This window comes from Fundulus heteroclitus, chromosome 12, assembly GCF_011125445.2.
Source record: "Fundulus heteroclitus isolate FHET01 chromosome 12, MU-UCD_Fhet_4.1, whole genome shotgun sequence".
NCBI classification, from domain to species: domain Eukaryota; kingdom Metazoa; phylum Chordata; class Actinopteri; order Cyprinodontiformes; family Fundulidae; genus Fundulus; species Fundulus heteroclitus.
The window spans coordinates 2392235-2464323 of NC_046372.1; the positions used below are offsets into that span (position 1 = coordinate 2392235).

The following is a 72089-nucleotide window of genomic DNA, read 5'->3' on the forward strand; positions in this document are numbered from 1 at the left end:
TTCATGCATTTCCCATCCTCAGTGAACTGAAACAGTCTGTTGCCGTCTTCATTTTCATAACATTTGACTATTTTTATTAATTTTGATGCAAACATCTTTTCCAGAACAGGAAGTACTTACTTTTTTACTTATTAAAAAAGAAAATGTGTGAACGTTGTTCCTGAACAACAGGAAGAAGCCTAACTTCAGTTCCTCTTAACTGTGCAGTTTGTTAGTTTTACTATGTTACTCTCGACTCACATCTGATTTTAACTAAATGCGTTAGAATAATACAGCAGAACATTTGGTGACAGATTTTTGTTCAGGACCTGTCCTATCCAAACTAAACTAAACTAAAAATGTGGTGATAACTCTATTCATTGGATGACCCAACTGTGCCGTTGTTGTGGTGTGTGAGTGTGAGTTTATGTGTGTACTGAGATTGTTCACTATATCATTCATATTCAACATGCAAGGCAATGCCCATACATTTGTTATTTATGTCTACAAATATAAGGACATGTGTGAAAAACAAAATCATAAAATATGCAATTTTGTGTGTACAGTGCTGGGAAAAAGATTTGCTTCCTTACAGATTTGTTATTTTTCCTTCTTTTTCTGTGGCCGATCGTAATACACATTTTTGTATCAGTCAAAGACGACCTCTGTAAATGAAGTAATAAAGTAAAATAGGCTACCAAAATGGATCAGATTTAAGCTAAATTTCTCTAGTGACACCCAGGCCTGATTACTAACTGACCTGTAGAATAAAGAAATGAGTGAGACAGAACCTGACGTTATATGAAGTAGGCTAAAAGGTCTCAGAAAGTCACACCACTATCTAAAGGAATTAATGTCACTGCGATACGCCAAGCTTAAGAAAGTTGAAAAGCCATTTCCAAGTTTTGGGGCCACAGGGAACCACAGAGAGAGTCATTATTCAGTGATGCAGAAAGTGTGGAACAATGGTGCACCTTCCCAGTGGTCCTACCAAAATTACTCCAAGAACACAACAACTTATCCAGGAGATCACAAAAGAACCCACAGTAACATAAAGCACTGCAGACCTCGCTTTGCATAGTTAAAGTATGCTGAAGAACAGAGAGTTCCTGCAAAACAGTCCCACATCATAATCGCATCTCTGCAACTACATTTAGACTTGTCAAAAAGTAGTCCGGTTAGTGTCATTCTCCTGGCAACGACCAAACCCAGTCCCCTGCCAAACAGAGACACGTGAGCTGTCACTCCAAAAAAGATTTCTCCACCGCCCTGCGGTCCAGTGGACTATTGCATATAAAGCTTTGGCTTGCACTTGATTTAAGGCTTGAATGCAGCAGCTGTTTGCTTATAGACAACCATTCAGTTTAGCTTTACAGGTTTATAGATACTTATTCTTTCAAAAGTTGCAACCTTGGTGCATCTATGGGATTATACGTGCCCTGCCTTGTAATTTACCAAACTGCTTTATTTAGCAATACGTCCCAACTGGAAGTATTGCATAGGTGGCATCCTAACACGGCACCACGCAGGAGCTCACTGAGCTCCCACACCTGTGGCAATGAAAAGTGTTGCAACACTTGAATTCAATGATACGGATGGGTGAGCAAATATCTCTGGTAATGTTACACCTGAGTAAACAATCCCTGAACAATATATTTAGAAGTGCCGAGTTGAACGCTGTTTTATTTTCAGCACTGCCTCATTCTTTTTGACACAAAACCATGGTTGCTGGCACCATGCGGATGCTGCAGTTTTGAGCACTGCACATCCATGATATGAGTCTCCTTTTTTTCTTCCAAATCCCAAAGATGTATAGATCTGGTGACTGGGGATGCCACTGGAGTACAATAAACCTGTATGAGAGGATTTGGGTTTTATGGTGAAGCACACTGCTGGAAGTGATGGGTCCACTATGGCCATAAAGGGATGGATAAAGTCTGCAATAATACTGAGGTAAGCTGTGGTGTTTAAACTTTGCAAAAATGGTTGTGAGAGGCTCCAAGTGTGCCAAAGAACATAATCCCCACCATTTCGCCATCATCAGCCCGATCTCAGGCTGTCCATTCTCCCCTGCCCTCTGACACCATTGAGGCATTTTCACCTGTAAAACCGTCACTTCTAAGATACTTTATCTTGTTCTGACCGTTCTTTGAGATCAGCAATTTCTAAGGATGTCACGCCAGCCTATCTGGGACCAACAACCATCAATGTTCCAAGTCAGGTAAAATTCCCTTTCTTTCCAATCTGATGCTCGGTTTTAATGATGTTTCTTCACCACATTTAGATGCCTAAACGCATTAAGCCGCAGCCAATTTATTGATTAATTTGCTATTTAGGTTAACAACTAAACCACTGTACATAATAAAGTGGCCGGTGAGCGAAGTGTAGTCTGATTCTCTCTACACAGCATTTGTTCGTTTCTAAGTACATCTAGATTTTCTTTTCTGAATTTCTTTGACTTCCATAAAATGTTGGAATGTTTTTGCTGTTTCAGAACTATTCTGAAACTTTCTTATCTAGTTGCTTCAACTCTTGTTATGGAGAAAGAATCCACCGAAGAAAACTACTTCTTGTTGTCTGTATGATTCATTAAAATTTTGTTAATCTGTATTGCAATGCAGAATGTGCTTTTTATTATTTAGCAGAGGACAGCAGCATCATTGTATCAAATGTAGGTTAGGGGCATTATGTATTAAATAACCTTTAAATATTTATTGCAAAGATCCTGACATAAATAACCATTGATAATACATAGATACATGTTACATGATACATGTTACATACATTACATGGCCAATTCAAACAAGGTTCAAAAACAAAACAGCTGAACTTCGGTTCTTCAGTTTAAAACGTTTCATTCTTCATCAAAAGATCTTTGTTCATTCAAGGTGATGGAGAAGTTCCAAGCTCTTAAAGCGATAAGGTGGTTCCGTGCTGCACGTCTAGAAGGCCTACAATGATTGATGGCAGGTGTCCCAATAGTTGTGCCGTTGTTCAATTTGTATTTAGAATTGTGGGATTTTCTTTACTGCGCAAATCTACTCAAATATAAGGTTTGATTTCTTGGTTTTGACTTGGTGACATTTTGGTGCTGAAATAAAAACATCATTCACTCTTTTTGAATAGCTATACAACTAAGATGTAAATATACCCTTCATAATTTTCTGATAAGTATAGAGGCCACTTGTACATAGAAATATTATTTATCTAGAAACCTTGGAAAAAAGATGACAGTGCACAATCTCACCGTTTATTTAATTTACTCCTTTATTGTGTGTTTTTAACCTTACATTCAGTTCATAGAAAAATACATTCAGACATGACACCTGCTCTCAAAGTGCCATCTTGTCAGTGAAAGCCAAAACCAATACTATTTAAAGCATGTGTTGAAAAGAAAATCAGCCTCTCCCATTTGCTCATTGTAATACAAATACTTCTGAAGTGTCATCATCATGTATCTATAAAAATATATATTTATACTGTACTGAAAATGGAAGTCAGTTAATGTCTTCTGGCTATGGGTCAGCCACCAGTGTATGTCATTGGAGTCTTGTTTATATGTATCTATTAGTATGCATTTCCTCATTTCCAAACACATGACAAAGAATGCAGAATACCTTTATAGATGTCTGACTGAGAACTAATTCTCCTTGACTATTTTAAAATCAATTTAAAAATGAAGAGACTACCAGCTTTAACAGCTTTCTTTAAAAAAACAAACAAAGCCTACATCTACAGTAACAATACATGTTCAGGTGATCTCCAACCTACAGGGTGACTAATAACTTAGTTGATCTTTGGGGAAGGTGTTGCACACTGTAGTGCTATTTGGATTATTTTATTTATTTTTTGCATCAAGTCCAGTGTAAAAAAAACAAAACAAAAAAAACTAATCCAAAAACATGTTAGTCAGCGTGTGCAGTGCACACCAGAAATAAATAAATGCTGAGGACTTTAATCAGCGAAAATGAACTCTAGCTCTACTTTCAAAGCAAATAAAACGTTCTATATGCAAAGTTGAGCTACAAAGATGTGGAAACATTGTCATCATGTAGTCATGCTCTAAATATTGCATTTCTCCTCTCAGAATAACAGCTTAGGAATCTGAACACCTCATGAGAAAAAAAAAAAACAGCGTTTACTGTTGGAGCAACTCAAAATAAGACATGTTGATTTTCCTTTTTAATAGTCATGTTGTTTTGTTTAATACACTTTGCAGAACTATTTTCTATATCTTGTGCTAAATGCTGCTGGAAACACATCCTCGAGCACAGCCGGGATGAGAAGCTTTGCTGCGGTCACAGCTTTTGTACCTTCTTGGTATTAAGGCATGTGCACATACCTACACAGCACATGTGCATAGAGCAGGGTATGAAGTGATTTTCAGACAGGAAAACACAAACATTCCCCAGAGAAAGAAAAAAAAAAAAGATGCAGGTATGAGTATTTAACTCTCGCATTAGTTCAACAGAAAAATCAAATAAAAGGGAATCAGAAACAATAAATACAGAAGCCGACGTCTCACTATATCTCCAAACTCCCTAATCCAGGAAAACGTCTCGAAAACCAAAACCAAAAAAAAAACAATTAAAGTCTTGCAATCCAACAATATGCGGTGCAGTCTGTTGACAGAGATGTCCCCCTAAAAGGAGGGGGGGAAAAAAACCTAAAAAGGATTCACATTTATCATCTTGGCATGTATTCCGCAGGAACTCCGGACATGTTCCTTTTCTTCAAAGCAGCGTCTACGGTCCTGATCAGTTCGTCGATATTCAGTCGCATATCTGGTGTGTACGGGTCATACTCGAGCTTACGCAGTCCTGACCGTTTGAAGTTTCCGTCCTTTTGGCCCTCGACGCAGAGCAGCCGGTCTTCTGAGACTTTCAGGCCAAGAAACTGGACCATCCCCTTGAGCTTGATGAACAGGTCCCTCTTCAGATCCTCGAAGTGGACGACGTGGACGTTCTTCCCGTAAGTCAGCCAGTCCAAGGTATGAGAAGCCCACCAAGGGGCATAATTCTTGACAAACTCAGGCCACTCTGCAAGACAAGATGAATCATTGAGCTGTGAGGGTCAGTGTGCCCCATTTCAGTAAAGTATATTACATTGACATGAAACGTTGCTGCAATAAACTATTCTGCCTTTTTATTTAAAAATAGAACTGTACCTAACAGCAAAAACCTTCCTCAGTAAATCGGGTAATTTATTTCAGATTTTCACGTAACTTTTCACGGAACTTCACATCCAGTATATGCGCCTGTCCAAGACATGCAGTGAGAATTACATGATGGTACCTTCCAGCTGAAACCCTAAATTTAGCTTCTCAGAAAATTTGAATATGGCATAAGACCAATGAAAAAATATTTGTAGAAATACAATATTTGTAGAAATACAATAATAGAGAATGGAAAAACCACAAACATCATTGCAAAAGAAGCTGGGTGTTCAGAGAGGGTTGTGACCAAGCATATAGTTGAAAAGTGTACTGGAAGGAAAAAAAACCCTTCACTTGAAGCAGCGATAAGTGCAGGTTATAGGCCAAATTTACCAGGGGCAGACTTTTCTTTCGTTGGGGTACAGAACAAAACAAAGAAAAAACAAAATCGTGTAAAGAAACGTTGCACAAGTTTAAAAGTAAAACATTTATTTTCTTTCCCATACATGCCCTTCCAATTGCCGATGTGTAAAATAAATTATCCTCAATTTACCACAGTGTCCTCTATAGACTCCAATAGGGCATTCCTCAAATAACGTCAAATGACTAAATTTAGAACAGCGCAGTGCACATGCGTTGTGGCCATATATATATATATATATATATATATATATATATATATATAAGTAAATTGCACATTTTATCGCCATTTTATAAGGCCCCAGAGTGTGAAGGAAGAGGTCCAACATAAGGTATTAACAGTCAATGATGATTTTGGGAACCAATCTGCTGGTGTTGGTCCACTGTATTTTATCAAGTCCAAAACCAGCCGCCTACCAGGAAACCTTAGAGCACATCATGCTTCCTTCTACTGACAAGCTTTATAGCTTGTCAGTAGAAGGACAAGCTATATAGAGATCCTGATTTCATTTTCCAGGAGGATTTTCCACCTGTCCACACGGCCAAACGTACCAATACCTGCTTTTAATTTATAGTGCTATGCTTGATTGTCCAGCCACCTGTCCTAAATCCTACAGAGAACCCAGGGACCATTGTCAAGCAGCAGATGAGAGACACCAGAGCAAAACAATGTAGATGAACCGAGGTATGAAGCAACGCGAGCTTCCTTAGCACCTCAGCAGAGCCTCCATGCCACACTGCATTGACGCAGTGGTTCATGCAACAACTGCATGTCCTAACAAATGCAAACACATACTTTTCAATAAGCTCATATAATCAGTCTGGTGTGAGGTTTTAGTTTTCTGATAAACTGACTTTTGGATTTTTTAAGCCATGAACATCAAAATTTAGAAAAAGGTAAGCAACTGAAATATGTAAATTAATGTATTTAACGGGATTTTTACGTTTTTAATGAAACTACAAAAAATAAACAAATTCATTCTTGAGTAACACAAATTTATTGAGGAGCAACTGAAAAATGGAGTAGGACAGTAATGAACTTACAATAATAGAATATTCTTCCCTGTTAAGTATTTCACTGTTTTTGGCTTTTTACTGTTATTTTATCATATTGTAGCCTTTAACCTGGATGAGCAGAAGAGTGTGGGCGACTTCTGAGTGAAAGGGGAAATGAGGAGCTTAAATCCAGGCACTGGTGTGGGTTGGACTCAGGTCTGGTGAAATTTGGGGCAGGGTGAATTAAGTAGTTCCTAAAGTGTCAAAAGGACATTTTAGTCATCAGTCAAACGGCGGCCAAACTATGCTGAAAATCCTTTTTCTTGCAACTTTTACTGAAAAGCAATAAATTGGCCTTTGAAAGCAGCAGCTGGCAGGAGCTGTGCCGCATCGCAGGGAAGTGCTCCTGCACAGAGGTCTGCATTAAAGTTTAAAGCCTGCTGAGTTTGCAGAGCTGTCCCAACGAGCAATGACCGGGACAACTTTGATACTGCAGAAGCAGGGTTCAAATTCTTCTGAAAGCGTTTAAAGGCTCACCGAGCACTAGCTGAAAGGTGGAAATTTCACCTTTTATTGCATTTGGGTTGAATAAAAGAAATAAAATTGACCCAAGGCAAACATTTGGGTGATCTGGCTAACCTTTCAGTTTTGTTTGGTAGATTCTTGTCTTGTTTAGCTCTACTGCCTTAGATTTACAGTACTAAACAAAATGATATCAGTTTTGAAAAACAAGGAAACAAAAACAACTAAGATTATATACCCATTTTGAATCCTTTATGAGATCTTTTAGTTTTTTTATGTCTTATGACATTTTGGTCAGATGGCTATAGAGGAAGTCCAGCTCCCCCAAAAAAGGGAAACAACTGCTTCATGAATAAGACAAGACGGTGAGAGCGAGCTGTTCTGGTTTGAGGGCATGAGGGTTTGAGGGTATGGCATTTGAAAAAAGGAAATAATGATCATCCAGAGTTTGCAAACTCTCACAAACCTTCCATTCACGGAGAGGTGAACCCTTTAAGTTGTGGCTACTTCTATTATAGAAAGGACGAAAACCCTCCAGTTTGCAGTAACGGGAAATCTCAGACAAGAGCAGCTTTTATATAAAAGTGAAGAGCGCTACTGCACAGTACTTCGGGATAATTTATGAGGTCATTCTCTTCGTTTGTGGCCGCCGAACGTCTCCTCTTCCTCTCTTCACGCTCAAGGAGCTCTTATTTAGCATTCTGCTACCATTGCCTTCATATGCTTCATCTCATCCAATGTCGAAAAGAAATGAATTCCATCGTTCTCTGTGGTCATCACTACCGATATCAAAGGAGACATTTGATTGTAATCAGAAAGTTACTTTGGTCAAAAAACAAACGCACTAATCTAGAAGACAAATTGGACATCCTTCCTCTGAGCGCTGCATATGTCTGATACCTTAATGTGTACATTAAGACCAATTTAAATATTGGATATCAGAGAGGAACTTGGGAACCGTGTTTCTGACCACGCTGGTTCTGTTCTCCTTTTTCCCATCAAGCTTTCAAGAGAAACAAGGGCGAAACAAAACAAAAAGACCAAAATAAACTGAACTTTTCCATTGAACATCCTGTTCTCCAGCTGACACTTTCAGTGCCTTGCAAAAGTCCCGTATCCTTTCAAAACGTTCCTAATCTGTCACATTACGTCTAAAAACTAAAAACAACACAAGGCGGATATATATATGTGAAGTGAAAGGAAAAAAGCATGTGGTTTTTTTTATTCTCCACCACAAAATCTCTGAAAAGTGTGGCAGGCATTTGTAATCAGCTCTCCTGGGGTCATATTAGTGGAAGCAGCTTTCTCTGTGACAATAGCTGCACGTCTTCACCAGCTCGGTACGCTTAGGGAATCACACCATGATGCTGCCACTACCATGTTTCGCAGTGGGGATGGTGCGTTTGGGCTTTCCACCACACAGTGTTTGAAATGTAGAACACATTTTTTCTTTGACTTTATTTGGGGGCAGCAAGGTAAAGGGGACTGAAGCCTAATGGATACAACACACCCAGGTTTTATTTGTTAATAAAAATGTAAAGACATGTATAATTTTCATGTCTTTGAACAAATGTGCATAAGGTCAAACGATATCAATGCCTTTCCAAGACACCATAGGTCAACTAATGGACTCAAAAACAGGTTATTTTCAAAACTGCTACATGGCCGTGGTCTGTTACATGTTACAGACACACTGCTGGTGATGCCTATTTGACCATCTAGCTTCTCAGCGAATGCACAGTTCTGTATGACGGTCTAAAATGGTTGTGCAGTATTTACTGCGGGCATCGACGGAGTGCTTGGGTGGTTAATTCATGCAACAGCACAGCAGTCTATATCCTTTGTAAAGGGACTGCTATCGGCCTTTTTGGACTTAGATAAGAGTCTTATCAGACCCTAAAGATGCTTTCAGCTTTTCAGGAAGCGTGTTGGTCAGTGCACTCGACTGATTTCATTTAAAAACTAAGTGCATTACATCTTGTTGTGACTGCGTGTTATATGTAATCTATGTGCACCCTGAGCCGGTATCTGTCTCATCAAACATTTCTCTATGGTAACAAATAGTAACAACAAAGATTATTGATGCCAAATTAGGCTCAGTGTGATTTCTTAGATTCCCCCCCTCATGTTGACACGGCCAGCTCCGTCCACAGTCTCATGCTGACACTCTGCCTGGAGTCGTTCTCTCTATTTGAAGTGGCAGCTGTCAAAAAAAAAAAAAAAAGAAAACCTTCTCTGTACTGATGTCACTGCATGATTTACCCAACAACAAAAGGAGAGAACGCTCATTGGGAATGGCAGGCCAAATGTGCTGATGCTCTGACAAAGAGAGACAACTGCTGGGTAGGCAACTCTCCAGCCTCTGGAAAAATCAATCGAACCTCACAAAAAAGCCAAAGAGACGGCGCACGAGTGAGACAAAACCAGCTGTCATGGTTACCGAGATGCAGTTAAGGTGGGTGGATGAGGAGCGAAGATCATCACTCGGTATGTATCAAATGTGTGGGACGTAAAAGCAAACAGTGATAAATTTAATTTGTGTTAATTGTGTCGTGATTAATCTGATGGAGGAGTTTAACTTGATTCAACTGTGCTGACACATCCTAATGATGTTGTACAATGCAAAGTGGCTCGTGGAATAAGACAGCACGCCAAAATAGCCACATGGCAGATAGGGAGGGTTTTCAGTAGGGTTCCCTGTACCTGTGCACTATGAGTCCAACTTCTCCAGTGTCCTCCAAAAAGTATTTAAACCCTATTCCTCAAGTTACAACCACAAACAATGTTTTTAATGGGATTGTATAGACTAACACAAAGTAACGTATAATTGTCAAGCACAAACCCAGTCATAGCTTTTTTGTTGCTGTTTTTTTAGTATTCCTCTTTGCAGAATAGCTCAACTTCAGTCAAATTTGCCCGACCACATCTTCAACATCAAATTGCAAGTATTGCTACAAATTCTCAACGGGATTTGGATCTGAACCAGGCGAGTCCAACTGCAGTCCTGCAGGGCCAGTATCCTGCATGCACTAAATGTGTTCCTACTCCGACATGATTCAAACAGTCTAATTAGCTCCTCAGCCTATCATCCGTATCCACAGTAGCCTGCTTATGACCCGCTCAATCGATGAACGTGTGCCGAACCATGTAAACATGCAGGACACCAGACTTTGGACACCACTGATCTGAACTTTCCCCATTGTAGCCATTTCTGATTGCTGAGGCTCAATGATCTATATTAAAATTCTCTTCTGTGACAGTTGTCAAACCTTTTGCAGCCTTTGAGACTTTTTTTTCAAAAATGTCCACGTATTTCTTTTCAAGTCCAGCCAACTTCCCTGTCCCTGCTGAAGAAAAGCACACCCGCAGCATCATGCTGCCACCACCACGTTTTGTGGCTGGAAGGATTTGTTTTTGAAAGCAGTTTTTACTTTTTAGTGTCAGTCCACTTCACAGTATATGCACAGCTTTGTGTTTATCTAACACATCAAATCCTTTTGAAACATACTAAAGATTCTAGCTGTAAAGCATCGAAATGTGAAAAAGGGTAAGGCAAACCTTCACAATGCCCCATAAATAATACAGTGGTGCACAATGTGGGATGCCTGACCCACATTATATATTTACTGCTCTTTATTGAGTAACGCTTTAAAACAGGCTGCAAATCCCATCACGTCATTTATAGAAGCTGATGTGTGCTGGGCGTTGTGGAAATCATCATCGTGTGCTTACGAACGACCAGAGGCAGCAAAAAAAAAAGAGACACTCGTCACTGTGAAAGAACTGTTTTGAGAAACCAACAAAAGATCTTCCTCAAATGCATGTCGCTTATCGAAGATGGAAAGTTACAGAATTATGTCTTCCTTGAGTCAGAATTTTTGCTTTTTAAAATTCAGCAAGTTATTTAAAAAAAACTTTGGTGACTCAGCGCTGATGATTTTGATGACAAGTGAACTCGAGTGGCTCCCAGATAGGTTTCCCTGTAGGACAATTTCCTTCATCTTTCATGTTTAGTCTTTTAGCTGTGCAGGGAAAACGTTTTTAAGCAACACATTCAATCAGTTTAAATAGGAAACACTAGTTCACACTAGGCTCACACGTGAAGAGTTTCCTGTAATATTTACTTAATCACCTCATGAATTTGGAGTCATTTTCAGTTCCAGTTCTGTTATCATCATGGGAGCACAGATGAGCTGATACGACAAGATCTCAGGGGGACATCCCTGCCACTTGTTTCACCTTGCAGACTATATCAAACCTACAGATATAACTGTGTTTATTTCCTTAAATACAAATAATCCATAGAAGACTAAGAGTCAAAAGATGATTAAAAGATGACTAATTAATGACAGAACCCTGACAGACTAAGGCTGTGGCTTGATGATGCATTGTTTCATTTCTCTAAAATGTGTCAATCATGTGCCTGCCTTGGCAACAATTTAAGTAAAACAATGAATAATCTGGTGTGGTTTAAACCACAGATCCCTAATTTGCTCACCCGATCTGCGTCATCGTGAATACCTTGCATTGCGTTTTAGTTGCTATTTTCAGTTTTATGTAAAACAAAGGTCTCCCCACGCATCCATCCTGTAAACTAGAAGTTCAATTAGAAACCGAACTACAGCGTTCGGCAGTTTACCTTTTCCTTTCCAGTGGGCCTGCGAGGCAAACCCGATATGCCCGCCGTATTTGCGGTTAAATTCTGCCATGAGGGCTTTGTAGGGGTTCCGGATCATGAGGATGCTCGAATCAAAAGCCTCGATCTCCTTCCGGCCGCTCTCGTGCGTCTTAATGCAGATCGTCCTCCCGCTTCGCCAGTGGTCGCGCTCACCTTTAAAGCCTGCGAAACAGCAGCGTACCAAAACAAAAATGTACTTTATCACACCGACTCAAAGCGTCGAACCATCATCATCATCACTCGCCGAGGCGCACCTTTGTTATAAAGGGACCCATCAAAGTAATAGCTGCCCGTGTAGAAGCCGGTGGCGAGCTCGATGAGGTGGCGAGCCCAGGTGTTGCCTGCTCCTGGGAAGCTGGCGAGCGCCACCAGCTGCTTAGTGCGAGCAGGAAGGAAATGCCGGTCCATGCAGCGGTTATCTACAGCAACAAGTAAACGAGACGCATTAGTCATTTGTTGTATAAAAACACTAACACGTTGAACATTACCATGGTTTCTTAACAGATACAAGCTAATATTGATTCTCAACCACACTAACTTACTGCTCATTAACACAGTTTTGTAACACTGAAACTGCGATGTGCAAACAATGACACCCAATGACACCGTTATCGAAAAGGTCACAGCGGTGATATTTTGCAGTTGTGTGTGGGTGTTTATTGTCTAAAAATGCTAGGAGATAACTGCGTGTGAGGAGATTTTGAATTAAAATTGACGTTGGCGTTAAAAGAGCAGCTCAAGCAGAAGTTCAACTTCTCAAAACCCTCACTTGTAACTTCAGATTTTTTTTTTCTTTCCCCCTCACCACGTTCAATATTCTGCTTTGTTTACTGAACGGCGTTTCTGCTTATCTAAGCCACAGCTGTCTGCTGCCCTGAGAGAATAATGCCCTCCACAACACAGACGACTCGCAGAAAAACACTGCTGGGTGAGGAAATGCAAAAACCTGTTTACAGAATGCTTCACTATTCTTCTATCCATTTTTTTTAAACAAAAAACAGGAAGCAAGATATTTTTTAAAAAGCACAAAAGTCTGGTCTTCTCAGGCACACTTGTGAAAGAAAGCAGGATATTCATTATCTCATTGTTCTTTTAATTACAGAAATATTGGGTATTATTTGTGTCAGGCCAAAGCTACTTTATGTGAACTGGGAATTCTTACTCTGAGCAAATAAAGATCAAGCTGTGGTTCTTCAGGGATCAATGCTTGTGGCTCTTTTAATCAATATCTTTACAATTCCCCGTGCTCAGATTATGGAGAGATAACCAATTCTATGCTATACAAATTGCTATTTCATACAACTTTATTTTCTGTGCTGCCCATTGGCCCCAGTTACTCACAGTCAGAGTAAATGGAATTAAAGCTGTAGTTGGTAATCCTGTTCAGAAACACTTTTTGTTATACTCTGTGGAATGGTCCTTCCATCCTGACAGTGATCAATACATTATGCATTCAGAAAAAAAGAGGTTAAAAATGTTGATCTCTGTGAAAGCTGCAGGCCTGTAAAATCTCTGACCAATCCGTTGGGTCATGATGGCAGGGACTGGTCCGAGTTCTGGTCCGCACCCCGCCACCCCACCCCCCACCCGGTATCTCATCTATTGGTTGTCTCACATCCCAATCATTCTGTGATGCTGTAAACAAGAAAATTTGGTAAAATTGGGATTATGAATAAACCCTGGTGTATTTTCTTGTATTACACGTAACTTGTTTAAGTTAGATCTATATTGGTAGCTTTGCTGTAATGGCTTTGATTCAAACTTACTAAATACAAGACCACAGACAAAGCTGAAATGTAAGCTATGTATTGACTGCCAGTTCTTTCATTTATTTTAACAACTATACATTTCAGCTTTTATCTTCATGCCAAGGTTTGTTTCTTATTGAGGAATGGTCAAAATTGAATGTTTCAGAGGAAAAGCTCTTCTGAGACTTATCACAGCATAATTTTTGTCACGTTCTGCTATCAGTGCATGAGGCGATGCGCATAAATGTGACAACAGATAGATGTATATGAAAAGATGGCAGAGAGCCAGCTCAGGAGAGACCCCTTTAATTAACCTTGAGCAGAAATAGCACTACACTGTGTTAAAAAATAGCTTTATTCTACACAAACACATACAGTCTGGTATTCGAAAGCAGTATAAGGGAATTTTATGTGATAATGAATGCAAAGCAGTGCGTTATTGTGTAATGGAAGGAAGATATTAAATGCACTTTGCAGAATCGCTTTTCACTGCAGTTACAGCCGCAAGTCTTTTGGATTATGTCTCTAAAAGGTTTTCATATCTTAAGACTGAAATGCTGACCATTTTACTTAAAAGGAATAGCTCAAGCTTATTCTGATTGGATGTAGAGTGTGTGTGAGAAGTCATTTTTGAGTCTTGCTACAGATTCTTAATTGCATTGTGGTCTGGACTTGTAACACATGAAAATGTTTGATCTAAAACCTTTTATTGTAGCTATGGGGTTATTTCAGTGTTGCTGTTTTGATGGAAGTTGAGCCTCCACCAGGGTCCCGAGCCTTTTGCTGCCTCTAACAGGTTTTATTCTAGATTACACTGTACAATATTTAGCTCCTTCTACATTCCTATTGACGTTCACCAGCTTCATGATGCTTGTAAAGGAAGGGTACCCCCACTGCATGATGCTGCCACCATCATGTTTCACAGCAGGAATGGTATATTCAGGATGATGTGCAGTGTTACTTTTCCATCACATATAGTGCTTTGCAGCTTTCATTTTGACCAGATTTATGGACTGCATGAAAAAACAAAATGCATCACATGAGTCTCGGCAGCTCTTACACAGTTACAATGGGTCTCTTGGGTGCTGCTATGATTAAAGCTCACCTCACTCAGCTTTTCAGTTTAGATGGAGAGTCCTATTTTGGTATGTGTGTTGTTGTACAACACTATTTGTTAGATGATGGTTGCTTTGTGAGATGTTCAAAGCCTGGGATTTACCAGTTAAGTGAGTTATGCAGGCATCTGGCTGCACTATTTTTTATTTAGGGCTATCAGAGTAAATGAAAATATTTTTGAAATTATTATTTGCAAATAAAAATTGAAAACCATGTCCTTTTCCTTTAAGGGGGGTGTTAGTGGTGGCCTAGTGGTTAGAGCACAGAGCTTCTGTCCCAGAGGTTCTGAGTTCAACTCCCACAAGCTGCCATTCTGGGTCCCTAAGCAAGATCCTTAACCCCCAATTGCTCCCCAGGCGCCGCACAGTGGCAGCCCACTGCTCCCCAAGGGGATGGGTTAAGGTGCAGAAGTGAATTTCTCCATTGTGAGATCAATAAAGTTCAATTATTATTATTCAATTATTATTATTATTATTAGATATTGCATGAGGCTACAGGTAGTTGGACGTGTTGCAACCAGTTATTGGGGAAATAACAGATGATGCAAAGGCATTGTGGACGTCACAGATGCGGCATACATTGATATGGACAACGGGGCCGATGAAAGGAAATGGTCAATTATCTCGGGGCAGCATGTACACAATGTGCCGCCATTTGAGAAACGTTCTATGTGTGACCGCTTCTCCGGGGTAAAAGGATGCCACAGGATGCGGACGATTTTATAACCGCTGACAGAGGGCGGTAGCTTTTACAGTGGTTGTAAAGTGACAAAACGTAGGAATACTTTTAGAAGGCATCGTACCCTAATCTTATTCAAACTCAAATTTTAATTTGAGTTAAAAAAAAGGTTTAATGCATTTAAAATAAGATATTGCACAAGGCTGCATGCATTATGTATGTATGCATTTTGAATAATATTCACATCATATTCTGAATGTGTTGAAGTGCGGGGACTGTTTGCGCAGCAAAAATACCTAGCGTTGAAACTAGATACAGGATGTGGCGAACACCTATTCTTCCCTGACAAGCCTCTGTTCTCATCCTCTCCTCTACAAACTGCTTGTGACTGTGCCGTGAAGAGACACCAAACTCTACCTTGAACCTGGGTCTGGTACACCACAAAGAACTTGTCATTTCCGCAGCTTTCAAACTCTTCTCCGGGGCACCGATGGAGGCACATGTCCTCGTCCTCCAGCTCGTGAAGGGAGAAGAGAGGAGTCGGGAAGCCGCAGTAGCATCGCTCTCCAGCCAGAGCTGCCAGCGATTTCTCCTGAGGTACAACAAACAGCATTATGACAGTGAGGACAGGCCCACACAGTGCCCAAACACACACACACGCACACACACACATAAGAGGCACCCACTCACCCTCTCTGTGCACATGTCCACACACTTGTCCACAGACATGTTTCGGATGACAGCGCTGAAGGGAAGAGCCGCTGTGACATTGTCTGGCCGGTGAAAACAGCCCTTAAAAATGGCACTGCCATCTGAAGAAGACAAAAACAAACCAGGGTGTGACTCACTACCAGAGGACAAAACACACAGTGGTGAGTCTAGTTTTCTGGTTACTGAACCATCAAAAAGGCTCCCGGCCACTGACCCCTGATGATGAGACCCCACTGGGACTCTGGGCCAATCCGCCGAGGCCCTGACCTGGCGGCGGACAGAGACACTAACAGCGCTCACAACCCGGCTGTGTGATGATGACCTTTAACTGTAGATCCTCCCTTGGAGCTGATGGCTGCACCGCGTGTCAACAAAACAGTGACGAGTTTTTCCTTTTACGTACTTTTAAGTTCATGTTATGCACTTTGAGTAAAATGACAGCATGTTGTTTAGAACTTCAGGCTTAATTTACTACTATAATTTCTGTAATAAAGAGCTGATCTCAACCACAAAGAAAATTCATGGTGTATTCTTAAAAGTCTGGTCCATGCCAGGCAAAGAAGCAAAAAACAAAGCAGTCCAACCATTTCTGATAAAATTAGAGCTCAAGTATCCAACCGGAATAATGCTAGGACCTTGTTAATGACTACATTCAAAGTGTGTGGTTTCTTTGCAACCTGATGAGGGACATTTATCCAAATATTGGCAGCGGTGTCTGAATATATTTACATATATACCTATAATTGCAAACCTGTGTGGAACAGAGAAAATCTGCATTGAATTCAAATCTGCTCCCACTTTTGTGCTTTTCTTTAAACTAATGATTCCTTATTAATTAAAAGCCAAGAATTTATATGACATTCATGCTGATGAGGCTTGATGTATGAGCCTCTCGCTGGAACAACATTCGCTGCTGTTCTTGCACATAGTTGAATGCAGTCAGAAGACATTTTTCTTGCAACGTCTAAATGTTTTATTTGCTCGTTTTAATTATTGCCTTTAATTTCATTGCATTACATAAACAATGCATGCTTCAGTTGTGAAGTACAACATCGCCTCAGCTAACCTATGCTGAAAACATCCAACCGTAGCTTGCATGCGGCTAAAAACCCCAAGCAGTCACAAAGAGAGATACTTTGTTTCCCCATTGACGCCTGGAAAAGGTCTCACATGATGCAGATATAGAGGGTTAGAGGTAAAAAAAACATGAGCATGAAAAGCTTACACAGCACTTTGGTTGTAGGAAAACACGGGGGGTAGAAAAGCAGAAATGAAAATAAACAAAGAGGAAAACAAGAAGACGAGCTTTAGGTTTAGAAGGGTCCTTAGTGGGTGGATTAAGCTGGAGGCTTGAGGCAGAGATGCAAAGTTCATTCCCCAACAATAAGAGGAACAGACGCGCAAACGGGCAAAAAACAACAACAACAGGTCAATTGAGGTTTCAGCAACAGCTCCCCAGGATCTCAATAGCCCACCCTCAAATGAACAGGCACGGTTTAGAGTGAACAGTTTACCTTCCCCCTTCTCAATCAATAAATTGACTCTTCCACAACATTTAAAATGTGCTCTGGCTCCCTGGGAATCTTTTAGCCTGAACACACTGCAGAGGAAGTGACAGAGAAGTGTCGCCTGCACAACAAATACGGCAATAAACTTTAAAACATCACTCTTTCAAAACTTATTCCAAAGATTAGCTAACTGGATAGCAGCAAGTGATGCTTTGTTTGTTTTGTTAACAGGACAGGCCTTCGTCAGCGCCAGCTGAAAAGAAGCTTTCAAAGCACAACCACAGACTGTAAGAATAAAATATTGCAGTTTCTCATTGCGTAATTATTTAATTTATTTATCTAAAAATCAATATTTTAAATGTGTTTCAATACCAATAATGAATACCTTCCTTACATTTCCTCCTCCATCTCTCTTTAAGAGCAAAGAACCTTCATTTTTCAGGAATCCTAGACAGAAATTCAGCTACAGTGTTGATTTTTCCTGCCTTGTAGAAGACAGTAAAGTTGTATGGTTGATCTCATCCGATGCAGCCATTAGAGCAGGGGTTCCCAAACCTTTTAGCCTGCGACCCCCAAAATAAGAATGGTGACCCCCTTTTGGTGGGTGGGAATTTTTTTTTATTTTTTGGGGGGAGAAATGATGAGAGTAAAGTCATAATATTTAGAAAACACACTTGTAAAATTATGAATAAAGTAGTATTTTTATAAGACCTCTTCTTCCAAAAAAAGTGTAGCCTTCATCCTGCATTAAAATACAAAAGAAATGTCTTCCTAGCAGGCAACTCAGTGATTCAGAGGCCTACTTCATCAGCAGACTTTTCTCTTTTTCACCACAGAACGTCTTGTTTCCCTGTTCAGAAACCCACAACCGGCTTCGTCTCTCTAGACCAGGCGTCACCAGCATGGAGCCCACAGGCACCAAGTAGCCCTCGAAGACCACATGTGGTGCCCACGAGCCTGTTCTAAAAACAAACACAATCCATCAACAAAACTTTATTTTATTCTGATACTCTTCTTGTTAATTCCCACTTGCATTAATAAATGACAATATCTATAACAAAGAATGAACATTTTTATTATTTTACATAAATTTATGGTGAACTTTGACTCTTCTAGTTCAAACGTCAGTACCGGTAGCCCTTCGTATGACACAACACCAATGAAGTAGCTCTCAGTTTAAAAAAAAAAGTTTGGTGACCCCTGAGCTAGATTATGTGCAAAATGTTGGAGGATATGACAGCGTTGGCCCTGCAGACTCTGAAGACAGCACAACAGACAGAAATATTGTTCAGTATGGTGAGTCTGTCTCATCTCAGCAGAAGGAAGTTGCATCTTTGCTCCATCCACAGCTTTTTAAGGAGACGCCAGGTTTCACAGACCCGGTGTTACATGACATCCAACTAAAGAAGGATGCTCCGGTTTGACAGAAGAGCTGCGGGGTTCCTGAGTGGTTGGTGCCAGAGATAAAGAAAGAAATCAGATGGTATCACTGAAGTATTCAGCAGCTTATGGACCATGTTTTGAGAAATGTGTCAGACTTTTCAGCACCTACTTGGATGATGTGGTGTTTAGCCGATCCTGGGAGGAACACATGTTCTCTCTACGACACATGCTGGATCGTATCAGAGCTGCAGCTAAGACCTTATTTAACCTGATAAGCATGTTTTTGTTTTACCTGTTTGTGTACCCATTTAATGTTTGTGAATAAACAACCGATTGGTCTTCACCTCATCTCTGCCTCGAGCCTCCAGTTTAACCCAGCCGCTAAGGGCCAATAGAACAAGATTGAATGTCAAATGTTTATTTGAAAGATGAGAAACAGAAAAGCAAAGAGAAGCAAGGGGGATGTGCAAAGTTAACCTCAGCTTGAGGCAGGGGTCTTTTTTTAGATTTCAAAGAAAAAATCTCAACCAAAAAATAATGAAACAAATCCTAATTTTAGATTCTGTCTCAGTCAAATGACCCATTTCAAACACTGACAGCAGGTTAAGGTAATTCATTTTTCACTCCTAACAGTCAGTAATTTCCCTGCTACATTGCAGCATTCCAGCGGCAGGCGGCGAGTGTTTAACATGCAGAGCACGGCTGGCTTCGTAGCTAGAACAGTTCTCCCAGGAAAGAGGGAAACAACAGAGCAGCCAGCTCCCAACTGTGGCAATAACCCAGAAACAAAACAAATCTTTCTTCCTCTAAAGTAGACAGGGATGCCATATATCTATATGGCATCATCTGCTTCTCTGAAGGATAATCCCAGTTTGTTCTTGTAATTCCAAACAAATAAAATGTCAGTGAAAAAGCTTTTTTTAATGTCATTTAAAAGGCAGATGCCAGCATAGTTTAGAACCAGAAAACCTATAAAAAAAAAATCATACCGATGATATTGTGGCATTTTTAACGGCATAGCCTGAAAATCTTGAACTGATCTCAGAAAATAATTTCTTGGACAGAATTGTGTGAATGGTTATTGATGAGATACTAAAAGGATATAATCTGCACTTTTCCAGCACAAACCACCATGTGTAGGAAAACTCATGATGGTTTGGAAATAAACAGCTAAACTAAAAAATTTCTCACCGTTGGGAACTCTTTGTGCTCCTGGATTATGAAACCACTACAGTCTTTGATTTAGGGAAAGAAACAACCCAAAACTTAGGGATGAGTCCACAACATAAATTTGTGCCACAACTGCGATTGATACTTCAGGGAGGGAGTTAACAGCCAGACCATGGAGGCAACTGCATGTGTTTTGAATGAGAATAGATACAGTATAAGGTAAGAGAATGCTCTACTTTAGAGCGATTTTTACTCTGGTGGAGTTAGTACAAAACAGATGCAAAAGTCCACCGATCATGTTAAATGCTCACTCCAATTATCTTTCTCTATGCTTTTCACAATAATTAGCTGCAGCTGTGGTTTTCCTAACATCTGAAACAAATGGGACACATTATAAAGGAGAGAAGGTTTGACTGCAGATTTAATCTGACGATTTTGATTTCCATTTCATCGAGATGTGTAACTTTTTAAAGGGCAAATGTTTTTGCAAAGGGTTTCGTCCTTGGTTTGGTCTTGGACTTGGGCCCCGTTCTCACTCAAGCGAAGGTGGCGCAATTCTGTTTTTTGTGGGTCAAGGTTACCACGCTCAGATCTGACCCAAATCTGATCTTTTCAGGTCACATTTGAGCCACTTCCATATGTGTTCCTGAATTCAATTTGCATCTGATCTTTTTGAACGTGACTGCGATGGGAACAACCAGGGCAGATTTGATGTGATTTTTATGTGACCTTCCATCGACATTTGCCATAACTTTGCACCAGCGGCGGCTGGAAGGGATAGCACGTAGCATTAGCAAGACAGACAGTAGCTGCCTGCCACAGACCTGCTCAGTGGAAGGGCAGCCAGATGTTAGACATCATTAATAAATGCAGTGAAACATCTACTCAAGCCAAATTGGACGGCTCCAATAGGAACTCTTTGGATGAACGGACGTAGCGCACAGCCGTGGAAAATTCAAGTAGAATCGTGCACATGGAGGACTTTGCGATGCCGAAGAGGTTTTCACTCGCTGCAATCCATTGTATCGCCTTTCAACAGGTTTAGCATGTCATAATCTGCCTCCGTTGCAAAGTTATTCACCAGACTGCTAAGAGTGTCCTGCTTTAGGAGTCAAGAGAAGAGGCGTTGACATATCTTATTAAAAGCTGCCCTCGACATCCTAAAGTCATGAATGAACTCTGTCTCTGTAAGGTTGTTAACATCCCTGCCCCATGATTCCTGGCTGCGTCCCTGCATTCAAATAGACCTCTGTGCAGCCAGGGCTCCGTAAAATGTCAGAATACAGAGTCTCCTTCACTTTTTATTTGTGCATTTCACCCTCAGCACCAACGGACACAATAAATTGCTTCCCATGGGCACTTTAAAGCATAAAACCTATTTGTTCCCCGTTTGCTAGGCCAAAGCGTATTGGGTCCAGCAAACGTTATTGTTCTTTACTGACTTGTGGGTCAGTTTGGAGCTGTAAGCAGTTCACACTGGAGTCAGAAATAGGATTTCAAATGACCTAACAAAACAAAAACAAAAAAATCAGAGGAAAATAGGAATTGAGAATTGAGAGCTGTCGTAGGAATGTAGCCTCTCTTCCCTCAGTCTTGGTCTCATCTTAGTCTCGGCTTAGGTTATCTTGAGCAAAACACTAATTTACCAGCACTACAGTGTTGCAGCTGTCAAAATGTTATTCCAAGGACACGATCTGTCATGGCACTAAAACTCTGAGTCTGCTATAAAAGGTGTTAGTTGTGAAAAAAAAACTGAAAACAGACTTTTGGAACATACATGGTCTAAATATTTCATGGAGGAAACCATTTTCAAGACATCAGTATGTAGACAGTCCCTCAACTACATGCCACGTGACCAATAAATCTGGTAACAACTTAAACAGACATTCCAGAAAACTCTGAAGAGCGCACATTTCCAGCTAAAATTCACCGGCTCTGCATCGTGTGGAGGTTGAGGACTTAACTCTGTCTTCCTATCTTTGTGCGGTACAGCCAGAAAAACATTCATACATTTAATCTCAAAACTGTTTTTCCATCTGATGTTGTCATTTTCTCATCCTTGGCACGCAGGGGCGCAGGAGGCAGCGATGACATTTTCAAAGTAAGAATTTTATGGCTTGCTTTTAAATGCAGCCAAGGGTTCCACATCAAGTTGCGTTAAAACAAAAGGATGTTGCAGCAGTGACCTCAAGAAAAACAATCTTGAGTCTAGCATGTCAAAAACCAAGACTTTAAAAAAAAAAAAAAGGGGTCTGGAAACCAAGATGGAAGAGTTGTTTTAAATCCCTCTATAGGGTGACGGTTTGCTAGATCTCCAACCCATTGCACTCAGGCAACTTTACCTTCCTTCCTCACTGGATAAATCTTCACTTTCAGAACTTACAGAAATGTTGGAGATTTTTCCCATCACTTTTTTCCCCCTTTTGTCTAAATCCTCACATTTTTCTTCATTTCAATTTCAGGAATAAAACAATGAAGATGACTCATGAGCTGCAACACAGAACATCAGTCGGGTTTACTGTGGGACTCACAGCGGCGCGCAGACTCCTGGCTCAGCTCCAGCCTGTAGATGGAGAGCCTGTTGGCTCCTCCGCATATGTTGCTCCTCTCTCCTTTGCACTCCATATTGCACTCGCTCTCCGAAGCGTTGGGCGCCTGGATCTTGTGCCCGCAGAAGCACTCTGCTCCGAACTCCAGACCCGCATACATGTAGCCTCTGGAGGACGGACATGGAAGGAAGCAAACAAAGAGGTTCAAGTGTTTGTTCTGAGCCTTCATCATGTTTCTTAAATCCCTCCCGGGCCAATATACTGTATCCTTCTGAATCGCAACGTGAGCTGTAATCGATGAAAAACAAACACATGGTGCACCAGGGATGCTGAGACAAAAAAAAAAATGGCAATACATTAACTAAAATATGAGCCGCGCTGCATCTGCTGGAGGCCTCTAGGACACAGGCAATTATAGGTGTGTGGTACACACAGAAAGTGAATCACACAAGGTCGGGCTGTCTCTTTCCTTTATGAAGGTTTGACTCCCTGAAGACCTCTCAGATGCAATTAGACGTTTAACATAGCTCAGACACAGGATGAATCCCCTGAGCTGTCATTCATGCCCAAACCTCTGCGCGCTGCTACGTGCCGCCCCTCATTTGTTTGTCTGTTTTTATTAACCCGCTCCTCTGGGAGACAGACAAGCGGCAAGAGGCACGAACCGAGAGAGCGAGGGGAGCCGGAAAACAAGCATCTTTCTTTGCTCCTGCTCTCCGCAAGTCAGCGATGGGTGTAATTTAATGCATTTGATAGAGCCGTCGCCGGCGCTCCGCGGGGAGGAGGAAAAGAGGCGAGAGGAGGTTGCCGTGGTTAGCAGAGGCAGACAGGAAGCGAGGGAGAAACAGGAAATGAATGGAGCAGGTGAGCGGAGGGATAAATAAGCCAGCACAGATTTTTGTTTTTTCATAAAATATGCCAGGAGTGGAATAACCTATAGGAAATTCACCAATCTGACTTCTCCTGACTAATACAGGTTCTTCGGGCTTTCTCTGATACTCTTGCCTGACGATTTCTCACACATTCAAAACAAAAAAAAAAAGTGCTGCAGCATTTTCTCAAAGATTAAAAAGGTCAAGGTAACTTTATTTGTACCCGAGGGAAGATTTGGTTGCAGGTAGAAAGAGTGGGCTGCATACACACATTACACACAGACAACATTGACAGAAGACAATGACATAACAACAACAGCGAGTTCTCCAGGCGTAGAGATATAGATAAATATAACATAATATTACTATCAAAATGCTGTTGATAAAATACAGGGTAAAAACCACCATATCAGTAGAAAAAAAAAAAGCTGGGTCAATAAATAATTAAATAAATAGATTAGGAAGGCTGTGCATAATTTAAAAAGATTAGTGTGTAGTCTACAAATAGCCTAAGTGTTGTTCAGGGTCTTAATAGCTGAAGGAACAAAGCTACCTCTGTACCTTTTGGTTTAACCTGCAGACATTTTAAACCTACGGCCTGATGGGAGGGGCTGGAATTCACCATGAAGAGGGTGGGCTCCGTCTTCTAGGATGGACCCCATTGTAGTTGTCTGGTGTTAAAGGGTTTCTAGGCTCAGCTGTAGCTCTCTAAGTAACCTACTGGCTCACCTCACAATCTGATTCAGTGAGTTTTTTTTTTTTGGGGGGGGGTAGGTTGCTGAACCAGGACACCAGGCTAAAGGCAATTACAGATTCAGTGAAGCATCTGTAAAACATAGTGAGCATCTTTCTGTCCACATGGAAGGAGGTTACTTTAGACAATGTAGGCGCTGTCGATGATGGTGCAAAGGTATTTGTAGTCGTCTACACACGCCACTATCTGGGGAGTTTCCTAAAGTCTGCGTACATATTTGTTTTGGAAAAGTTCATCTGTAGGAAGGACCGCTCACAGCAATCTACAAAATCCTGGACGACAGGGCCGTGGCCTGTCTCATTACCTTGTAGCATGCTGACTATGACAAAATCATCTGCATACTTTAAAATGAATCTGACGTCCCTGCTGCTACTACATGTTGGTGTAAAGAGCTGAACAGAGGAGGGGACAGAACGCAGCCCTGAGGGGAGCCCGAGGAGGAAGAGATCTGGTCAGACAGTAAGTACTCCACTGACTCGCACTCTTTGTGTCCTATTAGTTTAAAAATCTAAAACCCAGCCCAGAAGATTTTTGCTCAAATCAAATTGCTCTAATAGTATTTCAGTTAAAATGTGGGGTTGAATTGTGTTAAAAGCAGAGGAGAAATCTACAAATAAAAGCTGAATATGTGTTTCCTTACCTTCCAAATGTTTACAAAGCATGTTTATCGTAGTGACCGTGGCATCCACAACACCTCTCAAACTGGAATTGGTCAATATTAGACTGTGTCTTCTAGGGGTGGGTGATATGTACTTTAAATTTGTTTCACAGTATATTGTGGTTTTGTTGTGATAACGATAAAAGTGATGATAAAAGACTATTTACAGCTTCTTGCAGTCTTTTTCAGGTAACTGTGTGGCTGTGACTGCATGCCAATTATAGCCCAATAAGCACAAATACTGTCCTTAAAAAACATTTGAAAATGTAATATTAAAACAAAATTCAAAATATGTTTCATCAGGACACTGGTCACATTAAGAAGAGAGATGTATTATTATTATTATTATTATTATTATTATTATTATTATTATTATTATTATTATTATTATTATTATTATTATTATTATTATTATTATTATTATTACACAACTGCACACAGTAACTGCTTTTAATTATATTTTTGAATTTACTGATATTTTTTTGATGCACTCAATAAAACAACAGTGGATAAAATAGCAAAAATAACAATCCAAAGCAGTTTTGGGGGTTTTCAGACACCACTAGTTGGAATTGATCATTGTCAAGATAAATCCAAATTCTTACCATGACAAGAAATTTTTCACGATAACCATAAAACGATGTAATAAAGGCCCAGCCCTAGTCTCTTCTTCACAATTTAATTTCTCACTAGTTTTTCAAAGATTTTCTTGACAAGAGATGCCAGGGCAATAAGCCTGAAGTCATTATGTACGTTGTCGTGGGTGCTGGAACAACTACTGCATCCTTCCAACATTTTGTGGCATGCTGGGTTTGTAATGACTTATCGAAAATATAATGAGTAATTGTGCACAATTCCTTATAATAATACTTAAAGGAGTCTACCACAGATATTATGAGGACCGCAGCTTTTATTTGCATTTATGGAAGATAATGCCTTTTCCACATTGCCCTCGTCTTTTGCAAAGTGATTCTGATCGACTAGATTATGACTGAGATCCTGTATTTCTGTACTGAAGTACTAAACCTTTGAATCCAACCAAATATTAAGAAATTATAACATTTTCCCCATTTCTGCATCAAATTGTTTTTCCCTTAATTTGATGTGATTATCATTGAGCTCAAAAAAGTGCATCAAAGTACAGGCTGGTACATTTATAGGCTAAAGATCGCAGTTCTTGATGCTTTTAATATTTAAGTAAATAAAACAGATATTTTTTTTATATTTTTGACCTGCTAATCACTGATAATGACAGAATGAGAAAAAATGGACAGTCCTGGTCTCTGGCTCCGATTAACTGCTGAATCTCCATGATTTATGTATTTATTTGGAAATTACCTTTATCTAATGAGATTCAACATCCCGATTTGTAATTTCATAGTTTTGTTATTTATGATTTGTCTAATCGTTGATGTTTCATCAAGCACTTTGGTGTAACTTTTGTTTCTGTAAAGTACCACAAATATAAAGCTGACAAGTCTTTCTACGTTATCATTTTATACTCATGTGCGTCTTTGCTGTGATATCTTGGGAAATTCTGACAGTCTGACAACAGCATCTTCTTTTCTGCTAAACAGATCTAGTGCGCCCCATTTTAAAAATGCTGATAGTATGATAACAGGTTCTTGTCTTAAATTACAGGTATTGCTCTACCTGAATACAAAGTGGGATTTTATAAGGGTACAGAGAACATTACACCACGAGTACCATGAAAGATTTATTACTGTTCTGTAATAAGCTTAGTTCTACTATTTCTACAAATGCGTACACATATTTAACCATTAAAACACATAAAACATATGTCTTAAGTAATAGAATTCAAAAAGTGAAACTCACATCAATTTATTACACACGTTTATATATTGATATATAATTCATAAAGTACTCCACTTAATCTCTCTGCTAGGACTTAATATTAGAAAAAGACAAACAGGAAAAGCGAAGGATGAGGATTGTGTTGTTTGCTTCAGTCTTACCTTTCAGCACAGTTGTCCTGGCAACGAAACACAGTCATTTTTTTGTAGTCAAAAAAAGAAACTCCTCTCAGCGCTCTTTTCTGAGTGTCATCAACGTAGCAGCCAATATACTTCGCTGGAAAAGAATCAAATAGAAGCGACATTAAGAAAAAGACAAGAACGTGCAGAGAAAATGCAGCTCTTCTACGCGAATCTTGGACAGATACGCTTTAGAGACAGAAAAGCACATGGAATTATTTATTTTTTATTTAAGTTTTTTTATTTTTTTACGAAAGCATCAAAAATGAGAAACAACATCTGCAACGCTGTGTCTTCTTCACAAGGCCACATGGTGTAGCAAAGACACACAAGAGCAGTGCAAACTGGGCAAGTGGCTTCATTTATTTATAAGGACACACATCTCCTTCTAGTGGTGTGAAGCTGTAGTCGCCGTCGTTTGGCTGCATTTTTCAGACGTCTGCGAGGGGGGCTGGGCCTCTGCCAACCTCTGCAGAGTGAAACGCTGACCCCTCAGCGGCTTCTTGCCTTTAATAAAAGCAATCTTCTCCAGTTTACCCGGGCTGCAGCAGCTTCACCGAGGAAGCGCTGACCATCTGCGCCATTACCTCTCTGAGCTCCTGTTAATGTCCAGATGAGGGAAAAGCCCTGCATTAGTTTAATTGTTGTGGCATTTAAGCAGGCTGCGGCGAGCTGCTGCAGCCTGTAATCCGCCCGCACTACTATTGTTGAGCTGAAAAATAATCTGTGACGAAATGCTGATTAAATGCTTCGCATGTTTCTGGACTCAGAGCAACATGAACACAAAGGGATGATACTTTAGATGCACCTGATTGTACCCTGCTCAGTGTTTTAGCCCCATCGATTTCCAGGGAATCTCCTCTCCCCCTCGAATGGGAAGTAGGCGGCATTCTGCTCTTTTTGCAGCACGCAGCACAAAAAAAAAAAAATGCTGCGGCCAGCACCTTGGATCGTGCTGTTTCCTAAAATCTGCTCCGCAGACCCCGAGAGAAGGAAAGTGTTTGTAATAAGCAGAGGAACATCATCACTTCCCAGATAAAGGAGTGTGATACAGACGTTTCAGGAAGCAAGCGTGATGAGAGCTGCTGGATGCATTAGGGAAAACAAATGCTTTGGAGCTATTAATTACTCCATCATCACATTCAGCTGCTGTCCCAAACGGTTAGCAATAGAGAAAAGAGGAATGGAGGGAGGGGCGAGCCAGACAGAGAGCCTCGTTTCATCTGATAACCCAAAGCTTCAGTATACATTAGAAACAGGTTGGTGTTGTCGTCCTTGAGCCGGCAGCGGTATCGCTCGGCTCTGTTGCAGTTAGGAAAAAATATTCTTTGATTTTCTACTCTGCGTGTCACAGCGGGGCAGGTTACTGTGACTCGGAGGGTTTCTAGATGAATAGAAAATATTTGCTTGTGTTTCTGGCTTGACCTCCATCACGCTCCCAGATGTTGGAGGCTTTTCCCAGGAGATCAGACTCAGCAGTCCTGGCTTGCATGTTCCCTTTGAACCCTTACACACAAAAAAAATAATTGACATAGTGCAGCTATGCATAGTGCAACTCTATTAGAGATTCAGGTGTTATATAGAGTAATACTTGATTTGAGTGTTAGAAGAAAAGCAAAATAGGATATTTATCTGCCAGTCTAGCTGTAACCAACCTAGATGGTTGGCAAACATGTATAGTTTTTTACTGAGAGGATAAAAATCTCCACTTTAGTAAGCCCAGATTTTATTTCAAGGCAGCTGTGTCCTTCATTTAAAGATCCACTTTACAACAATTTCCTCAAATTCTTAAATAATTTAGTATTCAAGTTGGATTTGTGATATTATGACAGTTCAAACTAAACAGATTTAAAATCATGATGATTGCAATATTAAATCTGCTTTTACTGATAATAAATTTGACATGACCTGTGTTGCCGATGAATTTCTAATTATGTGGGGAGATTTGAGCACAACACATGGAGGAAAGCCTTACAGTATTAAAATGTAGAGTAAAAATATCAGCTTCCCAGTGTGTAGTATTTAAATACAAATGTACAAAATGTAAAGTACAACCTACTTGCTTCTATTTAAAATTGCTTATCCTACAATAATCTAGCATTCTCATTATTACGGTTATAATAATGTTATCTATAACACTTATTCATTGGTATTTTGCATTTTGATACATAGACGTCAGTAAAAATATCTAATAAACAGTTTCACAGAGTAACAATGGGAGTGTAAAGTTGCTGTTAGATGGTCAATTAGTCAGGTTATCTGCTCCAGTGGGTAGCCTTCAGTGAGCTGCTTTACACACTTCCTGCTCATTACTTGCTAGCTGCAGTTTTAAACCAAAGTTGACTTAGGAAGAGTAATGGGTTGCTCTCTGTTAGTTTCAACAGCATGACTGTCCGGAAACATTTCCAAAGCTGTCTTCCTTATAAGCAAGGAAAAAGTGTCAGAGCTTTGTTTCAGCCAGCTGACTGGCAGTGCACAGCAGCAATGGAGGGCCAGCCCTGCAAACCCAATGCTTGGCACAGCCATAGAAGTCTGGCCCGTTCTCTGGCATCTCAAGAACAGGATTTGAAAACTGTGTGGTTGCAAAACCATACAGTGCCTTGCAAAAGTATTCACCACTTCAGTATTTTTCATGTTTTGTTACCTCACAACATGGAATTGAAACGGCTTGTTTGTCAGTTTGCACCATTTAATTCATAGAACATGCCTACACCTTTAAAGATGTATTATTTTTTTCGTGTAAAGCAAACAACAAAAAGGACAAAAATAACAAAAAACTCCAAAGTACATAACTGTTCACATCCCTCAAAGTCAGTATTTTGCAGAGCCACCTTTTGCTGCTGGAAGTCACTTTGGACACGTCTCTGGGAGCTCGCCACATGTTGCCGCTGGGAGTTTGGTCTTGGTTTTGCTTGTGAACAGACATCTCCAAATCTAACCACAGATTCTCCATTGGATTGAGGTCCGGACTTTAACTAGGCCATTCCAACATATTTACATGTTTCCCCTAAACCACAGTACAAGCCAAAGCTGTATGCTTTGGGTCGTTGTCCTGCTGGAAGGTGAACCTCCGATCCAGTCACAAAACACAGGCAGACTGACATGCTTGGCCCAAGAACATACCTATATCCATCTTTCCTTCCACTTGGAACAGTTCCCCCCACATCATGATGCTGCCACCGCCATGTTTCACTGTGTACTGTTGTTCTTGGGGTGATGGGAAGTGCCGTGTTTGTATTATTTTCTTTGGTGGCTGAGAAGTTAAATTTTAGTTTCATCGCATGCCTTTTGGCAGACTTGAAGCGTACCTTCTTATTTTTAACATGTAATGTTTTTTTTTCTTCTAACCACTCTTTCATGAGGCCCAGCTCTATGGAGCATACGGCTTCTTGTGGTCCTATGGACAGATCCTCCAGTCTCTGCTGTGGAGCTCTGCAGCTCCTTCAGGGTTACCTTTGGTCTCTGTGATTCCTCTCTGATTAATGAATACTTTTGTAAGGAACTGTAAATGTTCACATACTTCCAGTTAAAATAACTAGTAATAAATCATATATTTTAAAATTTAAGTAGAGAAGGAAGAATAGGCAGCATATAATTATAAAACACTAACTGGACTTAGTTTGGGTAAAACTACCTCTGAGTAGGGATGAAAAAAACTGAGGAAATTGTCTGACAAACTATTTTTACCTAAAAAAGCTCATCAGTTCTGAAAAGGAAGCCAGTCCTCAAAGCAAAACCTTTCTTGTTACACATTACGCCACATGTTTAAACCAGGAGCTTACACGTAAACCCGCGGCGTGGCTGCCGTCTTCAGTAATTGCAGGTAAAATGGGAATTCTTGGAGCGGCATGCTCTCTATAGGCTTTGTCATATTAGTGTTTCTCTGAACATGTGCCGGGCAGTACAAAGAAAAGCTCCAGCTGAGGACAGAGACTAAGATCCTTGAAGGATTTACAAAGAAAAAAAATAAATAACACAGAGGACTTATCTGTTATCTCACCACACTCCTCAGATCTTTCCCAAGACCAAATACAGCTTTCAGCTCTGAGCTGTACTGATGCTGGAGAGATTTTCTTTGTGCATCGGTTTTATAATAGGATAAACTGGGACACTGTGTGTGTGTGTGTGTGTGTGCGTGTGTGTGTGCACGTGCGTGTGTGTGTGTGCCTATTCACCCTTTTAATATGAAAAGGTTTTGCTGTATATCCTTACAACTCTTCCATTGGGTATTGTTCTTCCTTGTTTTTCTTGCACGCTGACCAGTCTAACTTTGGACGCTGCAGATGTTTTTGCACCTGCTTTGAAGCTCATAAGTCCCACTTTCGACTATTCCCCATATCAGGGAATTCACTGCTCCCTGATGTTATTGTGGATTTAAATTAAATGAATTTATCACTGAGGTAATAATAAGACACTACCATACAGACTTTTTTTCCTCACCTCTTCCGTCGTCTATGTCTTTGGCATTGCGTCCTTTGAGAGCTCGATTCCAGCTGCTGGTATAGTCTCCCCCTCTTCCCACGGTGTCGTGGCCCCCCTGTCCGCTCTTCCTCATCCAGCGAGGTCCGAATCTCCGGCCGGACCTGCGCGTCTCCTTGAACACCCTGTTCATGATGCCAAGCCCCCGAGTGTCTGATGACGAAGCCCGGCCCCCCGCCTCTGAAGCTACCACAGGGTCCCGGCCCCCCCGGGCACCGGGGCCGCTGTCCCCGACGAAGCCGGAGTGCAGCAACACAAGGCTCCCTGCAGTCAGGTAGAGCAAGATGAGGGAGAAGAAGCGGATGGGTTTCCTGCAGAAGTAGCGCTGTATCCTCAGGAGAGGCTTGGCCATGCTGGCTCCCTCTGCCTTTCAGACACGCTCTCACAGTGAAGAAAACTCATAAAGCAGAGGGATCAATACCACCTCTCGCTCTGCTCCCGCCACACAGACCCTCTGGGCATAAAGGGGGGGGGGGAAAAAAGTGTGCCAAAGTATCTTAATCTCATATGAAGGTCATCCATGCAACCGCATGACTCCTCGCTCATGTATGAGACTTCAGCCTCATGAGGGAGATGCTCTGCATGGGTGCACCGCGCCTCTCTGCAGAATGCGTCCACGTGAGAGCCTGAGTCCGTTCCCACCGGCAGCCTGGCCCCTCACAGCCGGCTTTACGGGGCCATGGCAATGAAAGGTGAGTGGCTCACACTGAAAGATGATCTCTCAACGCCGCTTTCACTCCAGCTATCAGCCTCACCGAGATGCCACACCGGCACTTTCTCCCACGCTGCGTGGAAGGAAGGACGGCGGCTTTATTTACCAGCCGAGCTGAGATTCTTCGGCTTTGTGAGGCCGGCAATTTACCAAGATGGTTCGGACAGAGGAGGGTATGACTCACCCTCTGCCGTGGAGATGCGCACACACACCTAGAGAAACGAGAAAATGGAAAAATAAGATGAGCAGTTTGAAGAACACGACAGAAAAGAAACAGACTTCATAATTTAAGAGCTTTAAATAACCAAAGTATTAATCAAAAGCAGATATGCACCAATCAGGACTTTCCTGGCCGATAAATGACCAGAGATCTAAGAACAATATAGTAATGTACAAAGGACAGAACCCAAAAATAATGTAATAAATTAACAACAGAATATGGCAAGAGCTTTTAGAATATGGCAAGAAAATTAAATATTGAAAACAAAGAAGAAAAGCAAAACCTAAAAAGCTGGAAATTCCGACATAAAGTGCATCATAGCATACTCAAAGTAGAGTGAATTCTTAGTTTTGATGTATTTACAGAATCATTCTTTTTTATTTGCAATGACGGAAGGGTACATGATGAACCATAAAATATATAGTATTTACCATGCCGTGGCTATAATTAATCAATTAATCAACAAATACATTTTTTAGAAGAAATCAATTTATTGGTCTCTTGCAGTTACCAGAACATTTTGTTCTTCTTTTTCTTTCAAACTCAATACTATAAATAAAATAATTAAAAAGCATGTGTGAATAGTAAAAATGCTTAACCTTTTTTCAACCTAACATTTGTAATCATTTCCCTGTTTGAGGTTCAGAGTAATGCTCCACCTTTGGTAAACTAGGTGAAGTTGCAAGACACAAAGAAAAGATTACGCTTCAGCATTTTTTCCCCCAAGGTAAAATCTGAAGACTGGGAGAAAAATGTATTAAAAACATAAATCAGGAAGCTGGAACAGCATCAAAGCAAACAAAGAATGCAAAGGTTAAGCACCTGGGTGGTTAAGAAAGCTCATTAAGTAAATCTGAATTACATGCTGTTATGGATGGTTGTTTTGTTTTCATAATTCTGTTCTTGATTTACTGATAACAGTCTTGTCTCTTGTTCCTTTCTCTTTTTTGACTTTCATAATCCGCCCTCAAAGGAGTCTCTGTTCTGGGAGAAGCCGGGGAGGCGTAACACAACACTTCACAAGGTCACAGAGCTTTCCAGAACATTGGAGAGGACGCGTCGCAGCCTCAAGGCTTGCTCTCCGCCCTGGGACAAACCTGCACAGTTTTTTGTTACATGAAACCTCGGCGGCACCGCAAACTTTTGACCCTTCTTGGTTTATCGTTACTCTTACTGTCCAGACCCCGAGGACTTGGGAGACCTGCGGCATCAGCAGACAAAGGCAACCCTCAGTCTGTCTGAGGTGTCAAAAACTTTACTTTCTATTGCTGATGGGACTGTCTGTTCGTTTCAGGATCAGATCTTCTCCCAGAATCTGGACAGAAACACTAAATGTTTTGACATAAGACTAAAAAGAGTTGGAAAATAAACTCCAAAAAGGGATCGTAGCTGCAAGTCAAACTTAGGACACAAGAAGCATAAATAAAACAAGTGAATCATCTCTGCTGAGATGATCTAAAACATTGAAATTCCCCTCACAAATAAGCCTATAATTTGAGCACATGTATTTAGTGGAAAAAATACTATGTAAATAAACATGTTTTTATAGCTGATTTTGTTTTTAGCAACACTAATTGGCAGAGCCTTACAATTCCAGTAAAATAAATGCATTAATGATTTAAGTTGATTAGAGTCTCCAGGAAAGTAATTAGTAATTCAGGACTTCCTGCTTCATTGCAACATTATCTAGGGGGCCGTTTGTTTTAGCTACTCTTTTACACAGGAAAGAGAAGAGAAGATGCTCTTTAAGCAACACAGATGTGTAATCAGGAAGTGTAAAATAGATGTGCACCTAAACTTCCCCATTTCAACACTTAGAACAATAATAAAACGGTTTAAAGAGCTGGAGCTGTGGAACCAGATTTATCCTATTAATAGCCAGGTTTCCATCCAATTGTCATGCGAATTTGGAGCAAATTTTAAAAATGTCGCAAAAAGGAAAATGTGAATCTGGAATGTTTTCATCTACTGGTTTGAAGCAAATCAATCAGGCTACGCAAAGCGTAATTTGATCAGAAGTTGACATCCCAGGTGCCTTTAACAAACAGGAAGTAGAGGTTGCAAACTAGCATGGACCGCACATCTACAAAAAAGGAGGGAGGACTTCAGGAATGTGTTGCCATTGGGTAAGTTGTAATTGTTCTGTCATGTGAACTGGTGTTGCCGATGTTACATGCTGTCTGGAGCATGCATTTCTAGAGAAAGAAATGCAATTGTGTGCACGTTATGGCATTACCTAGGAAGACGCCGACAGTGTCATATGAGGTAAATGTTTGACACGTCACAACTTATTTGGCAAATGTGTTTCCATCTCCCGTTTAGCACATTAATTCCTTTTCGGTAAAAGCCAAAACCACCTCAAGAGAGCGCAAAAACAAAATTGAGAAAGTTATTTCAAATTTTGCTGTTTCCATCAACCTTTTCTAATGCGATACTGCGAAATGCATATTAAAAAAACCAAGCACATCGTAAAAGAAGCAAAAAAACAAACAAAAACAACAATAATCTTGTTAATTCATTAATTGAGAACATCTGTATCTGGGCATATTTCAAAATAGAGGCTAAACATGTTCGCTTTGCTTTAAGCAAATGCAAGACTTGATACATTCATGGTTGTCAGCATCTTTCAGTCTACAAAAAGTAGAATGATTGGATTTGACAAACATTTTCTTTAGATTTTTGCGTCAGAAGTTTGGTTGAAGGCCAGTTTAGTTTTTTAATCCTAGCAGCCTTTGTTCTGCAAGAATTTTCACAGCTTGATCATTTCTTCTTTTCCACAGTTCAGCAGTTCAGTAAAAACAAGTCGAAAAGTCACTCCCATCTAATACTGAAGCCATGCTGATCCTCCAGTTTTATATAAGTATTCTGTTTCTAGAAATGGAAAAAAAAGGAAAAGAAAGATTCATGACATGCAGTCACTTACAATCATTACTTTGTTTCAGAATGGAATCTGTTTGCACAGAAAATATGTAGTCATATCAAGCCTGGTGTTATGATGTTGAAACAAAAATATTGTTATCGCAGCGTGTGGGAAAGATGTATATTAAGAATATGTGGAGAAAACGGAAGAATATTTGGATAACGCGTTCAACTAACTGCTGTTATGTCTGCTGCAGGTAAATGGCCGTGATGTGATGCTCTGAAAACACAACAGATGGTTTTATGAGTGTGAACAGATGGAAAAAAATGTGCAGGTGATGCCTAACAACTGTGCCACTCATGAATCCATCAGGGGCCCCTGCAGGTTAATTACTTGTGTAAATAATTCACATCTCCTCTTACTTAGGCAAGTGAAACTGAGCTCCCCTCAGTTAAGACAGAAACGAAACCTTGCATGCGCCCTAATTCATTATAAATACAGTTGGAGCAAGGAGAAAAGCCCGAGGAGAATTGCCATTGTAGAAATTAACCCCCCCTAAAATCTGTTAAAAGGCAATTATTTTAGAGCCAAAAAAGACGAGAAAATAAATAAATGACAAATCAAGCTTTGCACCTTTAGCTGGAGATTAATAATTTCAAAACACAGTTTTCTGACCCTTTGGAGACACACCACACTAAAACAGAAAGGCACTGCTGTATATGGATGATAATGTAGCGCATGCAACAGCAGAATAAACTATACATTGAACAGTGCCCTGTGTTTTAAATCTTAAATTGGTACCATCTTAAATGTTATATTGTTGCTGTATTAACTTCTGCACTTTATCTGTCAAATAAACTGTCCAGACCCCGAGGACTTGGGCCCATGGCTTATATATTCTAATGGATGTTTTGTTTGATGTGTGCTGCTGCCTTTCCTGGTTAGGTCACTCCAGTTGAAGATGTCTTGATCTTATTGGGTCATTTATCTGGTTAAATAAAAGGTATAATTAAAAGAAAACGTATATATATTGAAGACATATTGCTTTGCCAAAAAAAAAAGACCTTTGGAATGAGAATATAATATATTAGTAACGAGAGTAACAAGATCTCATCATATAACTTCTCACGATATTACATATCTCACAAATACTAGCCAGTTGCTGTAATATGTAATAGAAGATACCCCAACTACTCTCAAATAATTTGTAATACAGCATCTTGGGTTTCCAGTAAAAACGATAAATGGGCACAAAATGATAGGCAAGACATGGACGACACGTATCCTCTGCAAAGAATATTACCGTACAATTGTGTCTAAAATTTTCCTAACCACCACAGCAGCATGTGTGACGATGATACCAAAATGACAGAAAACTGAAAAATGCCTTTCCAAAATACAGCCTTCCATCACATCCGCGTTTTGCTCGCACAGTGATCTCTACTCTTTTGCAAGAAATGCAAGGCTAAAGTTGCTCAGACACCCTCAGAGGCAGAAAGCATTGCTATAAAGGCCGACCGCTGGATATCTAGGGATGCGTTGAGCTGAATCAGAATCACAGCGCACGCCATCAATCGCCACTGGGATTTTTTTGAAAGTATTGTTCAATTCTTGTTCAGTCTTGTTTTTGTGAACTCAATATTGTGTCTTGTCTAGTCAGAAGGGAAAAAGATGGAATAGCAATATCAAAGCGGAAAAGGTGATGACATTAGATTTAATTACTTTATTTAAAAACAATCAGATTCGTTTTTTTATTGTATTCCACATAATTGCTACAACTCAGTGCATAGCCAGGGACTTCAATATTTAACCTCATTATTGCTCCTTTTAAATGCTGCCCCTGCATGCCTACCGATGAAGCAGTGACAATAGGGGGTTTTCAGCTGACGTCACGCTCACGTGACTACTCAGCGCGTCCGCCATATTGGGTGGCAGTCGTTTCGCACCGTTGACCTGCATTGTATGACGCCTTAGGCAGTATTGGAAGTGAACAATGGGGAAAACGTGTTTAATGGTTGGTTGCACGGCCCGTGGAGGTGGAGATCAACGCTTTCTATCGCCTACCAGCCGTAATAGTGAATCAGTGTGAAAAAAAAAAAACAGCTGTCTGAACAACGCCGTCACCTATTGCTGACACGGATATCCAGGTCCGATTTGGACGGTGTTAAGCTGGAATACGCCAGAGTCTGCGGTGCTCACTTTGTCACAGGTAATTAACTGTTAAGTATTTAAAACATATAAGAAGAATATATTAATAATAGGGCTTGGGCGTTATGACTTATTACTTTCCGCGGCTGTCGTGTTGACTGCCTCCGCCGCCTCTACTGCCTATTACTACCGCGTACTGTACTTCCTCTCTCAGCCGTGTTTTAATTTGATTAATTTCACCTTAACTTGATTTCAACCATGGTAAACCGTTGCTGTATTGTGGGCTGTAACAGCGCAACACATGATCGCCATGGGAAAAACATAGAAACAGATTAATTTTCCACCGCTTTCCTGCCTGGAGGCGCAACCACGGAGAACAACTGTTAGCGATAACAAAGAGTCGGCTCGCTTGGATCGCGGCTGTAAGTCGACCGAACATAACTTTCCACAGTATCCCGATGTCAATGAGAGTGTGTTCTAGACGTTTGAAACACATAGCAGCAAGTTAAAAGTACATTACATGCGCGAGTGGTTGTTAGCGCTAACGGTTAGCATGTGCTAACCCGGCTGAGCGCAGCTTACCTTTGAACGAGTTACAGAGATAAAGAGATCGTCGGCTCGCTTGGATCGCGGCTGTAAGACCGAACATAACTTTCCACAGTATCCCGATGTCAATGAGAGTGTGTTCTAAACGTTTGAAACACATAGCAGCAAGTTAAAAGTACATTACATTCGCGAGTGGTTGTTAGCGCTAACGGTTAGCATGTGCTAACCCGTCTGAGCGCAGCTTACCTTTGAACGAGTTACTGTGTTCCCACTGTTTGCTGGCTTTATGATCTGCAGCTCCTACCGGCGCCAATACGGTAAATACAACTTAATTTTGCACTGGTCATTGTTCTGCTTAAATAATTAAAGCCGCGAGCGGCGTCGATCGGCCTTGCAGCCAAGCGCCTTCGCGCACCGCCCGCCACCGGCGGGCGGTGCAACACATTTGCAACACATTTGCGTCGGATTGTTTACATTTTTACCATCTTATTAAAACTCACCCGTCCACGTATGATGGCGATTTCCTTGATGTACATAACCAGATGTGAACTGGTTGTGAGCCTCTAGATCCTTGTAAGCTCTCATTTCCTCAAGAGTGTGCAGAGGGTTTTCACTGAACACCAGGTAATGCACTATGTCGCCGTGCTCTACATTTGGCCAATCATCTGGATTACGGCTAAACAAGGCACCGTGGAGGGCATAGGGGTCCATATGGTCGATCACGGAACATTTCCTCAGATATACGTCCTTATCTGGTCGCTCTAGCGTGCTGGCGTACTTATCCATTCGCGATACGATAATACGTGTAAGACAACTAGAGATAAGGAAGTGTGCCACCCAATATGGCGGACCGGAAGTTGGCCAGTGACGTCAGTGAAAACACCCTATTTCTTTTCTCTGAGCCTCCGCCAAATGAATTTTAACCCCCCTTCCACATGCCCTGCCTTAGCTTTATGGGAATTTAGCTGTTGTGGTGAAATATTTTGTACTGTGAGTAATGTCCTGACAGCTGCATTACAGTGTTGCAGTTAAACACTAACAAGTACAGGAGAGACTGATTATGTGGATAAAGTGAGACTTTCAGCTGCTTCCATTCACTACCTCTGTTTTACACAACCACTATACTACCACGATCTTTTCTCCCTTTTACCACGAGTTAAAGGGAGAAAAGGAGGTTCTGGTGCCTGTATATACCAGGGTAGCAAAGCAGGCCAGAACCAGAGCAGAGATGACATCGTTTCACTCTTCAGAAACCTTTGACTAGGGCTGTGCGATTTTACCAAAAATGTATTTCAACCATAATTGCCATTTAACCACAAATAACAAAATGCCCTGTAGATAAAGATGTTTGTGAACAAGGACTATTTAAAACAAGAAAGTGAACTGTTATATATTAATTAGAATATTCTTGTTCAAGAGAATAGCTTGTTGAGTTGGACATCAAACCTTTCTGAACATAAAGTGCAAAGTGCAACCAACAAGCAACTCTATGTACTGAACAATTTGACCAGTACTTAATGCTATGGTGAGATTCCTGAAAGTTTTTGGGAAAAAAAGTATTTGATTATATAAACCCTAAAACAAGTAATAAAATTAGATTATCTCGCTGCTGCAACGCTCTTCCCTTCCATGTGGAGGCAAATCCACTTTAAACATATTATTGACACCTAAAGTCAAAAAACTGCAGACCTCTGTGATTTGGAAATTTAGTTTTTTAAAACTGCGATCATATTGCAAATGCAATTAATTGCCCAGCCCTACCTTTGACTGCTTTGTGTTTGTTTGTTTTCTTTGACCTTTTCTTACATGTTTCTTGAGTTCATATTAATGGGAATTAAAAGCAGCTATTTTGAGCTACAAACAAATTGTATTGAAAAGGAAACGACATAACAAATGATGATGTATGCCCTTTAGCAATTTTAATGCCACTCAAAATTGTAGCGGTGACTGATGTGACACATATTAATACAGTACCTAAAACACAGAGTGTCAGGTTTTGATTGCAAGTACAAATCCATTACTTCTGTTTTCTATAACCACGTCACTCAAAAAGCTTAAAAGCTAGAACTCAGAGGTCAGACAGAAAATGAAATTAAACTGAGTTGGAGGTCGTCACAAAGTTTTGTTTTTGCCAGTCGAGATGAGCTCATTAACTCACCATTACCTCACATGCATGCTAAATGGACCAGCAAAAACACAGTAAGTACAGGTTTAAAACAAGAAATATGAAATCTAATTTTCAACGAGCAGACGCAGCCGGCTCTTCCCCTTCTGCAGGTCAAATCTATAAATATTCTTTATATCTGCCCGAAGCATCAGTTGGCATAGAAGAGGACTAAGCAGGACAGATGTACAGCTGCCCTCCAGTCTAAGCCATCCGAACAAAACTTTTTTTATACTCAACATGATACCAGCAGGGAAAAAAAGCATCTGCAAGGGTTTGAGTAAGTAACTGAACTCGATATCAGCTAAAAGGGAAGCAGTTACAACCCTTTTCGCAAACCAATGAGTGCTCAATCGACAAATCTAGCTTTCCAGGAGTAGGATGCATGAGTAAACCATATCAAATATTAAATTCCTGATACTTTTTTTCTGCAGACGTAATCAATTTCTATTCCCCCGGCTCTTCACACAAAGTATCCCTTTCGCTAAACCATAAGAGAGGCGTTCTAACAGCTAGAACCCCCTCAGCAGCTCACACCGGATGAAGTAAATTAACTGCGATGTCCTCTGAAAGCTGAAAATTACTTTTCTCGCTGGGCTTTCACAGCTGTTAGAAAAACAAAGGAAAACAAGGGTGTGACAAGAATGTCAGCAAGGCTGCTTTTTGTCTGCAGTTAGGAAGATACTCTGACCGTAACTAACAATTGGCTTTAAGAAACTGCTGTAGAGGAAGAATTATCGCCAGTGGCAGGAAGACAAGGTCATCAGAAGCTCCTGTGCCGGGATCAGTGGCGAGGGAAACTGTTTTAAGTTTTGTTGTTTATCCTTCTCTGCATCTCCCCCGGTTTGCACAAAGAGAAGATCCATCATGGACCAAATGTGCGCGGCGTGGCGTTTCCTGCACGTCAGCAACAGGAGGGTTAACGCGTTAGCCGACCCAGGCCGGACCCTCCCCTCCGCCTGGGGCCTGTCTTTCTGCTCTCCTCACATGCTTGGCCTGCCAGCGCATATTAGCCATGTTTGTGAAAATCAAATCAAATACAGCATTCATTCCAGCCCCCGTAATACCAGTGAGCAAGCTTCCATTTACAGCGATGCCGACGACTACGATGCCTTCTCAGAAACCAAGGAGAGAACTAAGGGAAGCAGCCAGCAGCAGCGTTGTTCAGAGTTTCTTCCAAAGAGAAGCTTTGATTTTAATGCTGTACGTTCGCTTAGAGACACAACACAGAAGGATGTATTGATGCCTTAACTTTACAGTGCACAGTCTAGGGAAGGCTGAAGATTAACACGTTAAGGTGAGATGGCTGAAATGCGCCACCGGTTGGACGCCAAAAATTTTCAGCTTTGCAGAACAGATTTAAGTGGGTGGATCGGAGCAGAGTGCAACTCTTAGAAGTGCATCACCCTGAACGGCTGGAGTGGCTGCTTCCAGTAAAACATGTTGACGCTGCCAAAACAGTTCCCTGTGTTTTGTGTTTGGCAGGAGCTTCCAAGGTGTGTGCAGCAGTTTAGCGTCCTATTTAACCTTAACGGCCTTTGTGCAAAAAAACAGCAAGATAATCACGGCTTTAGCTGGAGATACCAAGAAGTGTCCATTTTCCTTATGAAGTTACTAAACATAGCGTACCACTAAGCGCATCGCGGCTTGGCACATGCTATTGATTAGTTATTTTCTGCTACTGAAACGGAAGGATGTCAGATTTTTTTTTTTTACTTGTCCTTGCAAAGCTTTTCTACATTTTATCATGTTAAAAAGGAAGAAAGGCACAAACTCAGTGCATAGCTGTGAAAGGGAATGGATTCATCTCTTTCCACATTTAAAAATTAAAATCTGAAAAGTGTGGTATGCGTTGTGTCCAGTTCCTTATGCTCTGTTGCCTCTAAATAAAAACATGTGCAACCAAATGCCTCAGAAGTAGGCCTGGGCGATAAAAACAATAAAAAAAAAAAAATTACTGAAACTGGAACTTACGACAATAACCGAAGTCAATTTGCCCATGTCTGTATTTTCGGTATTTAAATTATTCCGTTTTTTTAGTTTTGACATGTCAGAATGACATTAGCTATATCCTAAATAATAGTAGTCACAGTGACATTACAACTAGTCAAAATTACATTATATCTATAGACGTCTAGTAATTCTGGATAGTTAAACTTACTGATTAAATGTTAAAATGGCTTGCCACATACAGACACTGGTAGAGCTACTGACGTCAGTTTCTCCAAATTACGTCACAAAATGTTTTTGAATCAGTAGCAATACAGATTCAAAATTCAATACAAGACCACAGTTTAACCCTAGGAGGGCACCACACAGACAATTTTAGACACAAAAGCAGGATTTCAACAAATATGCACAAATTTGCCAAACATTAATATACTATAAATTACTATAAGACCACAATGATAACAGTTTATTGCTGAAAAAAGTTGATTTGGGCGTGAGTTACCCTTTAAACTAAAGCAGCAACCAGGGGGCAAAATGTTCAGCCTGTGGATGCTCGCAGATTTTAGAGATGCACCTGCAGTGAAAGGTGGTTCTCCAAAGAACTAACTAAGGGGTGCTAAATGCAAATGCCCACCACACTTTTCAGATTTGTCTTTGTATAAAATTATGAAAATCATGTGTTATATTCCTTCCGCTTCACAGCTATGAGAAACGTTGCGTTAGTCAAGCCAGTGAAATCCTGATAAAATACAATGAAGTTTGCTACTTGGTGGCAACATTTTAAAAAGTCTGTGGGTGTGAATACTTTTGCGAGGCACATCACTTGGCACATCCTATTAATAAATTCCTCCTGAAGTTACTGCAGAGGAAGTGCACAAAAATGCATCTTGAGATGTCATATACCAGGGCCGTACAGTCATTAACCTCTCATTACCGACCTGCTTAAAGGTTAATGTTAGACATTAACCCCAAAGTCTTTATGCATTCTTGGTTTTATTCAAGCCTATGTCAAATCAGTTCACACAGTTTCACGCCTACCAGAAGAACCAGACATTTCTATTTCCATGTCTCCATATGACACGGTTTTTAAGCCATCTGTAGCGACTTTTTCCATGTGACACACTTGTAGAAATGCTTTTTATGTCAGCAAGCAATAATTGCTTCTTTTTTTTTCCCCTTTCCTTTTTACAGCTGCAGTAAGGCACTACAGTAGCAAAACATTCTCCAAGGAATAGCAGAAGAAGCTTTGCCGAAATGCTTCGGACGTTAATGAAACAAGACATATAAGTATCTTGTCAAACTGAAATGATCTCCAGTGCTCAGTTACCACCTCAAAGGGTTTGTGTAATTACAGTCACTACCAAGCGAGGGAGAGAAAAGTTATGCACTGATTTGTTGGATGAACGAATAAACCAAGCAAAAAAAAAACAGACAAAAAATATTCTTGCAACCAAATCATACACGCAAGCGTGCACATTAAAAGTGATTCTGTGGGACAAATCCCATCACAGGTAACATACCAGGAGCTGTATGGTGAGATCCTTTTGGCTGCAGCCTCAACAGTACAAAGAACATAGCAGCTTTGCACCCAACAGCGTTACATTGAATTACTTGGAGCTGTGCCGGTATGGCGAGGGCCTGCATGGGTTGTAGCCTTGGCATGAGGAGAGGGTGGCCACTCCTCCTCATCAGATCTACGATAATCAATCCAAGGTGGTGCATTTCCTGCAGCATGCGGAACCCTGATACGCTGCCACCATGATAATGAACCCCCACAGTCCTGACACACAGTTTTGTGCATGTTTAAAATAGTCAGGAAGGATACTGTGTCCCTAAATCCCTGCAGAAGAGGTCTCCTTGAACCTGCAGACACCTTTCCTGTTCTGGTGGATGCTTAATGCCATGGTGTGGTCTTAGTTCGGTGTTAAGGGAGCCTTACGCGGCAGAGCAATTAAGATGTAAGAAGTGTGACTCTGCAGAACAAGCAGTAATTTACTAGTTGGAAGTTTGATCCCTAATTTCCGCACTTCCCATGCTGGAGTATCTGGCCAATAAACCCCACACAGGCAGCATTCTGTTCAAAAGTGCTTGTACGGGAGAAATAAAGCACTAAAACGGCTCAAATATTATTTTATATATATATATATATATATATATATATATATATATATATATATATATATATATATATATATATATATATATATATATATATACATACACACACACACACACACACTATATGCTAGATAACTGCAGCTTTTCACAATATAATGGGTGCTTTTGCACAAAAGGTTTAAGCCCTTGGTTTCTGCACAGCGACTGTTGTAGTCCAACTATTTCTCAAAAAAGCTTTAAGATCTAATTTGAAAAAAAAGGTTTGCATGGATTGTGCCCTTCCGTCATTATGCATCTACATTTGTTTGCTGGGATTTTCTTTCCCTTTCATGTTACAAAATAGGCCTTTTCCGAAGAGAGTGATGTTAACATCTGCTGAAAATCCTCTTCCCATTATCACTCCATGTGGCATTAGGAGTTTGTACTACCTAATGGCAGAGAGAGTTACTGAGTTCAGTGTGGAGGGGACGAAGCTCGTTGTAATCCTGATTATTGTCAATGCTCCATTAAGTTCGGCGATGACCTTTTTCTTTGAAAGAGAGGGGGTGAAATTCAACTGTAATATAAATAGTGTAATCCTCATCTTTAACAATGGCACAGTTGTGTAAAAGCTCCAGAGTTGTAAAGTGAGCATTCATGAAATTTGCCGACATTTTCCAAAAATAGGCAACGGTCATGGCCCCCAGCTAAAGTTGGACAAATCATGTGGTTTGCCTGTAAATCAGAAAACAGATCTGGCCATTTCTGAGCAGTAAAACGCTGAAATTTTAATGCCTAGAGTTTTGATAACCACAGAAACACGAAGCTCCGAACCACGTAAAACACCCAAGATTCTCACATTGCGAGGTTCAGATCTCACTGAGAAGCTGCCACACCCATTATCCCCATTGGCCACATGGATGGATATTTCACGAACAATCACATGAATCAGTCTTCTCTAATGGCTTCATAAAAGAAGTAATTATTCTGCAGCAGTGAGCCACTATCAGCAAGAGATCAAATGATGTCTTCCTCTATCCGAGCTTAACAACAAAGCTCACCATTCAGCGCCTTTCAGAGTGTCCGTCGTTTCGTCTTCACAGGAAAAGAGATTCTCCTCTCTCTCTCACACCTCAACTAAGCACAGACAATCCCTTTGCTTTAATTAAAAGTGAAATCTCACAGCTCCGTTCTGCGGCGCATCTAAGTCCTTTCTGCTTGAATGGACCTACAAGAGGATTTCAGATGCTTTCAGCAAATGTTTAATTTGTAGGGAAGAAAAAGTGGGACGAGAGCTGAGGGAGAGGGTCCAGCCTATCTCTCGAAATTTTCACAATTCTCAAACCAGAATTGCAGAGCATATGCATGGCAGTGACCATGCTAACCTTGGACGGCTTGAATGCATGATTAAATATTAAGAGCTAGTTTCTTTTTCCATGCTGCAATGCAAAGAAACGTGTATTTTTTTTCTTTCTCCTAGCTAAAGGCTCTCAGTAGTGCTGTGTGGGCGTTAAGTTTTCAATAAACACTAAATGTTAAGCGTCATAAATATTCATGTCACTCCACTTGAAATTGAATATTTATGTAACGTTATTCAATCTATAAAGGCCAATGCAGGACCGAACTACGTCAATAAATGACAAGACCTTCCTTTTTTAAAATGGAAATTGTGCTTGATCGGCTTTTCTAATGTTTCAAGAGGAAATGTAATTACTTTGTGTGGAATGTTCTCTGCTAACCTAAAAGGACGAGTGTTGTGTGAAAGCATCACCATTAGTGATCAGGAGGCATTAAAAGTTGATGTAATCTGATTTGAAACAGCTTGAGAGTTTTAGGTTTTGATACATATGGTTCTTTGTGGGGTTTTTTCCTCCTACTCATCTGGAGGACCAGTCTTGACAACGAATAAGCCAAATCTGTGACACCAGTAGCAGGTTCTTGCTCAGATCGCACAGATGACCCATCCATCCTGAATTGTCTGTTTTTCCAGTAGGTACGCAGCTAAGTGGCTTGAAATCTGGACAAAAGCTGTTTACAGCATTACGGTATACCAAGGCCTCAAAACATTTAGAATAAATGTTATATTGTTTCTACAGAAATGCTGGAGATAGGCAACAGGACCCCTCGCGACCCCATAAGGGATAAAGCAAGCAAGAAAATGGATGGATTGTTTCTACAGTTTTATATATTTCTAAATATCTAAAACATGACAGAGAGGGTACCAGAGTGACCAGTTTTCCCAGACTGTATGAAGCACAGAGTCGTTACACACACACACACACACACACACACTTCCTCCACCCGCTGCTGCACAGTCTCTGCTACACCTTCTCCTTGCTTGCAGTAGAGACGACGTCCGGTCTGTGGAAAGTCGTGGTGTGAAAACTGAAGTGCACCCCTTACTCTTACAAATGTAACACTCTTTTGAAAATGTGGTTGACAAGCTAAGAGCAGCATGTGTGATAAACAGCCGGCTGTGGGTTCTACCCAGGCAGACAACTCTAATTAATTGTCTAATATCAGCTCGTTATACTCCCGGGCTTACTTTTGTTTAAGGGTCAGAGCAATAAAGCGCATGTTATTCTGCATAATAAGCGCATTAGATTCAGCAGCAGACCTACATCTAATTTTAGCCTATGATAAATCTATAGTGTACTTCCATTTGCATCTAGATATGGGCTGGTTACCCATGTAAACATAAAACAAAGTTTCCAACAGTTGTAATTTCAACCACTAAGATTTTTTAGATATGTTAGAGACCACAACCAATGTGGTATCATTGCTTAACGCGCCTGCCACGATATCTGAATGCCCAAACCTCACAAAATGCATTCTATGTGATGATCTTGTCAGTCTGCCGTCTTCATCCTGCTACTCCTTCCATGCTTCACCTCGTTGCACTTGCCCCTACAAGCCTGCCTATCAGTTCCTCTGCGATCAGGCTCATAACCACACACCTGTTTCCGGCTCCTTATAAGCCCGCTGCAGACAGCAGGACAGCGGCAGATTATCGAAAGCTTTTTTCTGTGAGTAGATGGCCAGTGTTTTAATTCAAGCCAGATTATCACATAATAAACGTTGTTCTCATTTTCTGGATTTGCTACCAAGCTTCTGATTTCTGGACCACGACCCAGATTTATACTACGACCTACGCGACATGCCTAGTCCCTGCATTTGTCTGCTTCTCTCTGATCTCCTGAGTAAGACCAAAGCCTGTCCCCTGGACTCTGATTAAGCCTCAGCCATCCCTCCTGCAGTGAGTAAGCCGGCTCTTCACTGCCTGATCTCCAGCTTGCTCCTGCTGAGGATCTCTGACTGACACCAGCTCTCTTTATAACGAACCTCTTCAAACACAACACCGTGGCTGCGTCTGAAAAGCTCTAATAGGTAAGACTCTTTAGCCAAAGCGGAAGTGCATCAGCGTTCGCCATGATAGCTGCTGTCTGAATAGTGCAGTCAGTAAGGAATGAATGCGCACACTTTTTATTTATTTTTCGCAAGAACCAGATTTGACTCGTCTATGTGTGTTTCTGTCACACAATGACAATGAATCGGCACAGCAGGCCGAAGCTCCTTACCTACCCATGATAGAGTTCTTATTGTTGAGCTCATTAAAGCATGCATACCCAGTATGAGGGATTGCTGCAAAGTCATTGACAATGCAGACTGCTGTGGCTCTACACTCTTTCAGGAGGAGTGAATGCTGCTTGCCAAGACTCTGCTGGGTGCAATCTGCTGGGTTTCCTTAGATAGGAAACTTCTTGACCAATCTGTCTGGATGATATGATTGAATTTGACTTTGTTAAGTGCCTTGAGATGGCATGTTGTGTATTGGTGCTGTATAAATAGAATTGAATTCAATTGAATCAATCAAGGATTCAATCAATCACTTTATTTTGGTAAATTGTCCACATTAAACACAGGAAACAACAAAAGAACAACAATAAATAAACCCACAATTTACCAAAAAAGGAAAAGGCTGAAGCAAAGCTCATTCTTGCCTACCCTGTTTCTATACCTTACAACCTATCAGGATATTTTCACAATACATGTATAAATCTACATAACAGTGTAAGGTTTTCTAAAGCTCTTTTAAAGTTCACCAAGAAAGGACATAACTTAAAATCATCATTTTATTCATTGCACATTTTCACACCATTTCCTGAAAGGTCAGGAAACAGTAGCTAGGCAGTCCAGGTTCTTAACATTTATGGTTTTATTGAGTCCCATTCAAACCACCCTCTCTATTTTTTAACAAAAGAGGATGTGGCCATCATGGGAGGGCTATGTATGTGGATGTGGTGAATCTATCTGGAGTTAAGCTCAAAATTATACATAACCCTGATTTAAATGTCAACTCTCTACTGACAGTGCAGAAATAAAATCCTTGGCCACCTTTTCTCATGTTTCCACTGGTATTTTGACAGCTTATCTTTAGCGATGGGCTACAAGTATTTCAGTTTGGAAGGCCCTCCTCACCATTACCCTAATCTTTTGCTCCCTCCAAAGATTCAGTGTCAGATTAAAGTCAGGACTCCGGCTGAGCTCCTCCAAAACATTTACATAACTTCCAGTGGGAAGAAACACATTGGTCATATTAAAAGATAATTTTAACTATTTTGAGCTAACACAGATGGTAATTTGGATCCATTTTAAAAAGTTGGACCCACATGTATTCTTTCTTTGCTTCTCCTTATGAACTGATTTGCTCATTCACATGAGACCCCAGTAAGACATTCATTGGGTTAGCACTTACTGGAACCTAAACCAATGTAGAGGGAGCCCTATTTAAGGCCGGTCCCATTTAGAACCCATCCGGCCTGAGAAAAGTCCACATGGGACCCACATATACCTACGTTTGCTGGACAAACAAATTTATGCCAGAGTAAACCAGTCTTAAAACAAATGTAGGCCCTCTTCAAAGTCATGTAAACTTAACCAGGAGCCAATGTCCCAAAATGTCTCTCTGGGTGTTTTCTTGTTAAACACACAGAGTTATAAAAGCTGTATTATTAGCCAAAACTAGGACGTGTTTATGATTGTAAACAAGTAGTATGAAAAAACAGGTTTGGGGGGGAAAATAACACTCTCAGAATAGTCAAAATCCACTCTAAATGTAATAAATGGAAGAGATCAAAACATAATTTTTTTTGTGCATGACAAAAATCCGCAACCCTGGGAATAAAAACAGGTTGGAAGTAAACAGACTTGAAACACTGAATCGCTCCAACATTCATTTTAGGGGGCACATTCTGTCAAAGGAAGACATAAAGACAACTTTCCTTGTGAAGAATAGAGGTTCTTCTGATTCAGTAAGCAGAGAAAGAACAGAAAACCGGCTGAGTGCTTTGAAGTTCAGCGAGCAGACAACACAGGCCCTTTCACTGGTCGACATGGATTCAAGTTCCACGGTCAACAAGCACCCACTTTGCTGAAGTGTCCTTCAGCAAGAATCCTCCAGCTCTGTTGTTCACCAGTCCTCCACTCAAACCACCCTCAGCAAGAGAAAAATGACAGGGATGATTAGAGTTTATTCTTTAAGGAATACACGCCGCGGCGCAGAAGATGGGGATTTCAAAAATAAAGAAAGGCAACACTAATCACATGTGTCTTCTAAAGCATACAGAGCACCATCTGCAGTGATGAGCACTGACCAAACCTCGCTTCCCTTCTTCTAAAGAGCTGTCTCCTGCAAGACGCTGCTGTGTGGTCTAAGAGATGAATTCTGTGCAGCTGAATGCTGGGGGGAAAAAAATCATTACAAAATCATTACATGGCTGAGGGCTTTTAGCACCGTTTCATCTGTCTTAAGCACGTTCAGCCCGCAACAGCTAACCAGAAAGACAGCATTCGGGGTTTCTATGTTTAACTGCGGGTGTTTTTTTTAATTTATTATTATTTCAAGCTGACATAAGCTTTCAGTACAGTTAATGCAAAAAGTATTGACATTTTTGTATTTTTGAACCTCTTCACGTTTTCTAATGTGAATACATTAGAAAAAGTGAAATTTAAATTTGCAGAGGATTCTGTCATCGTGTCCCAGCTGAGGAGCGATGACCTGCAGCATGGTCCTGAAGTGAAGGAATTTATGGACTGGTGCAGCTCTTCCTGTCTACAAATCACTGTGGAAAAAAAATTAAAGAGATGTTGATTGACATGCGGAAGAAATCCCTCAGTCATCCCTCCTGTTAGGATTGAGAATGAAGCAGTGGAGCTTGTCAACAACTACAAGTACCTTGGGACTTATATAGACAACAAACTGACCGTTGAGACCAGAGTTGATGCTGTGTGTAAAAAGTCCCACCGGCGCATGTCATTTTACAAGAAGTTGTGCAATTTTAATGTTGATAGCACTTTTATGCAGATGTTTTATTCTTGTTTTGTAAAATCCATCCTTGCCTTTTCCTTTATTTGCTGGTTTGGCTCCATCTCTCTCAGAAACAAAAATAGACTGCAGGGTATTGTAAGAGTGTGTAGCAGATATTCACCTGAATGACCTCCCTGCTTTTTACCAGCTCAACTCTTGGCAAGACCCGCTCCATCCTTGGGGATCAGATCCACCCCCTGGCTGCTAAATTCCCGCTTCTTCCTTCGGGACATAGGTACGCCCTGCCTAAATGTAGGACTAACAGGCTAAAAAATGGCTTTGTCCCTGCTGCTATTGCTCTCTTGAATAAGCCATTAGCCTGCCTTTTTCCTTTCTCTTTTTTTTCCTGTCTATGTCTGAGTGATTGTTGTTAAATTGTTCGCCTGCTACTGCTAGCTGCAAAGCAAATTGCTATAAGGTGACACTAAAGGTTCCTTGAACAGCAACAAACTTCAGTGTATTTTATTGGGATTCTGTGTGATAGAGATACACACAGTCCAGCCTGAAAGACCCGTCATGTGTACCGAATGTGCCACGCAAGACTGGTACTGCGCTGCGCTGAGACAAACGTAAATCCCCCTCTGCACGGTGGTGCACACAGCTCAGTGGGGCTTGCGTTGAAGTCCATTGATGGTCGCCCAGCTAAAAAGTCAAGATCTCCATCAAACTGATCTGGACAGAGCTGAAAGAAGTGTGCAATAAAGGTCCTTCACAAGCCCCATACTGCCCTCTGGATCAATGAATCTCATCATCATGCTCTCTCTCTTGTGTTTTTCCTTTCTTGTTCAACTCCCTATAGCCAGCTTAGTTCTGTAGCTGGTTTTAGAACAACAGCAAAAAAAAAAAAAAAAAAAAACGCATAAAATGTAGCTATTATCTAGTTGTTTTTTTGACAACTCTTTCCCTTTTGCTGTGGATAGAGACCAATGCTGTTGGTGCCGTTTTCTGTTTTCCTCCCCAGGGTTCCCTGCAGACTCTGCAGAGACCTCAGTGTATACCAGATTTGGTCTAAAATCAACATGACAGTGAAATTGATGTAAATTATATACAGGTTTTAATTTCTGTTTAAAAAAAAAAGTGTGGGGTGCATTTGCATTCAACCACCTTCACTCTTATACAGCCAAATAAAATCCAGCGCAGTCTCATTTAAAGAGACAGCGTCAAAACGAGTTGCTCTCAGACGCACCCCATAACAGAGGTGAAAAGGGGAAACGTGGAGGTAAATTAACAAGTAAATCAGACCAAAGCATTGCAGTTCTGCTTTATATAGACCACAACTCAATCTTTTCTGTCTGAAAAGGAAATGATATGTTCCCTTTAAATAACAGCAAACACATGGCAGAGACAACATATGGTTTAAGTTGCTCATATCTGATCTTTTCACCACTGGATTTTTCCTCTGCGTATGTATGCACTCTGTTTTTCTTTAACCACCTACACATATAACCCACAGCAGAATCTCAACTATTTTACACTCACGCTGCCATTGGGCCATTTCTGTCAAACTGCAATATGCGATGTGTGAGACAAAACTGGCAGGAAGGCTTTTCTCATAAAGTATCATCTGAATAACTCTGATGACCTTATTTGACCTTCAGAGGAGGTGTCCACATTGCGCAGATCGATCACTCTTCTCTTAAGTGTTTTTTGAAAACATTTTCTGCAGAATTGTGCAGGGCGGCGTGTTTGTGATCTGGATGAATCCATCTGAGAAACATGACGCGTGCTCGTATTACAAAAATGTGTTGCAAAAATGTGTGGCGAACCATGAGCCCCGTCTGCGTGATGCAAGTCTGTAAGTAAAGGTCGAGCAGCACCACAGGCCGGCTGTCAAAATATCCTTTCCAAGTAAGTACAAACATTGTTAGAGGCCTTGTTGCTCACACGTCCTGTTTTCACTCGAGCGGTCTTAGCGAAAACAAGTCGTTAGTGTCAATGTGTCTGAAATTTTTTAAATAATTACCGAGCATATTGTTTCACTGCCAATAAATAAAAATAACTGTGCAACTAATAACTTTTAAAAAAGGAAGATAAATCAACAGACGGCAAAACATCAAGTTTTTTAAACACCTTAAATGTTCAAATGACAGAGTGATGATGGGACTCCACAGTTTGATATGAATGTATGAGGTAAAAATCACTTTTAAAATAGACTTGTACATAAAAGGACAGATGTGTGCATATTAGGCAGAAGTTGTGCATAACAAACATTTGTAAACTCATAATAATTGAAATCTCATGCCAAAAATACAACATACAGTTTAAATAGTTACAACTTCAATAACTAATATATACAAATTTGTGCTTTATTCTTCATGAACACAAACAGCAGCGGCTGCTTGAGAATACAGATTTTTTCTTGGAGAATACGAATTCACAACAGTGGTCTGATGTCACGGTTTTGAAGGCTGGACACTAATACGGACACAACTATCCTTTTATGTACAAGTCTATTTTGACAGTGATCTTACCTCATATGAATGGCCGATATTTGGGGTCCTACTCAAAGTATTTCAAAATGACAGGTGTAGGGAATCTGAATTCTGTAAATACCTTTCTTATCTCACCATCTGGCTTTTCCCAAGTTGCCAACGTTATTGCCAGCACACAGCTCTGCAACTTGCATAACCGTGTCAATGGCTGCCCCCACTACTTTCCCATTATCCTGATGCCTTTAAAAAAATCTAGAGCAACCAGTTGTAGTCAGATGTCACCTAATTAGTGCACAGAGGTCTAACACATTTCAGACACGTGTTAGAAGGTCTCAGTCTAGATCTAAATCTGAGAATCTCTGAAAAGACTTACAAATTGATGTCCAGAGATGGCTTTCATCATTACATTTGCACAACTTTGGGTTGGCCTGTAACAAAAACAACCTCAACAAAGTAAATTGTGGCTGTAACGTGGCTAAGTCTAAAAATACCACACAATTGTTTGCAATGCCTATTAAAAGTTTCTCTCACTAACACCTAAAATGCAGTACAAAAAGAAACCTATGTTCCGTCCAAAATGTCTTACATTGCTTGATGTATCAGTTGAACAAAACTACTAATAATTTGGGATTGTTTCCATGCTACCAAACTGCATTGGTCTAAAATTATCCGAGGAAATTGAGAAAGGGCAACCTCTACAGGAAAGGTTACACGATCTGTGTGTGGACATAGGAAAAGCCCTGTGTTATGCAGTTAACCATCACGGTGTGTGACGTCTGTCTGCAGGAGCAGAAATGGGCAACGTATCAAGGGATTCGGGCTCTCTGACAGCGGCCTGCTTTCGGCTTGCAGGAATGAGAGCGCCTCAGAGCTGCAGCCTCTCCTGAGATGAATAAAATATGACAAGCACACAGAGCAGCGCTTCGCCGTTGCTCTGATGCAACATGGAACAACACCTCCAACGCCAAGGAAGAAGGAAGAGGGCTGCTCGTGTTTCCATCTGGCTGCGCGAGAGAGATGCGCAGAGAGAAAAATCAGAAATATCAGCAAGATAAAAAAAAGGAAGATCGTTTTAACTTTCTTGAAAGAACACATTGCTGTGTTTATCTGGTGGTCATATCTTCAGTTGTCGTGCGTAGGTTTAAAATCTCTGCCTGCGAAACTTAAAGGCACTACATCTTCTTTAAAATGTGTTTCCACAGGGGAAAAAAAAAAAAGATGGGGTTTCTCCGCTTACCAGGCCGATCAATCCTGACTTACTAGGGTAATCAGTAAGTGCTGAAATTTTAGAAGCTGTGAACAGTGCAAACGAGAATCCTCCACAGCTCCAGTGGCACCGTAGGGTGCCTAAAACATCAGGGCATTTGTAAACTGGGAGACCTGACAATTTTAGATTAATTCAAGCACTGTGAGGTTAAGGGTAAACAAAAGAGGATTACCACTCTAAAAGCTCCCATACGTTATTTCAGAAGAGTGCTCAGCAGTAGCGCAGAGATGATTAACCCTGCGGGACGACACGTAATTACAGCCGCTGCCGCTGTCTTCTTCTACAGAGGCAGCAACCTTTTATACAAAATAAACATTCATTTACGACTTGGGTTTAGGTTGACAAATGGACCTTAAATGTAGCTGGAAGCAGAAACGAAGGGGCAATCGGCACTTTGCCGAGGCAAAGTTGCTATGGCAACGCGATCAGATCATGCTGAAGCTTTGGCTAAAGAAATGAGAATAAAAGCATATTTAATGGGGACAGAAATGATCTTTGGTATCATTGTGGGCACCGCGGAGAGCGTGGAGAAGACGAGCCCGGAAAGAAGATCATTAGTGTGAATGTTGAAAGAAAAGGTGCACAAATCCTAGGCGAGACGCTTTGTGATCCTGTGACCACGGCTAGCAATATTAAAAGTATAAGGTCCATGGAAGCCAACCTCTCAGGATGTGAGAAATGTAATCCAAGGTTTATAAGAGATGGCAGGTGGCAGAAAAAGAGCCTAGGTAACCATCTGAAGCCAATGAAGCTGAACTCCAAAGGGAAGGTATGCAACTTTCTGATCGCACCATCTGCTGCGTTTTGCACCATAATGAGCTCTGTGGAAAAAAAAAGGTAAGGGGGCTTGGGTTTGTTTTGGGCTTGCTTTGCTGCATCTGGCATGGGGAACCTTGAATCTGTGCAGGGCTCAGTGAAACCTTAGGACTTCATTGTGCGCTCAAGGAAAAATGTTGGATTAGTCTGTAATGGCTCTCTGTGAGACCAGAGCTTTCTCTTTTAAACATCTATAGAAACATACCTGCAAACTGCACCATGGGGACGCCACCTTTCATATCTGAGACCGCTAGAGCAGCACAATAAAAGACTACATTAAAACTTTTGTCAAAATATTCAGATTACTTAGATGTAATTAGATGTTTACTACTTGCACCAGGGACTTCGTTAAGGATCGAATGATATGGATGCAGGCCTAACCCCTAAGGTTGAGGGACATAAACAAGAACATTGACATTTCAGACATACATAGGCTTTATTAATTTATTAAGTATTAGTTGAAGAACATTTATAAAGACCAGTGCCTGTATTCACAAAGAATCCTAAAACTAAAAGTAGCTTTTAGTGATGTCGTTTTAGAAAAAATCTTTTTTCTGAGGGGTTTCTTAGAATTTTACCTCGGTAAAATAAAAGTTATTCACAAAGCATCTTCGGCCTTAAGAGAACTCCTAAAGTGGAAAAACATTAGGAGTAGTGAGGAGGACTTTTAGCAGACCTAACAGTGTTTTAAGCAGGTAAGATGGTGGAAACGGAGAAAGCTGATTGGCTGATCCACCACCTAAACAGTGGCAGAATTGAGCACATAAACTTCTTTAACAATCAGACAATTATTAATATTTAGATTAGATACACTTTAGCAATTAGTTTCAGCGGAGGGATGGGTTAAAGGCGCAGCTCTAGTAACGTAATTTGATTGAGGATAAATAGATAACAGGTAAAATGTTGGATAATCATGAATGAAAGCTGAATTGATTTACAAAGAATATATATTAAAGAGGTCAGAAAGTATTTTCTCTATTGCATGATAATGACAGTAGCCGAAATGGTCATCTAGACGTTTGTTTGCGTGATGCCATCTCCTCGCTTTTCATGCTGCACGGAGCGCTTCTCACCAGGCTGGTGCGTTAAAGCATCAAGACGCGCAGAGAAAAAAATTGCAATGATCTACGGCAACACGCTTCAAATTCTGTGTATTTATGCCGTGACCCAAGGACCAATTTACCTTTCAACCATATTCTCTTCCCAGAGCTGTGCGTTGGTTTCCACAGTGGTTGGACTGTACTGCTGTCCAGTTTGTTTGTTTTGTAACGCCCTTTTTTCCCTCCATTTTAAGTCTGTCGTTTTGCAAAATACAATCACTTTATACAAGCAATCCCTGTAAAATGCTCACAGGTGAGAGTGCATCAATATCAACTAGACAGAGCAGTAAAATCACTGCCGAGTAAAAATAAATAAGCAAATCAAAATAATGATGAGGATGTAAAAAAAAAAACATCTTAAAGCTGTGTGACAATCAATTAATTTAGCTAAGTTTCATCATCATGTTACACTTCTTAATTCAGTCTAATCGGTTAATTTCTCTCCTTCGATTACTAGGAGCGCATTTGTGTTGTTTCTTTCTTGTACTATCAACCAATCATAGCGCTTAGAAGACGTCACACCTAGCAACAGGGTCAACAGCACCTCCTCACTAAGATAAAAATGTCTGTAATTTCCTTACTCAGAGTCGCTCTCATCAACTATCTGATTCACTCTGAAGCTAAAGCTCCTTGGTAGAAAATTTTAGGCTAAGAAAAGAAGCTCTCTGAGAGGACTGAGAATCTTTGGGAAGACGGACACTGATACCCTGTACAGTCTTCTATCGCCCTGTGTTCTTTGCTGAAATAAAAAAGCTGTACGTTAAAAACTTGCTTCTTCCACAGCATTTAAAAGAGAAAGATTTATTCAGTTGGTTTAATCAAAAGAACTTAAATAACTGATCCTCGCTGCATTAAAGCAGCAGTCTTTGCAGTTTACTGCTGGAGCACGTGGGAATTACAGCAAACTGCTGTAATGGTCTAGTCAAAGTCTAGAACCTTGTCCTTACTGAAATAGCATGGTGGGACCATCCAAAACTATATTTAACACCATATACAGCATTATCAAAGAGAGTGGCTCAAAATTCCTCGATAACAACGTGAGAGACGGATAAACACTAACACAGACCAGCGATGCGAAAGGTGTTAATATGTTGGAACATGGAGAGGACTTAGTTCATCACCCACAGTTTTCTATAATGGCTCTGTTTTCAGGCATTATATAACAACAGTATGGAATCTGTTGTATGTTGTGCACATTTAAGGTTACGTTTAATTGTCTGTAAAACGTGGTAAAGATGACAACATGATGCCCTAACGTGTAAAACTATTGAAAAAGTGGTCATTTTCTTTACACCATTACTGCAAGACTCACGCTGCTGAATTAGATTTTCTTTATATGTTTATGCACTTAGTGAATGCCGCTATTTATTTGGGCAACACTGAATTATAATTAGGTCTATTCACTGCAGCCAGTGTGTGCAGGGCAATTAGATTTGCCTGAATTGAACATAAAATACTCTAGCCTAGGCTATGCTCTGGTCCTTAGACTCTACAGTTTACCATTTTAGAGAGGAAAAAGAAACACACAATTCCCAACGTGTGGAGCTCTGCTGACCTCAGTCCTGCAGACTCCCTCAGCATCAGCTGCTCTCAGCATCCAGCTTCTCCCTGCAGCCTCATAAAACATCTCTTTACATCCACCTGGTCAATGAATCGGAGGATATTTCAGTACCTTCGTATTAACAGGGGCGAAATAAGTCGTGCGCGGTTTTATGCAGTGATCTGGTTTCAGTGGGGTTTTTAAAGAATGTTGAGTTATTCTATTAATCATGGAGGGGTATACCACCAAACATAAACTTTATTTACACAGCTTTGATCCATCAGTACCACAGAGTATGTAATATTGCACAGGTTTATGTGCAGGTCCGCAGCATTTGATGACCATTGATGATGAGGAAGACAAGAGAAACATAACACAAGAAATTGTGAAATCTTATGCCACACGAGGCATGGAGGGTGTTGAAAACTCATAATAGCTCGTATAAAACACTGTAAATCGATCTGACCATGCACTTGGGTCCTTGCTTAAATTACTGGTTGACTGAGGAAACATCTGACGCCTAAGTCAGCGAGATGCTGAGCTATTCTGCCTCTCAACAACCAGGAAGGGACATCTGCGCAGACATTGAGACGTACAGCGGCGGTGATACGGGTTGACACATCACAGCGGACGGTCTGAGGCTGACCGGGCGTGTCGCATTTTACCCCCGCGATAGTCCCGAGCCGTTTTACCGACAGATGGAGCACACAAGCGATGAGAAGAAGCCGGATTCAGTAAAGTAGCTGATAAGGGGATAGACTTAGGCGCTCATCCTGGCTTCTGCTGGAAAATTAATTGAACCACATGTAAGACTGTCAGCAGCAGGAATAATAATCCCCTATTTTAGGTGTTTATGAATAAGCCCTGCCTGGTTTACTGCTACACATCTTTCACATGAAATCCCAATGGATGTAATTACCGAGCATTAGGATGTGCTACTATTACCCTTTAATGGCGCACTCCCAACAGGAGGTGGGTAAAAGTAGTTTATCCCCTCAACAACCCTTAGCGTCCCATAATTCCAGCGGTAGATGGAAATGTTATGATGCGCGACTAGATTCTGGCACGGTGTTTCACTTCACAGCAACCTGACGAATTCGCCTAGCAAGTGTGAAAACCCAATTAGGGCCCAGCGCACTGAAGGGAGATCAGACGCCGCCGCTGACGCTGACTTTACAGGCTGACAGAGCCAGAGGGGACTCCCGTTCTTTATCACAGGGGGGGCTCCTGCGTCTGTGCAGCGATATTGTTGGTACACTGCTTATCAAAATCTCCTGGCATCCTCTTTAAAGCTAAACCCTGTGTGATTCTGCACAGCGCAGACTGCAGCGATGTGTCACAGACCGACTAGCACCGTTTGAGGTGCAGCTGACAAAGCATCTCTGTGCTGGCCGCTAATGCTGATATAATATTGACATTGCGGCAGTAATAAAGCTATAAAAGGAATCCTTATCTTTTTTTGCTCTCCTTGAATTAAGCCTTCTACATCCTTATCGTCATTTGAAATAAAATAGGTGTTCTTGGATTAAATAACTTAACTTTGATGTGGTTATAAGTGAAGTTCAAGCATAGTAAAAAAAAATAAAACGCACACAGCTACACAGACCTTTTTGTTTTCCTGAACGGCAGTGCTAGGCATCCAAAATGTCCGCGTTTAAATGCTTTTCTGTGTCCAGGTTGGAGCTCTGTTGGTGCAGCAGGTAAGAAAAAACAGAGTCCATCAGTTAAAGCCCCACAAAGACCTTTCTGTGATGCAGGGATCCGGTTGAACAGAGAACAAGGAGGTCTGCTACTCCAGGTGAGCAATTATAGAGCCGACGTGTTAATCTTGCTGACTGGCACTGTCTCAAGGTCAACAACGGACCCCGTAAAATGAGTCTTTTGTATTCACTTTCCCCAACCTCCCTCTGATTTCTCATTTCCCAAAGCTTTCATACACTCCTGAGAGATTAGTGCAAGATATTTAGAGAGGAAAGAGTCACTTTGATGCTTCAGCGGGTAAACAGTTTAGGCTGGACTAAGGCGAGCCAGCTCTGATGCCACCGCTTGACCCACAGGAAAACAGTCAATGTTGTGATAAAGCCTCTGTGAGACGGATTTTTCTTTTATAAAAATATATTGGAAATTACAAAACGTTTGAATCAAAATAACACTTTTTATTCAGATGGAAATATCCACATAATGTACAGCAGTTGTGCCTAGTGTGCAGCCCAGAGGCTATTTAAGACCCAGGACCGCATTTAAAGAATGGTACAAATTTGTTTAATGCTGGTGGACAGTTTTAAATATTTTTGGGCTAAATTTTTACGGAGTGAAACGTTCTTATCTGATGGAATAGTCCAGGTAAAATACAAAGTACTTTTATTTTAATTTCAAAGTAAATAAGAATACAAACATCCAGTGACTTTTATGCAAAAGCAAATTTGACCACTCCTTGTCATTAGACTCAGCAAGAAAGAGAGACCTACATCTGATGCTGATTCACATTTTTCTTCATAGACATAAACAGAAAACACAGAACTCAAATAATGTGAGAAATTGCATGGCTTTCTTTTGACAAGGCAAATGTGCGGGTACCTTTTTATGTTTGGGATCAGTGGTGGTTTATGGATCCATTTCTACAAAAAAAATAAAATAAAAATCAAGCTACTTTGTTTACTTTAATTAAATGCTCAGTTTAATGTTGAGCAGATATGATAGAATATGGCCCCAGAGGCTGAAGCTAACAGCTAGTCCATGTTTATACAAAGCACACTTTTGTAAATTTTAAATCATCCTCTTTTATTTTCTTACATAGAAACCAATGATTATTTACAAAGGGGCCGCGGGTTGGAGGCGGTTCGCCATCATTAAAGTGCTGTAAAAAGAAAAAATGATCAAGCGATTTAGAATAACAATTTTCTTTTTGCTTTTTACACTGCTAACTGTTAGGTATTTATTCTAGGAAAATATACATGTTCTGTTCTCTGCATAGGTTTCACACAGGAAGATAGATGATGCCGCACCCCCTCCTACCTTATTTTCTGCGTAAATAAGCATCAGCTTCTGTGTAAATAACCACTCAAAGCAAAAAGGATGACACTTTAAAGGTTTATGACATAATGTAGCTATATATAATCCACTAGGAAGTTTTGTAGATTCAAATTATTTTAAGACAGAAGACTTTCACATTGGTCTTGGTCCCTCTCAAGATAGCCATTAGCGTCAGCTAATCTAGATTTCTGCTAAAGAAAGACATCAGAAGAGTTATTTCCTGTTGGTAACATATCAACTGCTGATATCCTTTCAAGTTAATCTCACATTGAAAATCCAGATCTACTCTTTATGGTATAAAAAAAAAAACTAAATAAATCACACTTTGAACTCTTGATGCTCCATCAACCCAGCACCAGATTTCTGTGACTGACAAAAAGAAACACTGAAAGGCTTTTTTTTTTTTTAAATCTTACAATAGGTTTGGTCTCATAGCTACAGTTTAAATAAATGCTGGGAAAGATCTGACATTTGCAACGGGACGTTAGGAGACAAACAACGCTCAGGCATTGATCCTCTTTAACTCTGGTGCGGCTACAAATTGTACACGCCTAGGTTGGATTAATGATATTCTCAGCAGGGTGTTGGTCTCCAACTGAGAGAAAAACCTAAACACCAAGTTTTATTGTAAAAATACAATAAGCTTTCTAATAAAATCCAATACCACCAAAAATAAATGCCACTGTGAAAGTAACAAATAAAAACTAGAATTTAGTATAAATAATCAACTTTTTTTTCCCCCAAGGCAAAAAAAAAAAAAAAAGATTCCTGTTTAAAATGTGTATCAATCAACAAACCACAGATTTTAGTTAGGGATTAGGTTGTGGGGTTTTCCAGTTTTATCTGATTTCTGGCTTCTGGTATTTCCTTGCCACCTGTCCAGGCAAGCATTATCCGAAAAGGTCTTACGGAAAATGTCTGGCGTTGGGGAATAATCCTATTATAAACTGAAAATCTGACTGAGAGGTGCATGCAGCAAAAACAACAACCTACTTGGATTCATAAAACAGACAATTACCTTCCTGTTTTACTTATCTACTTATTACAGAAAAAGTTACTGCAACATTTATCTAGGGATAGCTTTTTGCCAGTCACACACTATGGACAAATCCCCATTCAACTAACTTCAATGGCCTAGATGTGGTTTGTTCATGTGGAAGCTGGGCTTTCCAAATCCTTTCTGTAATTCAGGTGGAGACAATGAGGTAGTCCTATCAGGCAAGTTCAAACAGAAAATTGTTTATCTGCTACAAGAACTATTGGGTTTTAGGTAAGGATGTCCCGTCTAATTCCAAGTACTGGCTCAAGGTCTCAATCTGAGTATTTTTTTTAAATGATCAGTCTCTGTCAAAACCCAACACTTGATACCCCATCGAGACAGAGGTCCACACAATATCATATATATTGTATTATACAATTCTATCTCTACTTGTGTGCAAGGTTTGAAAACTCAATGAGCCCATGGTCATTGTTTTGATCAGACCAATCTGAATTTTTACCAACGGTCTAAATGTTTTTCACCCTTTAAAATTCATGAAAGACATGAAATACTATATTGACTGGTTTAGCACGATGTCTGTCTGTTATAGCCACAGCACCAAAAATAAAAGCTGAGTTTATTAAGCAGGATAATAATTTTCCAAATGCAATTAATTGGAACCACCTCACTGTATATAATCAACGTAGTTATCAATAAGTCATATCAAAACAGAGCAAAAAGATCCTAATGTTATAAAAAAATATTGTCACCAGGAGCAAGGCGTAACTTATCTTCAAAGGTGTAAGTCTATGTGTGCAGTCTGACATAGCTTTAGAAAGAAATGATAAAGTTATGCAAGTTTTAACTCTACTTTGGAGCATCTTTTGGAGGCTGACCTGCAGAAGCTTCAAGTGGAACAAAATCAGTTGCTGTAAAGGATGAAGAACATCACTGTGGGTGACCTGGGTGCTACACAATCACAATGCTAGTGTAAGAACGCAGTAATGACAGAAAGTACTGTATTAAAAGTACTGTATTATTCTTCCTGCATGTACATAGCAGTGATTGTAATGGAGCATCAGACTAGGACTTCCTGGTGGAAAATGTCTGTTCTTAAATGAATCAGATAGGTAAAAAAAAGTTCTGATCAGGAATTATGGTATTTCATGATTTTTGTCACAGCTCTTCAGTTTGGTATTCTCTGCAATTTCTATTCAACTAGTAGAGTGTTGAAAGTAGCATTACATTTCGGTGTAAAACATTTAGCGTTATAGCAACCACGGCTGTATATTTGCTGCTTTGCTACATGCAGAGCATAAAGTGTTCCTACAGATTTTAATTTCAATTTCCTATACTCCTCCAGAAACAAATTTAAAAAAAAATGTTGTTGGTCTTTCTGTAACATTCTGGACAGTGGATTATAAAATTGTACTCAAATGTACAATTTGCATGAAAACGGTTTCATCCTCTGTAGGTTCTGAAATTAAAGAAACAACAAAAGGCTGAAATGAGCTTCTGATTATCAGGGTGTGGTACAGGTCAGTTTCAGTTTTGTTTCGTTTTTGGCATCTGGCCTGAAATAGATCATTACCAGTTAAAATTCTTTAACACGCTTGAGTACATAACGCTGAAATACTAAATATAGATTCTTTATGCCTTAATTCCATTTGTAAAAATAATTTAAAAAAAATAGCAGTTTAATTCCTTATGACTTTTGTGATTTTGTTTCCACTTATAACTGTCTTTGATTATCTTTAAGTTGCTATTTGGACCCCAGACGCAAACTAGTTTAAGAACCACAGATTCAGTTCAGAATGACTTTAAAGTTGTCTATAGTGAAGAAAAAAAATATTTTTTGTTTTTCAATAACCATGCAACCAACCAGTGAGTCTAAAGAAAACAAAAACAATTAGCAGTGATTGAAATGTTAAAATCAAAGTGAGTTGTGGCAAATCCAAGAAAACCATTTGAAGATAAGCATTAAAAACAGTTAATTTAATAAGCAATATTATGTTTTTGTCCTTTGGGACAATGGAAGGAAAATAGCTGGATTTTTTTTTTCACTCGTACTCAAATTAATTTTTTACTTGCTTATCCACACCTTGAAAACAATGCCGACTGTTTGCTGGAGTCTTTTATTGGCTTGCTTTATTACCTATGTATGAATACCGATGTTGTGTCCTATTCTTGTAAAACAAATGATGACACACTAATGTCTTGAAGGAGTATCTGACTTTGACATTGCAAAGAAACAACTTTAACAAATAAGACTGGTCCCATAAAGAGCCAGAGACTTTCAGAATGGCTTTGGCAGAGACAGCAGGGCGTTTAATGCTAAGCTATTTTTCAAAGAGGATCTCCACAACCTTTTTTTAGCGTTGATTTATCACGAACTACTGCACCTACCGTATCAAACCCACACACACACACACAATTCCTGCCACATGGCCATCATCTTACTGTAATGACCAGCAAATGTATGCAGACGGTAATTTCTGTCAGTCCCCCCGGTGATCATCAAAGACTGGGGCCACCGGATGTGATTCATGACGTGTCCCTGAGAGGACGGTCGGAAAGGGATGCAGAAATAGGCTGGAGAGCATTTCAAAGCCTTTCCGCTTTGCAGTCGGGCTGCATGGCGATGCATGAAGGGCTCCATATCAGAGCCACTCTCAGGTTCTCCTCAGCAAGAATAGCCAATCCCAGGAATTCAACATTACAAAAAAAATAAATAAATAAAATTTTTTACTTGAGTAATCTCATCTCTATGGAGCATTTAAGGTTCCTTTTAAACACCAGAGTGACTCCTGGGTAGGGCTGGGCAATATGAATCAAAAATAGCATCTTAATATTTTTAGACTGAGTGCCGATTTACGATATTTGTCTCAGTAAGTTTTATTTTTTATATAAAGTAATTAGAAAAATCAAAGCTTTACCCCAAATTTATCCCAAATTTATCCCAGGCATGTTTTTTAACAACCAGTTGTAGATCAATATGATAAACAGCTGAAACAAATAACTTACTGGAAAACATAAAAGTGTAATTCTAACGCAACACAGACCATCTCAATATAAACAATATAGTTTCTTCTTTATTTTTTTAAATCTCGATATATTGCCCAGCCCAACTCCTGGGTTAAAAAAGCAGCTAAATTGACTCTGATTATTCTCTGCATCAATGACAGCATCACACATTTAAACGAGTGAATAAACAAGAATCTCAGCCGTTGGCTTCTTTCCTCCCCGATGTCTCTTCGAAGCTGAAACAACATACTAAACATAAATGCTCATTAGGCCTTTAAGGGGTAAAAGAAGGAGTTCGCTTTATGTTTTTACAGCAAAGTTCACGGCATTGATTGATTGAGCTTGGATTCAGGATTTTGTGAACTGTGGGCCGTGTTCCCGCTGCCATAACATGAGGCCTGTCATGCTCTGTGCTTTTTATTCAGTCATGACAAGTGCTGAAACGGCCACAGCCGCATGAGCAATTAGAGTCATTCATGGGTTTCTTTAACCTCATTGTGATCAATACTAAAAATGACAAGGCTCCTCTTCTTCCTCCTCCTCAGCGCTTTACAATATGCGGTTGCTCAGCTCAGCGATCTATAATACCACAAGGTCACTGCAAACAAGGTGTGAGAGTGCAAGTGCTCACTTGGGGTGATTGAAATTACATCACAGAGGGTTGCTTTTTGCGCTTCCATAGATAAGCAGGATGTTTTTCTGACAAATATTCAAATGCATATGCATATTCTGTGGACTTTAGCGCCATAATCCAGTTAGAAGACAGAGTTAAACTGATTTATAGCGCCATTAGAACCGCACACATTTAGAATTAACAGCAGTCCAAACTAATAAACTAAGACAGTAAACAATACAAGACTTGCTCAGTATGAGGGATTGCTGCAAAGCCATGGACAATGCAGACGACTCTCCCTGTGGCTCTACGCTTCTTCAGGAGTGAATGCTGCTTGTCGGGACTTTGAAGCAATCAACTGGTTCCCTTATATAGGACATTTTTGACCAATCTGTATAATCTGACTGATTTTGACTTTGTAAAGTGCCTCGAGATGACATGTTTCATGAATTGGCGCTATATAAATAAAATTGAATTGAAGATCTTGGAGAGCAAATTAGATCATTTTTTGCCTAGAACTCAAGTGCTGCCACACAAGTCAACAAAAATAGTTTACCCTAGATCTGCCCTAGTTTACCCCCAAATTTCGGGGTCAGGATTTGAGATTTTACTCCGAAATTAAACATTCATAAAGTCTCAAATCAGCAAACACTCCCAGCTCTGCTGTTCTTATTTAGACAAAAAAAAAACACCTTTTCCTTTGAAGGTGACAGACCTATTTTCTCCCTTTGTGTAGCTACATTAGCACCCTCCTTAGTGTGCCCACTTCAGGTTGTGGCAAACAAGAGACACTTGATACAGAATGCGCAGTCTTTTCCACTTTACACTTACAGGTAAGGAATGCACAATATACCATTATTGACAACGCGTGTGTGTGTGTGAATTAGTAGTGTTGCAAGGGACTGTTGCAAATGCTGCTTGTGTAGCTGCAAAAAAGCTGCACAGCTGCAGAACAGGGGTTAAAATCACAGCTCTTTTTTTTTTTTTAAATGCATGAATTTGCACAGTTTCTCCTTATCTTTAGGGGTTCCCTCCTGGTAGTCCCGCTTCCTCCCCCGGTCCAAAGACGTACACGCTAGGTTGATCAGCTAGCCTGCTGTCTGCCCTTAGGAGTGAGCATAAATGTGCATGGCTGTCTGTCGTGTTGCCAGGTGTAGCCACCTGTTTCCCAACTGACCACAATCCAATTCAAAGGATCTTTAGTAATCTCCATTTAGACGCTACTAAATACAAGGGTACAAGGATCAGTTGGATCATACCACATCTCAATCGCCAATAAAAGGTTGCAGAAAACCAAAACCACCTCCTCAGCGGATGAGTGCACTTGTTGGTTGTTTTTGGCAGCTGCATTAGAGTTTATCATCAAATACGTTTTTTGGAGTCATTGACTTTAACCAACTGGCCCGACCCTTTAACAACAATTACAGTTTCACATGTTGGCCTTTGGGGAAATTAACTGCACACCTCTGCCCTGGTGGGACACTCCACCCTGCCATCAATCACGAACAAGACATCAAGGGTCTTACGCTCCTCCGATTGAGTCTGACTCGGCACCCGGTGGGAGCGGCGCACCTTTCATTAAATTCTCTTATTAGCTACGTTTGTTCACATCAACTGTAAATAATTGGGTTTGCAAGCGTGTGCAGCTGTTATTTTTTTCTGGGTCAGCAGCTGAAAGGTTCAGAAGACACACTAAAAAAAAAAAAAAAGACTAAAAAAAAAAAAGGGCCTCCACACGGGTTGATCTCAGCTTGTGTGAATTGCAGCTGTGGTTAAAAATTAACAGGAGGTCTCTAATGAAATTCCAGCATCTTCACACTTAGGGGGGCCCAGGGTGATAAAAGGGTTGAGCCTGTGGGCCACCAAGCATGCAGCTGGTTAGACTAAAGCCTCTTCACAGGCCAGCAAACAAGTCAGGGGACTTAAAAAAAAAAAAAAAAAAAAATATCTCAACAGCTGTCACAATATATAAAAAATAAAAATCTCTGTAATAGATGTTAGTCAGATAACAGCTCATCTTCACTACTAACACGAATGGAGTCAGTCTAATAACAATCAGTGGTTTCGTTTAAATTCCATAAGGCAATAAATTGGATTTTAAGGTTTTCTGTCACTTTTTATTTTATACCAGGTGTGATCTTGTTCACTCAGGAACCAGAAGGACTCCTGCAGCACAAATCCAGCTGCTGCTGCTGCTGCTGCTTTGACTTAAAACACAGTATTATGATCTGCTGCAGCAAACATCTTTGCTCCGGGGTTTTGCTCAAATAATGAAGAGGTAATCTGACTGTGCCCCTCTTACCCCAGCCATGGGTCCGGGTGAAGCCTCAGCAGATGCGATGCTGGTGATGGACGCGCAGGAAGGAACTCATCTGAGGACGGTCATCTCTGTCATTGTGCTTCACCTCCACCGCAAATAACTTCAGTGTCTGCTCCCATCCGCAGACTGCAGGGCTGTTTTAGTTCGCACTGCCTCTCTGTGCCGGTTCTGTGAGGAGCCTCAGCCCGCTGTGGAGCGCCAGTAACCCGCCGCACGCTTCTACGCTGTGTCGCTCGGAGAGGGAAGTAGAAGTGTTAATGGCTCCCTGCGCCGACTTCCTTACAATCACTGCTGTAATCTGTTTAAGTCGAAGCTTGGACGCGATTCAAGCGTCGGGTCGACCCGGTATGTTTGCTTCTTTTTCTTTTTTTTTTTTTCTCCCCCCTGTCAGCTGTCCGATGAGCAGACAGCTTCATGCTGCAGTGAGGCAGAGCCGCACCGTGCGCCCTGCGCTCCCGCATGGACCAACAGCACTGCCTGCTGTATTTAAAGCGACACAGCACTGAGATCTTTCCGCTTTCAGGGCCGAGCTTTCTGCTTTTAAATCACCCAGGTCAGAGCCGGCGCGAAGATTTCTGAGGCCCCGAGCAGAGATTCCTGTGAGGGCCCAGTTTGATTTGTTTATTTTATTTTTTGATCTGAGGCGATATGATTCAATACAAGACAAGGACACTAACTGAATGGGCTACACATCATTTAGCTAATAAAACCAACGCATTTCACAAGCAGGTATTGTCTACCTATACTAGTGCACCTTTAAAAAAAAAAAAAAAACCTGACTTCCAATTAAGACTTTAAGGCTTAGTGCACTCTTAGTGTCAAAAACTCCACATGTTTTATAATTTAACGTGCTGAAACACGTGTTGTTGCTTTTTTAAATGACTCAGCTAATGTGTTTGCATTTTTAACACAACTTTTGTCTTACAAGGCAACACAAATGTGTTAAATGTGTTTTAAAGAATTTATTAAACTCGAAACACCCATTCTTGAAAACACTAAATTAATTACATGTGACGTACAACAGAATCAGTTCCAGCTGAATTATATAGCGCAGATTTTTTTTTTTTTTAAAAGCGCAAAACACATTCTACTAACCTGCACTCAATTTACTTGTCAAGCTAATTCTTCCTTCAAAGAGTAAAGTCACAAATAGCTACATTCGTCTTTACTTAAAGGGTATTCAAACAGTGACTTACATTAATTTTCTATTAATTTCTATGCTCCAACCCTGAACCTATCCCTAAACTTGCAATGCTTGTATGTTGAGAACCCAATATTCAAGCCAACACAGAAGGTTAATGTACTTAAGTTTATATTCAGTAGTGAAGATGGTGACTGACAGGACAGGTTACGGTTTAAACAGCAGAGACGGGAGAACAGGTGATGATGGCAGGAATGGGAATGACCACAAAAGGCAGACAGAGACAGACTAGCACAGACGATGCAGGCAGAGACTGACTTGACCAGACAATGCAGGCAGAGACTGACTTGACCAGACGATGCAGGCAGAAGCAGACTTGATCAGAAGCAGCCGATGTGTCCACAGCGAAACATAGAATTCACAGGAACAACCTGAACCAGGCTAGTTGACTAATGTCAACTAGTTAGGGCAGGGCAAGAACAGGTCCACAGGATCAGAAGGCTGAGTGACAAAACACTGGGGGGGAATACATGCAGGTAGCGGGACAAGACGAGATGATCTGGAAATAAGAAGGTCTTCTTCTTCTTCTTCTGGTGTTTTCTGGCAGTTGGCAACAAACTTTTAGCAGCATTACCGCCACTTACTGGTATGGAGTGTGGTTTGTGATGGTCTATCTATCTATCTATCTATCTATCTATCTATCTATCTATGTCTATATATATATCTATCTATATATATATATATATATATATATATATATATATATATATATGAGTATTCTACTCATCTATATAATTCACACCTTCTATAGTCAAATTCTATGAAATAATTTTGTTTTCTTTCAATGTCTAATAAATATTTGTATATGTTTACTCCCCAAATGCTTCCTCAAAATATCTAATAAATGAACCTTTTCCTTAATACATTTAAACTCTTTCCTCATATATCTTCTCTCTCGTTCATATTTATGACATTCTAATATAACATGTTCTATTGTTTCATATGAAATGAGAGCTTGAGCAAGGCAGGTATATTTAGGCAGAGCGACAGGTGAGCTGGGTTGAGTCTGATTATCTGAAGCAGCAGGTGGAACTAATTACGGTGCTTGAGTGAACGGTGACTGGGGAGGCTGGCACAAGTAGTAGAAAATGATTAGCCAAAACGTCCGAAAACAGAAAAAACAAACCCAAATCATGACAAAGTTCAATTCACATCTTGGCTCTAAACCTAAGCATTAGCCTAGTTTGCATTGTGTGGACCTTGCAAAATGTCCTCACAATGCCGATTTATCCACAAAACGTTGGTCTACTGTCAGTTTTGGTCCTCACAATGATACGATTAAGTTTAAAGTGCAAAGCGAGAACTGTGCATTGACTTCTATGGAGATCCATTCATTTTGATGCCTTTCTATGGCCTAACCCTGACCCCAAGCCCTAAACCTAATTGACACCATAGTCCTAAACCTAACCCTTAGCCCCGAAAGAAAGTGAGGACTAAAAAACAGTCCTCACTTTACATCAAAGTCCTCCATTTACCAGTAAAATTAGCAGAGAATGTTCTCGCTCAGTTCCAAGTATAAGAACACACATGAAAAGTGATTTTTTTTTTCCAGCCGCTCCAGCAACGCACCACATCTTGCACATGCATGCATGTTGATGCAAATGGGTTAATCTTAACATTCCTAGTGAATTCACATCTTGGCTAAAAAGTTTAAACATACACATGCCTTGGATTAGATCCACAATGTCGCAGACTTTTTCCACACATTTATATAATTACCACTATAAAACATCCCTGTTGTCTGACATTCAGACCGTCTATCTTATCTAATTGAGCAACTATAGATGGTTTCAATGCAATATTTTCTTATATGATTTTACACATAATGCTTTTTTATACAGTTACTATTGTTTAAAAAACCCAGAATCAAATGTTTTCATAAACAACTGAAGACAAAACCACAAGTCTATGGGTCTGTTGCTGATCCTGCTCAGACAGATATTTTCCACTACAAAGTCTCTAAACTTTGTAGGCTCTTTGTCTTTTGTATACTGTCCCCTGCTGCTTCAGTTTTCACTCATTTCTTCATGCTTTCCTGATTTGCTTGTATTTGCTTCTCTTGTTACTTGGCTACATCACTTGCTGTCCTCAGAGCCCCTTGCCCTTTCTTTTCTTTTGACATAACAGAATAAGAATAGCTAACACACGCAATTATTAGTGATTCAGAAAAAGAAAAAGAAAAAATACAAGAAAATGTTAACTGTCTAATCTAAAGTTAGCTCTACAGAAAACACCAAGAGTAGAATATTGACCAGAGGGAAAGCATAGTTATTTGTAAAAAAATAACTCCATCCTATTATGCAATATTTCCATAACGTATTAAGCTTATACAATATGCACTATGTATCATAGTCAAAAGCATCCCATCTAAGGCGCGTGAAAGTTACCTTAGTATCTGGTTACAGCGTAAACAATCAACGGCTGAGTCAGAGCCTGTGCAACACTTAGCATGATGTAAACAGTTAGCTTAGCATTTGGGAAACAGTGTAGACAGTTAGTGGCTGAGCCAGAATCTGTACAATGATCTGCATGATGTAGACAGCTCTCTCAGTATCTGAGAACAGTATAAACAATTTTTAGTTGGATCATGAACTGTGCAACAATTTGTATGATTTAAACAGATATTATGTCTGTTGGGAGCAGCTAAGATTATAAAGTCAGACTGCAGCCGGGAGGAACAATCTATGGATGCGCTCCTCGGAGCATCTGGGATGCAGCAGTCTGTCAGCTCTCCAGCTCTGTGACAGCTCCATGCATGGGGTGGGAGACATTGTCCATCAGTGATGGGATTGTCTTTACAGTCCCTTTGTCTCCCAGGACAGAGCTGGCTCTCCTAATGAGTTTATCCAGCCGTTTCCTCTCGGCTACAGTTAAGCTGCTGCTCCAACAGACCACACCATAGAAGATAGCTGATGTCGCCACAGAGGAAAAGAAGGTCTTCAGGAGCGCCCCCTTCACTCCAAAAGACCATAGCCTCCTCTGCAGATTGCCTGCTCTGACTCTTTCTGTAAAGAACATCCGTATTATGAGTCCAGTCCAGTTTATGGTTCAGGTGAACACCTAATAGAGTCCACTATCTCCCCATCAGTACCCTGGATGTTCACCTGTGTCAGTGAGGCTGGTCTGCGCATCTGAAAGTCCACCACCAGCTCCTTTGTTTTAACACGAGGTGGTTCTGCTGTCACCAGTCTACAAACCTCTGGATCCCCCATCTGTTCTCTGATTCGTCCTCCTCTCTGATGAGACCGACTATGGCAGAGTCATCCTATATAAGGAAACCCAGCAGATTGCAAGCAGCATTCACTCCTCTTGAAAGAGCGTATATCCACA

The 72089-nt window shown here is 40.5% G+C and overlaps 1 protein-coding gene across 1 annotated transcript; it reads right to left on the reverse strand.

The window, feature by feature from the left end:
* Window positions 1-3222: 3222 nt before the first annotated feature.
* Window positions 3223-32139, reverse strand: wscd2 (WSC domain containing 2). Its single transcript, XM_012863579.3, has 8 exons — window positions 31332-32139; window positions 26874-26988; window positions 22596-22780; window positions 15983-16104; window positions 15710-15884; window positions 12005-12169; window positions 11712-11912; window positions 3223-5018 (listed from the first exon to the last, which is right to left on the reverse strand). Exons 1-8 carry the CDS (start codon window positions 31720-31722, stop codon window positions 4666-4668), a joined length of 1707 nt encoding a protein of 568 aa, XP_012719033.2. The 5' UTR covers window positions 31723-32139; the 3' UTR covers window positions 3223-4665.
* Between the last annotated feature and the right edge of the window lie 39950 nt (window positions 32140-72089).

What these genes read in the sequence shown, in the direction of transcription:
- wscd2 (XM_012863579.3), bottom strand. Translation starts at nt 31,722, where the DNA reads ATGGCCAAGCCTCTCCTGAGGATACAGCGCTACTTCTGCAGGAAACCC. An exon ending in AGACATAGACGACGGAAGAG is followed by an intron (nt 26,989 to 31,331) that starts GTGAGGAAAAAA and finishes ATTCTTTTCCAG; the next exon opens with CGAAGTATATTGGCTGCTAC. An exon ending in GGCCCACTGGAAAGGAAAAG is followed by an intron (nt 5,019 to 11,711) that starts GTAAACTGCCGA and finishes CTTGTCTTGCAG; the next exon opens with AGTGGCCTGAGTTTGTCAAG.